The sequence below is a fragment of the Python bivittatus genome, unplaced genomic scaffold, assembly GCF_059951505.1.
Source record: "Python bivittatus isolate LINGU-HERP-01145 unplaced genomic scaffold, Pbiv_v1 ctg000650_np1212, whole genome shotgun sequence".
NCBI classification, from domain to species: domain Eukaryota; kingdom Metazoa; phylum Chordata; class Lepidosauria; order Squamata; family Pythonidae; genus Python; species Python bivittatus.
This window is the reverse complement of record NW_028277093.1, coordinates 2314272-2375219: the sequence shown is the minus strand read 5'-3', so window position 1 is coordinate 2375219 and position 60948 is coordinate 2314272. Positions and strand designations below refer to the sequence as shown.

Here is a 60948-nt window from a genome sequence, read left to right as displayed (position 1 = left end):
CTTGGAACTTCCTAGCCTTCTCCTCATTGTCCTGGTGAGTTACCTCTCCAAGGAAGGTGCTCTTCCTTGTGTTTTGGCTGAACTAGAAGAGAACGCCCCGTGCAGTGGGTCCTGCACGCTGTGCTTGGAGACGTTAGAAGGGGGAGGGTGGGAAAATAGGGTTGATGCCCAAAGATGACCAACACGAGGGGTGGCGATCTTAAGAGGGAAGGAGTAGATCTTTCAGAAAAGCCCTATATATGGAAAAAGTAAGTCATGTTTTTAACTATGTTTAAGGGGATACAACAGAGATAGAGAGAGAAAAAAGGGAAAGGAACTGCTGCACTGGAGAAACAAAAGTGAAGAATAAAAGTGGAGATGAGCAGGGGAGGGAGGGAGGAGAAGTTGGTCAGTCTTGTAGGGGGCTTAGTGAAAGGGTTAAATTTCAGCAGATAAGCAGAGTATCAAGGGAAAGTCACCCCCCAAATCCAGAGGTAAATTTAGGATTAAGGGTTGGCAAATGTTTGGCTGGCTGATTTGACTGGATGGAATTTTGTGATTGTTTTTCTGGTTTGCATTGTCCTTTGAGAAGGGCTTGTAACAATAATCACGATCATAAGTGGTTCAGGTGCTGGACTAGAAACTGGGAGACTGAGATTTCCAGTCCCCTTAGACATGGAAGCCGACTGGGTGACTTTGGGCCCCTCATTCTCTCTCAGCCAACCCACCTCACACTGCATTTATATGGTTTCCCCCCAGTGTGGATTCTGTCAGGTAAAATACGATAAATTTGACTGAAGCTCTTTCTACATTCCTTGCTTTCATATGGCTTCTCCCCAGTGTGAACTCTTTTATGGGAAAAGAGGGAACCTGAATTAGTGAAGCATTTTCCACACTCAGCGTATTTGTGTGAATTTTTATGGACAATAAGGTAACTTGAACCTCTGAAGCACTTTTCACACTCTGTGCACATATGTGGTTTCTCTCAGCGTGGAACCTTTTAATTATTTCTTATTTGTCAAATTCACACAAAAAAGTGACTCTGGGTAGAGTACAATAAAATTAAAAAAACAATTGCTATATAAAAAGCAATTATTATTAACAGATTTTAAAAACACAAGGCTAAAAGAGAACGGCAGATGTTAATAACAATGGAAATACCTCAGTATCTCACCAGTCCCCTGGGGTCCCCAGGCTTGATGGCACAACCAGGTTTTGAGGGACTTCCCGAAAATCAACAAGGATGGAACCAGCCTCACTTCACATTTTTCCGGGAAATGAGGGAACCTGCCTTAGTGGAGTGTTTTCCACACTCACGGCATTTATATGATTTCTCCCCTGTGTAGCTCCTCCTGTGGTGAATAAGCACACTGCTGGTTCTGAAACATTTTCTGCACTCCATACACTTATATGGTTTCTCCTGTGTGGATCTTTTTATGGGAAGTGAGGGAACCTGACTCAGTGAAGCATTTCCCACCCTCCATGCATTTATACGGTTTCTCTCCAGTATGGATTCTGCTATGTACAGTATACTGATATTTTTGTCTGAAGCTCTTTGCACAGTTCTTGCATTCATACGGTTTCTCCCCAGTGTGGATCCTTTTATGGGAAATAAGAGAACTTGAATCTCTGAAGCTCTTTCCACACTCCTGGCATTTATATGGTTTTTCCCCAGTATGGATCCTTTTATGGGAGGTGAGGTACCGTGACTCAGTGAAGCATTTTCCACACTCAGTGCATTCATACGGTTTCTCACTGGTGTGGATCCTTTTATGAGAAGTGAGGGAATGTGACTCAGTGAAGCATTTTCCACACTCCATGCATTTATATGGCTTTTCCCCAGTGTGGATTCTGTTATGTATAGTATAATGATGTTTTTGAGTGAAGCTCTTTCCACATTCCTTGCATTCATATGGTTTCTCCCCAGTGTGGATCCTTTTATGAATAGTGAGAGAACCTGAGTTATTGAAGCACTTTCCACACTCCATGCATTTATATGGTTTCTCCCCTGTGTGAATCCTTTTATGGGAAGTAAGATGACTTGAATTTTTGAAACACTTTCCACACTTGAGGCATTCATAAGGTTTCTCCCCAGTATGGATCCTTTTATGAGAATGAAGGGAACAAGATTTACGGAAGCATTTTCCACACTCACTGCATTTGTATTGTTTGTTCCCTGTGTACATAATTTTATGGGAATTAAGATAACCTGAATCTCTGAAGCACTTTCCACATTCCAAGCATTCATGTGGTTTTTCTCCATCTTGTATTCTCTGATGTAAAGTAAGAGGAAAGGTCCTTCTGGAGCATTTCCCACTTTCATTTTGTTTCTCTATATAGTGGATTCTGCAACAGCCGCATAATCCCCATTCATCTCTGAGCATTTTTCCGGACCCTGGACACACTCCTTTTTCTTGGTGATCGTCTTTGGCCCAGAAGATACTGATATCTGCACACTGAAAAGTAGAGCACTTCCCCAGCCCCCCTTTTAACTGGTTTTCCTCAGGCCTTTGGTTTCCCAACAACCTTTCTACAACTTTCTTCCTGCCTTTTGGCAAAAGTGCTGCTGCCTCTTGGCTAGATTCCTCCATATCCCATCCGTCACCTGCTTGGAACAGAAAAAAAGCAATGTTGATGCAAACTGAGGTGCAAAAGGGATCAAGCACCATTGTTGCATCCCTTATTTGAACATTAGCAAAAGTCCCCCCCCCCCCAGCTCTTCTTCCCTTTATCTCTTTTTGTGAGTCTTCTGCCTGCTTCTGCCAGGGCGTGTTCAAAACATGGTGCTATGCTTGGTATTGGGTTGATATAAGATCTGTGATAGGCTTCCCTCTTGCTCTCCATGGTGCAGAAGGCACACCTGAAACCTTTGGGGAAGACAATTTAGAGTCTCGGGGTGGGGCACGATCAGCTCAACTGCTCCAGATTCAATTCCAATGAAGCAGGAGGGACTCTTGTATGCTACCTATGTTCATTAGTGGACTTGATGAGGGAGAACAGGCTCATTTAATTTCGATCTGAGTGCTGATGGACTTGGACCTGGGAACTGTCCTTCAGCCTCCTTTTCATGAGGAAGCTCTCCCTTGAAAAAACTGGTTCTCAGTCTAGAAGTCTTCATTTACCCTTAGGTGTCTCTGCATTTGCCACTTAGGCAGCACTAAGAAAAGGGAAGCTTTGGAGAAAATGGGAGGGAGAGCCACCTGGGTGGAAGGTCCCATTTCTTGAAAACCCGGCCCATCAGACAGCCCAGTTTTCTAACAGTCACAACCTTGCGATAATCCCTGTGTGTCTATTAGGACTTCCAAATGTCATTATTGTAGGCAGAAAAGCATAAAGAGGAAGAGAGCATCTAAGGCTATCTACAAAGTGGGACAGGCAGGATGGGAAACCGTCTGGGATGGGAAAGAGCATGGGAGGACCCCTCTCCTCTTTTGGGAGACAGTATGAAGGTTTTAGCCCTTCTTAACAGAGCGAGTGGGAGAAGGAATTCAGATGAGGACACTCTCCTCCACTATAGGAAAAGAAAAGGCCAGCATTTCCCGAGAAACAAATCAGCTGCTTACATCTGACTAGAAAATAGCTTCCAGTGCAATTTCAACCCAGAAAACGGAGTCCCTTACTTAGGGAGGCCACGTTCCTTGCGTTTTCCAGCATGACCTCTCGATACAGGGTTTTTTGCTCAAAATCCAGCAGGGCCCACTCCTCCACAGAGAAAAACACAGCTACATCCTCAAAGGAGACAGAATTCTGAAACAGAAACAACACATTCTTCAAATCTCCCTATTAAGAAACAGTTGAATAATGTATATGCAATTTTTTGTTCTTAAAGAACAAATCCTGCTTTCCAACTAGAACAAAGAAGTGACTTCCCTGGGGAAAGTGGGCTTTGCTCCAAGCCTCTGACTGAAAATATATTTGGGATAAAGTTCTGTTTGTTTGGCTAATTCTAAACTATGTAATGTGTAGCTATGTAACTTGTACATGCTTCCACAGTCTCCAAGGACACAGGTGAAATATGATCAAACTACCTAGTTATAGTGGAGGCTGAGAAGAAGAAATTAAATACACTTTTGCATGACTGCTTAAGGATAAAACTGAATCTTGATATGCTTTTACAGATCAAAGCAGTTCAAGGGAGGATAGACTTGAAGGATGACTAGAAAAAGAGTAGATGTGGACTACATAGTATAAATATAAGCTTAAGAGGAAGCTTGTGCGTCCTCTTGTGCAGAACAGCTTAAACTACAGTAAACCAAATAAGAATTTTAATACAGTAAAGTAAATAATAATAAACTACAGTAGCCTCACTCACCCTGTCATCCTAATTTCTTTCTAGTTTTAACTTCCATACCTGCATGCAATGTATTGAGACAATTTTTAACCAGTGTTCTTTGGGACTGTGGAAGCAATAATATTACATGCTCAGATATTACATGGTTGAGGCCATAATTACAGTATAAAGTACATCCATTCAGCATCCAGGGGGAAGAGGGAGGCTTTGTATCATAACATGGTTCCTCTTGAAATACTGACCTCCACACATGCAGCTCTAGGTGACTTCCTATCAAAGTACCAGGAAGCTGCTCATGAAAAGGGATCCCCCCGTTTTGGACAGCGCTGGATCTCCCCAAATGACTTTTGCAGTTTGAGGAGGGAAAGATCTTCCTACCTTCATTGGAAGCACAGGTGCTGCTATTCCTCCACTACAAACAACAGATGTTTCAGAAGTTACCATCAATGTTGTTCTGGTCACTGGGAGGGAGAAAAAGCAGAGGAACTATTTGTTATAAAAGCATCTTTCTATTCTGGAGCCTCAAATTCAGAATGTCTGTTCTTGCACACAAATGTGTATGCTGACTGGGGAACAAGCAGGTATGAGTGCCTTGTGGCCAGAGAACAGCCCATCTGGGTTACTGTCAGGCCTAGCCCAAGGAACTCCAAGAGACAATGCAAATTCAGTTCAGCTTTGTTTATTAGCTACAACCTCTAGCAAGAATCTTCCCAGACTGAAACTCCAGCTCCCAAGCCATCCAGCCACAATAGTGTGAATTCCTCAGGGAGGTGCCAGTCGCATCCTCTTGTATTTCCCATGCTCCTCTGGCGAGCTAAGAAAATGTTTATATCCCTGAGCCTGGCCTTCATAATTCCATTCCATCAGAGTTATTGAGATTGATGAGGTTGTATGAAAGCTGGGAGGTTACAAATGCCTAGGGCTTAGGATTGGGCTGAGAGGCAGTTTTGTCAGCCATGGGAGACCAAGGAAGATCCAGTGGAGGCAGGAGGGATGGTGGTTACTCAAGTCCAACTCCACACAGGCCAGGTCTATGTACACGACAGAAGGAGACTGAGCTCAGCAGCTTTGCTCATTCTGGAGGTGTCCGGGGAAGAAGGGGGGAACTGGCTGCATCAGGAAGTGAGAAAGAAGGAGTTTCCCCCGTCTTGAAAGAGGTGGAGGAATGCTTCCCCTTGAAGAGGACCTCCCTACACTTCGCAGACGATTATTGTCCAGTTCCAACCTGTCCCTTCTTAGCAAAGTCATGGAGGAAGTGGCAGTGTCTCAACTACAAGGCACTTCAGAGGAAGTGGATTATCTGGCGCCATTTTCACTGGGATTCAGGTGAGACCACTGGAAAGAGCCTGTGTTGGTCTCAATAGTGGATGACCACCACCAGCCTTGGACAGCAGAGCAATCCCATTATGTACTTTTAGATCTCTCAGTAGTATGGAATGGGATTGATCATGAGGCCTTCTGGGGTGCCTGCAAACATTCCCAGTTGGGGACAGTGAGAGGGTCATGAAGGGGCAACCCCCAACCCAATCTCAGAGTGGAGACCACACAATCTCCTTGAGCCAAGTTTATTGAACTGCACAGTTAAGAGGCAGCAAGGCAAAAACTCATATGGTGAACATGTTTACATAAATGAAAGCAACACCCCTTAGTGACAAATTCCCCCTCTCTAGTAACCCCAATTCCCCCTTTTCATTATTAGCCTTGACTTTGTTTACTCAATGATCCTGGAGCAGATTCAAGGGATCAACTTCCCTGTTCTAGCAACTGTTCCCTGAGTTGTCACTTCGGCATTTGGCAAGCTGTGTAAGCTATTTATGCTGTTAGGCCTCTGATTGCTGCATTTTGGGATGGCTGGAGCCATTTTCTTAGGTGAAGCAATTTCTTTGTTAGTTTTTCTCCTTCAGCCAATGAGGGTGGGGAAGAGAGATCTCGCCTTTGATTGATCTAGTATGGGATGTGACAGGTTGTTCTGCTCTCTATTTATCATTTATATGAAGCCAAAGGGAGATGTCATCTGTCATTCTAGGCTGAGATATCAGCAGCTGATTGCCAATAAGTCTGCCCAGAACCAGTGGCTTTGTCAGTTCCAGTTCTATCGCCACCCAGAGTCCCTTGGATTGAGAAATTGAATGAACGGATGAATGAATGAAATCTCTGGATTATGGGGTGACACTCCTCTTCAAACAATGGGTGCAAGAGCTGTGGGTTCCCCTAAGTCATGATTATTACGGCACACAGTGATTCATACCGTTATTGCATCCACATTAGATTACTGTACAGAACTGTGTGAAACCTAGTGGTTCTCCACTGATTCCCAGTAGGGGTCAGGATGCAATCTGAGGTGGTGAGTTTGTTTATTTATTTATTCTATCTGTATCAAATTTGTCACCGCCCATCTCATTGAAACGACTCTGGGTGGCTTACAAAGTGGTTAAAATAAATTAAACTACAATATACAATAATCTTAAATAAAGAGAGCATAAATAGATCCAAGGAGAGATGTTAAAATTGGCAGTCATCCACAGAGCATCATCAAGGCGCCAGCCACCCCCAGGGTTGGGTAAGATTGTTGTCACCCCACGCAAGTTGGCAGAGCCAGATTTTTCATCCTTTCTGGAAAGCCGGGAGAGTAGGGGCCTGCCACATCTCTGGGGGAGCATATTCCAAAGGGCAGGGGCAATGGCAGAGAGGGCTCTCCTCCTGGGCCCCGCCAGCCGACATTCTCTCACTGATGGGGTCCGCAACACGCCCTCTCTGCCTGACCGGGTGGGACAGGTTGATGGGATGGGGGTGAGATGATCCCTCAGGTAACCTGCACCCATGCCATGGAGGGCTTTAAAGGTGATGGCCAACACTTCAAATTGGACCTGGAAGCAGACCGGGACCCAATGCAGCTCACACAGTAAAGGTGTTACATGTGCCGTTTTTGGGGCACCCAAGATTGTCCATGCAGCCGCATTTGGAACAGGCTGTAGCTTCTGGATACTCCTTATGCAATAAAGCATAATGGTAGCCAACAGGCTTCAGCTGAATGCTGGTAAGACGGAGTGGCTGTGGGTTCGGGGAGCCTCAAGATCTTTGGTTCTTGATGGGGTCGCACTACCCCAGACAGACCTGGTGCATAATCTGGGGGTCCTCCTGGACTCACAACTTCTGTTCGAAGAGCAGGTGGCAGTTGTGGCTAGGAGGGCCTTTGCGCAATTTCATGTTGTGGGGCAGTTATGCCCCTTCCTTGATCAGGAGGCCCTCCGCAGTCACTCATGCCCTGGTCACCTCCCGGTTGGATTACTGTAACGCGCTTTACATGGGGCTACCCTTGAAGGGTATCCGGAAGCTACAGCTGGTGCAGAATGAGGTGGCGTGGACAGTTCTGAATGCCCCTAGGAGGGCACATATAACATCGCTGTTACGTGAGCTGCATTGGTTGCCAGTCTGCTTCCGGGTCCGATTCAAGGTTTAAAGCCCTTCATGGCACTGGACCAGGTTATCTGAGGAGCCGTCTCAACCCTGTTATATCAGCCTGCCCCAGTCCGTCTAGCAGAAGGGGCATATTGCAGCCCACACCAATCAAGGAATTTTGACTGGTGGGGTCTAGGCAGAGGGCCTTTTCTGCTATGGCCCCCACCCTAAGGAACGTTCTGCCTCCAGAGGTCCGGTGTGCCCCCACTCTCACGGCTTGTGGAGTGGTTGACCCCCCCTGTCATGTTAATGTTTGTAGTATTTATGTACAGGGTTTGTTGTCTATACTTGATTTTTAATGGATTAATTTATTTTAACTATTTATGGGGGATTTGTAATTGTTGATGGGGTTTCTGATTTTAACTGTGAGCTGCCCAGAGTCACCCATTGGGGGGAGATGGGCGGCATACAAATTTAATAATAAGAAAAATAAAAAAAAATAAAAAGCACCACAGAGCTCGACTCTAGATCCCTTCAAGCAGATCCCACCCACCCCATGCGGGAGCGCTGAGTCTCCCTCCCCCGTCAGATCCTCGGGGAGACGACCAAGCCTCCGTCGTCCCTCCACGGGACTCGCCATTTGGAAAGGAAGGGCCGGTGACCTTGGACCCGCGCCTGCCGGGAGACTTTCCGGAGGGTGATGCGAAAGACCGTCAGGAAAAGGCCGAAAAGGGCTCCGGGAGGAGCTCGGGCAACGCGGTCCTGTGGACGGAGGGCACCGGGGAGCCTCACCTGACGGCCTCTTCCGAGCCACCCCCCGCTCCTCCGGGCAGCTCAGCAGCCATGGGGCTTGCAGGCTCCCGGCCCGCGGGAAGGCTCCGAGGTGCCCGCAGAAGACCCTCCCCGGGCAGGAGGCGGAGGCTGGACGCGGAATCTGGGAGCGCCCCCGGAGCAGGGGAGAGGCGGCTCTGCCCCGAGGCTGCCCCTGGCCCGACTCCACCGCCCGAAAGAGGCGCGTGGGGGTTGGGGGGGATGCGCGCTCCACCTTACGCGCAGGCCTGTGAGCGCCGCTCTCACCGCCAGCCGCGCAGCCGCAGCCGGAGCCACGCACATGCAGCTCCCACCCTCCCCGGAAGGGCCTCCGTGAGGCCTCGGAAACTCTGAGGAGAGCGAGCTTCTCCCTAGAAGGGCCCCTCAGCCACTTCCGCCCCCCCTCAGGTCCTCCCAGAGCCTGCACACTCTGTGCTGCTGACCGGCGAGAGCAGGAGGCGCTTGGCGAGAGGGCGCCAATTCTATTAACTCTATTTTCTGCATGTGTCACGTGTTTGACAATATTTATCATGCCCTTTGTTGCAGAAAAACCCCTGGCAGCAAGTTTGACTTTTCTGCATGTCTCGTGTGTTTCACAGGATCTGTCTTCTCTTTGGTTGCAGAAAACGGCGGCATCTGTCCCACCTGCTATAGATTTTGAATTGAAGCAGGATCAGGGTTGAATAAGACACCACCAGGAAATCCAAGGTGGAACTGGTGTTGGAAGAAAAAGTTATCTTACCAAGTCCGTTTCTGAGCCGGGAGTAAAGACACTGACGAATTGCATGAAGTCAGGAGATTTATTCTTCACCCAAATGCAGAAGCAATGACAGCAAGCAGTTAGGTGGGTGGCCGCACTGGGCCCCCTCCCCACAGTACATTATATAGCTTCTGTTACATTCAAACCCACGTTAAGATGTCATGACTTTCTGATCCAATCAAAGCCAGTTACCTTGATCCATACTCCTCCCCTTACCCAGGACCCCTTTCTCTGATGCTGAATAAGGTTCTTCCTTTCTGTATGTAAACTAATTTCTATCACCTTGTGTGATAACAGCCATATGTAAACTATCCTTTATCACTCTGATTGTCCACCAGGCGCTGTCCTGATTTACATCCCTAAGAAACAAGGTCAGGACCGCTTATCTTTCTTTGTGAGGGGTCATCTGAACAAGAAGAGACTATCAGGTCAAGACAGTTTATCTGCTTACATGAGTTGCCGCCTTTCCAGTCAGGAAGAGACAAACCATGAGAGCAATTAACACATCCTTGAGATTTTGAAAAGTGTTAAAGGTCACATCCTCAAGAATGCAATTTTTTGATAATCTAAAGTACAGTCAACCATACATACAGGAAAGGGAATATTGGCATTTTGCTAGGCCTGCTTTTACTTCATATTATACAATTTTGTTGTTGTTGTTCAGTCGTTAAGTCGTGTCCGACTCTTCGTGACCCCATGAACCATATTGCGCCAGGCCTTCCTGTCCTTCACTGCCTCCCTGAGTTTGCTCAGTTTCATGCTCATTGCTTCAGTGATGCTATCTAACCATCCTCTACCGTCCTCTTCTCCTTTTGCCTTCAATCTTTCCCAGCATCAGGGTCTTTTCCAAAAACTCCTCTCTTCACATTAGGTGACCAAAGTATCTGAGCTTGAACTTCATTATCAGTCCTTCCAATGAGCAATCAGGGTTGATTTCCTTTAAGATTGACTGGTTTGACCTCCTAGCAGTCCAGGGGACTCTTAAGAGTCTTCTCCAGCACCACAGTTCAAAGGCATCAATTCTTTGGCGCTCAGCCTTCTTTATGGTCCAGCTCTCACAGCCATACATTACTACTGGAAAAACCATAGCTTTGACTATGCAGATCTTTGTCGGCAAGGTGACATATCTGCTTTTTAATATGCTATCTAGGCTTGCCATAGCTTTCCTCCCAAGGAGCAAGCGTCTTTTAATTTCATGGCTGCAGTCTCCGTCTGCGGTGATCTTGGAGCCCAAATAAATGAAGTCTGTTACTGCTTCCATTTCTACCCCTTCTATTTGCCAGGAATTGATGGGTCCAGATGCCATGATCTTAGTTTTTTTAATGTTGAATTTCAAGCCAGCTTTCGCACTCTCCTCCTTCACCCTCATCAAGAGGCCCTTTAGTTCTTCTTCACTTTCTGCCATTAGGGTGGTATCGTCTGCATATCTGAGGTTATTGATGATTCTCCCTGCAATCTTAATTCCGGCTTGTGATTCTTCCAACCTGGCATTTCTCACTATGTACTCTGTATATAGGTTAAATAAGCAGGGTGACAGTATACAGCCTTGTCGTACTCCTTTCCCTATTTTGAATCAATCGGTTGTTCCGTGACTGGTTCTAACTGTTGCTTCTTGGCCCACATACAGATTTCTCAGGAGATAGGTAAGATGGTCTGGTACTCCCATCTCTTTAAGAATTTGCCACAGTTTGTTGTGATCCACACAATCGAAGGCTTTTGCATAGTCAATGAAGCAGAAGTAGATGTTTTTCTGGAGCTCTCGTGCTTTCTCCATGATCCAGCGAATGTTGGCAATTTGATCTCTAGTTCCTCTGCCTCTTCGAAACCCAGCTTGTACATCCGGTAGTTCTTGATTCACGTACTGCTGAAGCCTAGCTTGTAGGATTTTGAGCATAACCTTGCTAGCATGTGAAATGAGTGCAATTGTGCGATAGTTTGAGCATTCTTTGGCATTGCCTTTCTTTGGAATTGGAACGTAAACTGACCTTTTCCAATCCCGTGGCCACTGTTGCGTTTTCCAAACTTGCTGGCATATTGAATGCAGCACTTTAACACCATCATCTTTTAGTATTTTAAATAACTCAGCTGGAATACTGTCATCTCCACTAGCTTTGTTGTTAGCAATGCTTCCTAAGGCCCACTTGACTTCACTCTCTAGGATGTCTGGCTCAAGGTCAGTGACCACACCAGCATGGACATCAGGGACATTAAGATCTTTCTTGTATAGTTCTTCTGTGTATTCTTGCCACCTCTTCTTAATCTCTTCTGCTTCTGTTAGGTCCCTGCCTTTTTTGTCCTTTATCATGCCCATCTTTGCACTAAACGTTCCTTTCATATCTCCAATTTTCTTGAAGAGATCTCTAGTCTTTCCAATTCTATTGTTTTCCTCAATTTCTTTGCATTGTTCATTTAAGAAGGCCTTCTTATCTCTCCTTGCTATTCTCTGGAAATCTGCATTCAGTTGCTTATATCTTTCCCTTTCACCCTTGCTTTTCGCATTCCTTCTTTCCACAGCTATTTGTAAAGCCTCATCAGACAGCCATTTTGCTTTCTTGCATTTCTTTTCCTTTGGGATGGTTTTAGTTGCTGCCTCCTATACAGTGTTACGAACCTCCGTCCATAGTTCTTCAGGCACTCTGTCTACCAAATCTAACCCTATAAATCTATTCATCACCTTCACTGTGTACTCACAAGGAATATGATCTAAGTCATACCTGAGTGGTCTAGTGGTTTTCCCTACATTCTTCAATTTAAGCCTAAATTTTGCAGTAAGAAGCTCATGATCTGAGCCACAGTCAGCTCCTGGTCTTGTTTTTGCTGTCTGTATAGAGCTTCTCCATCTTTGGCTGCAAAGTATATAATCAATCTGGTTTCGGTATTGACCATCTGGTGACGTCCATGTGTAGAGTCGTCTCTTGTGTTGTTGGAAAAGAGTGTTTGCTATGACTAGCTTGTTCTCTTGACAGAACTCTATTAGCCTTTGCCCTGCTTCATTTTGTACTCCAAGGCCAAACTTGCCTGTTATTCCGATTACTCCTTGACTTCCTACTTTAGCATTCCAATCCCCTATGATGAAAAGGACATCTTTTTTTGGTGCTAGTTCTAGAAGGTGTTGTAGGTTTTCATAGAAGCGGTCAACTTCAGCTTCTTCAGCATCAGTGGTTGGGGCATAGACTTGGATTACTGTGATGTTGAATGGTTTGCCTTGGATACGCACTGAGATCATTCTGTCATTTTTGAGGTTGTACCCCATTACTGCCTTTCCCACTCTCTTATTGACTATGAGTGCAACTCCATTTCTTCTAAGGGTTTCTTGCCCACAGTAGTAGATATAATGGTCACCTGAAGTAAATTCACCCATTCCCGTCCATTTCAATTAGCTGATTCCCAAGATGTCGATGTTCAATCTTGTCATCTCATGTTTGACCACATCCAGCTTGCCTTGGTTCATAGATCTTACATTCCAGGTACCTATACAATATTGTTCTTTACAGCATTGGACCTTCTTTTCGCTTCCAGATACATCCACAGCTGAATGTCCTTTCGGCTTTGGCCCAGCCGCTTCACTCTTTCTGGAGCTACTTGGAAATGCCCTCCGCTCTTCCCCAGTAGCATATTGGACACCTTCCGACCTGAGAGGCTCATCTTCCAGTGTCATATCTTTTAGCCTTTTAACATTGTCCATGGGGTTTTCTTGGCAAGGATACTGGAGTGGGTTGCCATTTCCTTCTCCAGTGGACCACATTTTGTCAGAACTCTCTATCATGACCTGTCCGTCTTGGGTGGCCCTGCACGTTAAACATCTAAATGTCTTAATATATAAAATTATCTCTAAATGTCTTAATATATAAAAATGTCTACATGTCCCAACCTTCTAACAATCCCCCCTCTGTGCATGGGAAGAATATTCCCATAGCACACTAATTAACGATAGCATGACTTACGAATAGAAAAAAAATGAGAGTATAAAATACGAGTTTTCAGATACAAAACGACAATTAGTATAAACAGAAGGGCTGTTAAGAAAAACAAAATGCAAATTGGGTGCACGGCAAGGTGCAAAACATTGGAGAATGTGGGACTCCAGCTGGAGAAAACATCCCACCAATGATGAATAGTCAGAACACCTATTTCCTGTACAACACGTACCAATTCAGCCCCTACACCACGAATACAAGACCTTTATCGGAAAGTTTCAAAGCTTTCAATTTCTGTTGCACAAGATCACTTTCCCGAGCAAGTCAAGCTAGGGAGGAAACATCAAAGCCAAGGGGCAATGAAAAATTCCAGTCAGGGGCCTCCCACCCCAGTGTTCTAGAAGAATAATGGACTACAGTATAATGTCCCTCAGAGGAGGTCACATACGAAACATTACAGCGGCACTGTTGCACAGGAGGGTGAGACACCGTACCATCTTCCCAGCGAATAGCTGTGCTGGAGACCACACAAACACACCCCCTACCATTATCGATGATACGGGGGGCATCACTGGCCAATTGGGTTCAAACACAGGTGGCAGCGCTGAAATTATAGGCACAAGGTTCAAAAGGAGTGGTATATGCAGGACAAAGCCATTTGTGAAAACCCCATTGGTCACATTGAGCTGTCATGAGAAAAGAGTTTGCAGTAGCTAATTTGGAATTAAAGGTGGGGATCCATAGATGGTGATTAACAATGGAAGGGAGGGGAAGAAATTGAAATGCTTCTACTGGAGTACCCTTTATCACCGCGGTAAGAGTGAAATACAAGGAAGGGTAGGCCCTCCTAAAACGGTCGACTTTAATCCATTGCCAATTGACATCACCATCCAAAATAATAGGCCTCCAAGTGTGGCTGTTGCCTTGCTGCCATTCTCTGATATCTGTATCCATACGGAACAGATTTCCTAATTGAAGAATGGCACATCGGGTTGCAAGTGAAGAATTAAGCAGGCTATTATGAAAAAGTTGGAGGGCAGAAGCAGTAAAGTTAAAGTAAGCCATTGTGACTTGAATATCCTGGTGAAGAACATCAGCACTCTGCAAAATCTGTCGCTCCGTGAGATGGGACATAGTTTGAATATGCTTCCCCAAGGAGGCTATTTTATTCTCAAGAGCTTCAATGTCTATAGAGTTGATTACCCCAGCACCCGCGCCAATTCCCCCCATTATTGTGTCCAAAACTGAGTGAGTGGAACGACCACGAAACCAAGAAGTATACACGGGTAAAGCCCATGGGAGACAAACAGGTTCATGAATAGAAACACTGTAAGCAGAAACATTAATAGTGACATGATAAATACGGCGTAAGGAGGCTTCCATTATCTGGTGGGGGTGATCCCTCAAAAGTATAACAGTGGAGGGAGTTCCCAGCACTAGAGAGTGAGCACGGATAAAATTAATATAGGAAAAACTATAATTGAAACCTATTAGACAGTCACCACGCAATCGTCCCACCTCAGGAAAGTTCCATAAGGTGGCCTGTTTCCGGGTGCGAATAGTTCGCCAAAAGCCATCAGTCAATGTCTGAAAAGTGAGATTCAGTGGGGTGGACCATAGGAGGTAAAAACAAGGCTGGTCCCATGGAATAGAGAAATAAAGCTTAGAACCGATGAACATCCAATCACCCGTTCCGTTAAAATGCACGCAATCACCCGTGGATCCAGGAAGCCATCGGTATTGTGACAGCATTTGTTGCTTACACAGCTGTAAGGAAGTATTTGCAGAGTTAAGAATGTGCTGAGAGTTTGGAGGAGTCCAGGTAGTAGTAAAAGAAAAAGGGGGTACGGAAACAGCCAGGAAACCTTGATTGGAGCTTCCAAATAAAAGAATCCACAATACTACAAGCCAAGACATGCCTTCAAGCCCCAAGTGTCCGAATCCGGATCCCGAACGAGTCGGATGGGCGGCACTGGCAGTGGAGGTGAAGGACTGTGATCTCGAACTGCTGGTTTGACGTGAGTCCAATGGATCCAGGTGTTTCGCTCCGCAATCGGGATGGCTGTTTGTGTTGTCAGAAGGACCTGGTACGGACCATCCCACTTCGGTTGCAGTGGCGTCTTCCTGGAAAAGGAACGAATCCACACCCAATCGCCTGGTTCAAAGGGATGAAGGGTTTCTTCCAACGGTAGAGTCTGGAGAAGGGCACTCTGTGTCACAAAGATCGGAGAAACCTACACATAGAAACAAGATAAGAGAACAGCGTAGAGTCCCCCCTCTCTAAATGGAGAGAGTGGGGATCCAAACCCTTTGAGACATCGGGCGGTCTGCCAAAAAGCAATTCAAAGGGAGACAATCCCACATCCTTACGAGGTCGCATCCACAAATGGAACAAAACAATAGGCAATACCTGGGGCCACTTTAAATGCGTTTCCTGACACAATTTACCTAACAGTGATTCAAGTTCCCTGTTAGCCCGTTCCACCCCCCCCCCCCCGAAGATTGGGGATGATAAGGGACATGTAGGTTCTGTGTGATGCCTAAAGCTTGCAAGATGTGGGTGATCACGTGTGCTGCAAAATGTTGGCCACGATCCATATCCAAGATGGAGGGGATCCCATATCGAGGTACCACATCTTTCAAGAGATGTCTTGCGGTTTCGAGTGCGGTTGCACGCTGACAGGGAAAGGCTTCAACCCAGTGTGTAAGCTGATCTCTGCAAACAAGAACATGTTCAAAACCATTCGCTTTTGGTAACTGGATATAGTCCAGCTGCAAATTCTCAAAGGGTCTTTGAGCCCAGGGTCTGCCTCCTTTGTGTATCCTTTGTCTGGAAGAGGCATTGTTGGCTTGACATGTGAGACATGCCCGTGCTACCTTTTCGGCTTCCATGTACACCCCTGGGGCGTACTATACTCTTCTGACAGTGTCCACTATAGCCTGAGTTCCGCAATGGCCCTTTGAGTGGACCTGTTGGCAAAGGAGGCGTAGTAGTCGTCTGGGGGCTAAGGGTCTGCCATCTGGCACCCTCCAAAACCCATCAGAAAAGGTTGCTTCATACTTTGCCTGCCACTGTTCCACCTCCCCCCTTTCAATGAAATCATCGTATGGAACAGATGATTGAAGGTGAAACTCAGCCGCTGCAAGGGGAAAGGGGAAGAGGCTGCAGGGCGGCCCATTTAGCTGCAGCATCTGCGAAAGCATTTCCCTTGGTGACCAGGGAGTTGTCTCGTTGATGTGCCAAGCAGTGCACCACAGCGAGGGCTTTAGGGAGCATAACGGCTTCCAAGAGCGAAGCCACCAACGCAGCATGAGCAATGGGGGAGCCAGAAGAAGTAAGGAAGCCCTGCTGTTTCCACAGGGCTCCTGTGGCATGACATACTTCAAATGCGTATCTCGAATCTGTATAAACAGTGACACGAAGGGTGCAAGCAGCCCGACAAGCCTCGGTAAGGGCAATAAGTTCTGCAGCCTGGGCACTATGGGAGGGGGAAAGCGGAGAGGCCCAGATAATGTCATACAACGAAACCACAGCTGCTCCAGAGACACGGATGCCCTCGTAGAGGAAGGAGGAATCATCAGTGAAATATTCGCAGTCAGGGTTCAGGAGGGGCTGGTCAGTGAGGTCAGACCGGGGGTTTTCAGCGTCCTGGATGACCTGAAGGCAGTTGTGGAGGGGTGAAGAAGCATCAGATTCAGGTAACAATGTAGCAGGGTTCAGTGTAGAGCACCTTTCAAAAGAAATATGGTTAGAGGTAAAAAGTTCAGCCTCATATTGGGCAAGGCGCTGATGAGTGAAAGCCTGTGTTTGAGACTTCAAGAGGATTGCAGCGACCTCATGCGGTACCTTTAAAATGAGAGGGTGACCCAAAACCAAGTCACGTGAGCACTTTACCAACTCAACAGCTGCAGCCACAGCGCGCAGACAGGGAACCGCCCTGCGGGCAACAGGATCCAGCTGGACTGAATAATAGGCGACCGGACAGTGTGCTGGGCCCAAAAGTTGAGAAAGTACACCAGAAGCAACCCCACAATTCTCGTGGACGAAAAGGAAAAAAGTTTTAGAATAGTCCGGAAGACCCAGGGCTGGCGCAGAAGAAAGGTTCCGCTTAATTTTGATCAATAAAGCGTCCAGGTCGGGAGTCCAGATAACAGATGTGGGGGCTTCCTTCACAGTGAGGAGGATCAAAGGACGGGTCAGTTCCCAAAAGAAGGGATCCAGGGGCGACAAAACCCCAACACCCCAAGAAGAGCACGTACCTGGCGTTTAGTTGCGGGCTGTTTCATGTTTAAAATAGCTTGGATACGCTCAGTGGCCAATCTGCGAGAACCAGGGGCAATGATATACCCCAAGTATTTCACTTCTGATTGTAAATATTGAAGTTTGGTTGGCGATGCCTTATGGCCACGGTCTGCCAGTGACGCAAGGAGGGCATAGGTATCCGTACGGCAAGAGTCCACCGTGTCCGATGCCACCAGTAAGTCATCCACATATTGGATAAGAACGGACCGGCAGGGTAAAACAACGGATGCTAAATCAGCTTTCAAAATTTGCGAAAACAGGGTAGGGGATTCCGTATATCCCTGGGGTAGCTGAGTCCAGGTATACTGAGTGGAGTTCCAGGTGAAGGAAAAAAGGTATTGCGACTCAGGGTGCACTGGAATGGAAAAGAAAGCAGCACACAAATCAATGACAGTAAAACACGTGGCTGTGGCAGGAATCATAGTTATAATGGTAGCGGGGTTTGGGACAACTGGTGCCCGTGGAATAACGTATGAATTGACAGCACGAAGGTCGTGCACAAAGCGGTAAATGGGGTTCCCTGCAGAGTCTAGTTTAGGTTTACGAACAGGAAAAATGGGGGTATTACATGGGGAAGTACAAGGACACAAAACCCCTTGTCTAAGGTAGCTGGTAATAAGCAGTTGTATGGGTCCAATGGCTTCAGTTGGAATACTATATTGGGGCAGACATGGTGGTGGTCCAGATTTAGTCTGAATGACAACAGGAGCCGCACTCTTCAGGAAGCCAACGTCTGAGGATTCCCAGCCCCATAATGAATCCGGGAGGGTGCACAAGTCCGGGGGCACCGTATGGGGGTCTGAGGCTGCTGAAAAAAGGGAAAAAAGACAATGCATATATGTCAAGGGAACGTCCAAAATCAACCCAATAGGAGTGCATTTAATAGTAGCTCCAAGCTTACAGAGTAAATCACAACCAAAAAGGGAAACCGGAGATTCAGAACAAATGGTAAAAGCATGTTCAATAGTAAGGGGACCCACTTCAACCTTTAGGGGATCGGTAACATTTACGGGGATAACCCTACCCCCAACCCCAACAATATGGTCAGAAACATCAGAAAGAACAGAGGAGGAGGAAAGAGGGTGGGTTAGTAGGGATGCTGTGGCCCCGGTATCAACCAAACAGTGATACTGTTGGCCATCCACAGTCAAAAACAAAAAAGGTTCCCCCCCAGGTCCGGACTGAAGAGGTAAGGCGAGTGCACTCAAGGGCTTTGGTTCTTGGGTGTCCCCAAGATCCCGTCATTGCGGAGAAAATCCGGGCTGCGCCGGAGAATCTGTGGAAGGAATAACAGGATATGAGCGAGGCCGGGAAGGGAGAGGAGGAGGTGGAGCCGGAGTGTGGGAACGAGGAAACGGTATGGGTTGTTGCTGGGGAAGAAAGGGGTTCCCGCTTCTCCCCCGCCGTTCCTCCATTCACCGGGCATCCGCCTGGCGGGTCCTGCATTCACGGGAGAAATGCCCCTCCTTCTGACAATAGTAACAGAGGGGACGGGCTGGTGGAATCCCAGACCTGAGTCTCACGTATTATGGTCGGCTGCGACGATCCGTTTGAAAAGTAGCAAACATTTTTAGGTCTTCACGGCGCTCAGCATGGCGCTGCTTATCTTTCTCCTCCTCCTCTTTTCGCTTACGGTGATCAAAAACAAAATTGGCAATACGACGGAGCTCAGCAACATCTAAACTTTGCCAGTTGGAAACGATGGTTTGGAAATGGTTTTTAATGTCAGCAGCCGCTTGCTCAACAAAGGCAGAGCGGAGAAGCCTATTGTCTTTATCATTTTCAATATCCAAATGGGCGTGAGTGAACCCTGCCTCAGATAAACGAACCCAAAAAGCGTCTGGGGTTTCGTCAAGTCTCTGAATTGTGTTATTAAATTCAGACCGTTTCAAAGGCTTCTTCCCTATTTCCCGAAGGGCTTCAATGAGATTCTCCTTAGCCCTGTTATACTCAGTCCAATGGGCAGCATTGTTATAGTCCCATGTAGGCTCATGAATTGGCCAAGGGACCCGAGGGGGTGGTGCCACTTCCCCGGGAACTGGTAGAACAGGACGACGGCCAATTTCTACACATTTTTCAAACAATTTCAAGACCTCATCCCTGGTTAATAACATATTAAGGAGCTCCATCATATCAGCCCATGAAGGGTTGTGACTTCGAATGACTGCCTCTAAGCATCTTATGACAGCCAATGGGTCTTTTCGGAAGGAAGGAGTGTCAGAGAGCCACACTGCCAAGTCCGTTGGTGAAAAAGGAGTGTGATATCTTAGAAATGCTATATGCCCAGCAGTAGCCGGTTGCCCATCTGTAGCAGGTGTGGGAGGTAAAGGTACTGGATTTAATAACAGGGGTGCCATCATTTTGCCGGAAGGCAAAGTACCTTCGTGCCCTTGTTCTGAACAAGCGGAGTCTCGAGCGCTGGCAAGAGGGGATAAATCGGCAAGTTCATTCCAACAGTGCCAATAAGACAAGTGCTCTGGACAATTCCGTTTTAATTGGAGTTCAAGAAGCTTCAGTTTCTCACAGTGGAATGTACCCATGGGAGGCCAAATTGCATCACTGCTTGTATCCAGATATTGAGTCCATTCCATACATAGTTCACGTGCACGTCTTTTCCTCATTCCTGGCTGGGTGGGCAAAATCCCCTTATCCCAAGCCTGTAGCAACCTCCCCAAAGGGGAAGATGGGGGTACTGTCGAATGAGTATTCCCCATACCCTCTCGTGTCCCTAAGCGTGGCACCGGTGCCCGTTGGATTTGGGTGTGTCTAAACACCCAGAGACTCCCTATTAGAGTACCGACCCTCTGCGCGCTTCCAAACTCCTGATCACTTATCAATTTTGCAATTTCTAGGACACAAGCGGTAATCACCCAGTTATGGTATCAGCCACTCATTCAAGCACAACTGTAGCCTCAGCTACTTATACAAGCACAACCTGCCCGGGCACATGGATTACCCTGGTCCCACTTGCTATCCGGGTTGCTCTGGTCATCACTCAACAAGAGCTAGCAGAGGCCCGGGGGCGTCTTGAACCAGTTTGACACACAGCCTTGGTCTGCAGTCGGGTTTTATAAAAGGGATCAAACACACATTCCCAGGTTCGGCTTATGGTCACTCACTCACACACTCACAGCCTGTTGAGGCACGTGGACCTTGTCAGCCCCCCTTGCTTTCTACCTGGATTTTCCAGATAGGTGCGGCTGGAGCAGACAGACACACAGCCCTGGTCAACAGCGGGGAAATAATTGGGGAAACACACAAAGCTCTTACAACCGAACACTGGGGCACAACAAATTACACACAAACGCTGGGCTTATATATATATAAAAAGAAAATTTTGGGGGGGTACTTACCCACTGTGACGTTGTCCTAAATTCATGCAATTGGTTGGCACAAAACCAAAGTTCCCTTTACTACCTTCAGGGCAATCCCGCAGGAAAATCACAAACCCTCCGGGCAAATGGCCCAGTGCCGGCAGGGCGTGTTATCCTCCCGGGACCCAGCCCATTAGGTTAGCCCAGTCCCATCTGGGGTGCCAAATGTTGGAAGAAAAAGTTATCTTACCAAGTCCGTTTCTGAGCCGGGAGTAAAGACACTGACGAATTGCATGAAGTTAGGAGATTTATTCTTCACCCAAATGCAGAAGCAATGACAGCAAGCAGTTAGGTGGGCAGCCGCACTGGGCCCCCTCCCCACAGTACATTATATAGCTTCTGTTACATTCAAACCCACGTTAAGATGTCATGACTTTCTGATCCAATCAAAGCCAGTTACCTTGATCCATACTCCTCCCCTTACCCAGGACCCCTTTCTCTGATGCCAAATAAGGTTCTTCCTTTCTGTATGTAAACTAATTTCTATCGCCTTGAGTGTTAACAGCCATATGTAAACATACATCCCTAAGAAACAAGGTCAGGACCGCTTATCTTTCTTTGTGAGGGGTCATCTGAACAAGAAGAGACTATCAGGTCAAGACAGTTTATCTGCTTACATGAGTTGCCGCCTTTCCAGTCAGGAAGAGGCAAACCATGAGAGAAATTAACACATCCTTGAGATTTTGAAAAGTGTTAAAGGTCACATCCTCAAGAATGCAACCTTTTGATAATCTAAAGTACAGTCAACCTTACATACAGGAAAGGGAATATTGGCATTTTGCTAGGCCTGCTTTTACTTCATATTATACAATATATAAAGATAATGTTTAAACATCTAAATGTCTTAATATATCAAATTATCTCTAAATGTCTTAATATATAAAAATGTCTACATGTCCCAACCTTCTAACACTGGGAAATCAAAAGGATTTCCCTGAATTCCATGTCTGAGCCAAGGAAACTATAGGGCGATTTCCACGTAATGACCAGGAGACAAGTTTTCCTTTTCTTTAAATGCATGTTTTTATCATGAATCTCACCCATTTTTCACAAAAATGGCCTGAGATTTGTGCCTTGGATGTCTTTATTAAAACCTCTTGGCCCCTCCAGGATATGGAGAAGAGGGGAATTCCCCTCATAGATACTGCAACAAACAAAGGTTAGAAGTAGAATGAAGTTTGAACTTGGGGAACTCCCAAGCCAGGGTAATCAGCAGTGTTCAAACTCTAATTTCCTTTCTAACTCAGGAAAGCTTCTGTCAGCTCAATGAGGAATGGTTCCAACTCTCTTCTAAATCAGAGAATCTCTGATCTGGATGGGATTCCTTATGGGGTTGGACCTCAATCCAACCCAACCCAACCGAACCCAACCCAGACCCTGGACTCCAATTTTCACATTCCTAAGTGGGAATAGTACTCAAAGACATGAAGGGCATTATTTTGATACACAATTTTATATTCTATATATATACACAATTTTATATATGCTTCACACAATGTTTAACCATACCTGTAACAGTGCACTCTATTTTATTTCTAAAGGGTTAACTTGCTTTTGCTTTGTAAAGAGCACTGGTTTCTTCTTCCCCCCCCCTTATCTCTTTGCTGAATGCCCGATTGTCTTCGAAGAAACAATTAGATGAATACAAGTTGTTTGTTTTACCAAGCTTTTGCAACAGTCGTGGGGCCCTGCATTCCAGAGAGAGAGATAAGAAAAATCTTGTATGCCATTCTCTTGGTAACCAGAAGAATAAGTTACATTTAAGTTTACCTTCCTAAGAACCACCTTTCACTTGCTCAGACCGTCCCAAAAATCCCTTGTATGGGTGTGAGGGGATGTACTATCTGATTACAGATTTACATGTCTATAAAGTCTCTGATGTTTGTGTTGTAAGGTGTGATTTCATCAACCTCTCTTGTGAATGTGTTGATTGGGGTCACCCAGCTGTGTCTTGATCAAAATACATCTGTTATCTTAAAGAAGCCTCGTCTCAAGTCTTTTTATTTGGCTTTATTGAGACTTGGGAAATAAAAGGTGCCATACATTTTTGGCGAGCCAGCCAGGAGTCCCGAAGGCAGGGATTCCTTGGGGAGGCTGCTTTAAGCCCCCCTCATTGCCTTCACAACAGCGGACGGGGAAAATCGACGGAGACCATCCATCAATGTCAAGCGCGCGCCTGGAAAGTTTTCCAGTGACCTTGTGCTGATCGCCGTCGGCAGACTCCGCTCCTGCTGGGCCTGAATGCTCCAAAATTGAGGCTTCTCCCTTCCATTGTATAAAGACGGATTGGGAAGGGTGAGTATGCTTTTATTAGGTGGGGAGTGGTGCCTTGTGAGTGCGTGAATGAGACATGGGAAACTTCTGTTAGAGATCTGCCCATGAAGTGAGTGTGTGAGGATCTTAGTGCGGTTCCTCTTATTACCCATGTGAGGCGATAGAGGCCACGACGATCCGCGTGGTTGATTTGTGTGTGTGTTGGAATATATTGTCCTAGAGGAGGATTCCAAGGTAGGAGGGTGCACTATTAGATGGAAAAGGATTTCACATTAGGGAGGGTACTCTGGCCAGACCCCGAGCTGATTGAAGGAAAAATCAGCCCGAGAAATTCCTAGAAATCCCGAGCTGAGGCCCTGCGTCGAGGGAAAGACGAACAGGGAGTAGGCAGCCCGAGAAATTTTCCTGTGCCTCTCAAAGAATTCCGAGTCAACGGAAAGACCCGAGAAATCCTCTAGGCAGCACGCACCATAACTCACAGCAATAGAAGGCTTAAAAAGAAAAAGAAAAAAAAAGAGGAAAAAGGAAAAAGAAAAGAAAAGAAAAAGAAGAAAATCCACTAGGTGGCACTATGGGGAACAGCAACAGCCGCCTGAGTGAAACAGCAAGGAAGGAAGCCGTGGCAGAAAGCTTTATGCCGGCAAAAAGCCCTACGCCGCTGCAGTGTGTTCTTAAGCACTGGGACATTTTAAAACCCAGAGTTGCAATGAAATTGAGTTTTAAAAAGAATAAACTAAAAACTTTTTGTGAACTCGTTTGGCCACATTATTATATTGGCCCAAATGTAGGATTTTGGCCACCAGAAGGTACTGTTGATGGAGAGTTCATAAATATTTTTGCCAGCTTTTTGGCTTCAAGTGGCAGAATTGAGGAAGAGATATATGCCAAATTTTTCTTTAACCTCTTCCTTCGCCCAGACCTTCAAGTTCTATGTGGGCTGAAAACCAACCCTGTAAAACTTTTTCCCTGCAGCCGAGAGCTGAGCAGGACACAGAAACAAAGCTAAAGCACAAAACGGAGGAGGAGGAGGAGGAATTTCCCCCCCCTTATTGTACTCCAACGGCCCCTCCTCCGCTTCCTGCATCAGCTCCTCAGGCATCTCCATTGCCAGCCCCCACTGGCTCTGCTGCTGCAGCAACCCCCGCAGCTGGGACTGCCCCCCCACTGCCTTTAACCTCTGCAGCTGCTTTTCAGCCAGCTTCTCAAGAATTTTTAGTGGCAGCTTCACAGTCACCAACAGCTGTGAGTAGCCCTTCACATACCAGGACAGGACTTGTTTACAACACGGACTCTCCTGATATTTTTGTTGCTCCACTACGGGGGCAGGACCCTAATCTCCTTGCCCCTCTTAGACAAGTACCAATGGGCAACCAATTGGCTTTTATTCACACTCCTTTCACTACCAGTGATTTATTTAACTGGAGAGTAGGATTGCCTCCTTATCGTGAGTCTCCACAGCAATATGTGGATCTTGTTCAACGCATCATTTGTACTCAAGAAGGGCCGTCGGCTGCTTCATCAGAGTCGCCTGAGTGCTATAGAAGCCCTAAGTGTGCCAACAAACATCAAACAACTCCAAACATTTCTAGGCATAACTGGATATGCAAGACTTTGGATCCCTGGGTATTCCCTCCTTGCCAAGCCTCTGTACCAACTCACACAGAAAAATATGGCTTGGGAATGGACTGGAGAACATCAATCTGCTTGGCAGGAATTAAAGGACTCTCTTGCTAGAGCTACAGCCCTTGCTCTTCCTGATCAGTCTAAAGGCTTTGATTTATTTGTCACTGAGAAGCAAGGATGTGCACTAGGAGTCCTTACCCAGAAATTAGGCCCGGAAAAGGTTCCTGTTGCTTATCTATCCAAAACTCTGGATGCTGTGGTAAAAGGTTGGCCTGCTTGCCTTCGCTCAATTGCAGCTACAGCGCTTTTAATTCAAGAGACAGAAAAGATTTCTTTAGGAGCAACAGTTGATGTATATACACCCCACTCTGTACAGACATTACTGGAACAAAAACTTCCTGCATGGGCCACTTCAGCCCGATTGACTAAATATGCCAGCTTAATTTTGGAAAATGATTCAGTTAAACTGTTTCGCTGTGAGCAGCTCAATCCAGCCACCCTCCTGCCTCGACCATCAGAGGAGGTTAGCTCATTGGAAGGCCCCCATGACTGCCATCAGGTTTTAGAGATTATTGTTGGAATTCGCCCTGACCTCCAAGTTGAACCTTTTAACTTGGCAGAATGTCAGTTTTGGACTGATGGTTCTTCCTTTATTGAAAATGGGGTCCGCCAGACAGGTTTGGCTGTGGTCACCACTGATGGACCTATTTTGTTACGTAAGCTGCCCTCTCACTGGTCAGCACAGGCAGCTGAGCTGTTAGCCCTTATAGAAGCCTGTTATCTTGCCAAAGGGCAGACAGCCAATATTTTCACTGACAGCAGATACGCCTTTTTAGCTGCACACACACATGCAGCTCTCTGGAAAGCCCGGGGCTATGTGGGGGCAGATGGAAAAGCTCTGAAGATGAAACCACTGCTTGAAGAACTAGCTATGGCTGTGCGTTTGCCTACTCAATTAGCTATAGTTCATTGCAGAGGTCACCAGACTGATCGAGGTGAAATCTCCCGAGGCAATCGTGCTGCTGATTATTGGGCCAAACAAGCTGCTCGTAAGGGTGATGTCATGCCTGTAGAAACTCACCAGCTTTTACCTCTCATTCCTATAGAGCCTGATCACCCACTACCCCCTCTCTATGATCAAAGAGATCATCTTGATCCACAAGGAAAGTGGAAGGATGGATGGTGGATTGTTAACAATCGTGTTCAGTTACCTCTTCAAATCCTATGGATGGTTGTCAAAAGAAGTCATGCTATGGCCCATTGTGGCCCCAAACCTCTTTTCAAGTGGCTTTCTCAAAGATACAGTAACAAGAAGCTGAGGCACCTCTGCCAAACAGCTGTGGCTCAATGTGCTATCTGCCACAGAAATAATCCAAGGAGTGGTAAATCTACTCCTTCAGGCCACCTTCGTACTGCTCAATACCCAGGAGAAGCCTGGCAAGTGGATTTTACTGAGCTTCCCAAAAAGGGACCCAAAAATCATCTTTTGGTCTTTGTAGATTTGTTCTCTGGATGGCCTGAAGCCTTTCCTGCCTCATCTCAACGTGCAGGAGAAGTGGTCAAGGCCCTGGTGGAACACATCATCCCAAGATTCTCGGTCCCTAAAGGGTTAGAGTCAGATAATGGGAGACACTTTACCTCTGATGTCACTCAACAAGTTAGCAAATTCTTGGACATTCCTTGGCATCTACATTCCAGTTATCGGCCCCAGGCTTCAGCCAAAGTGGAACGTATGAACCGCTCTTTAAAGACTCAGCTTGCAAAGCTCTGTCAAGAAACCCAGCTCCCCTGGCCAAAGATGCTGCCCCTTGCTTTAACACGTATTAGGGCCATGCCCAGAGGGCCACTGATGTTGTCACCTTTTGAAATGCTTTATGGGAGACCGTTTGTATCTCATGAAGTGCTAACTGCATGGACAGGTGAAAAGAACATTTCTCAATATCTACAGAAACTGGCGCAGGTTTTATGTTTTATTTCACTACAGGTTCGAGACGCCTTGCCAGTTGCTCCTGATGTACCACCCATCGCCCAGCCAGGCCAGTGGGTCAGAGTGAAGGAGCTGTTCCCATCTTGCACTGATCCAAAGTGGTCCGAGCCGAAGCAAGTACTCCTGAGCACGCCCACTGCTGTAAAAGTTGAAGGCATCAAAGCTTGGGTGCATGGATCCAGGATCAAGCAGGTGAAGGAACCCCCAGATACCTGGCAAGTTTCCTCAGTTGATGGACTTAAACTAAAATTGCAGCGCTCTCTAGCTTCACCAGCAGATCTTTTCAAGGACTAATTAGGTCCACCGGTAGAGGCCTAATTCAGGAACAGAAGATTTGAAACCATAGACTTTACCAGCCACACAAACACCTAGATGTGCTGGCTTGGTCACAACCCAAGTTGTGAAACTGACTACATAAGAAGCATCTTATGTTCAAAAGCAAAGGGAGGAAATGAAGGGCATTATTTTGATACACAATTTTATATTCTATATATATACACAATTTTATATATGCTTCACACAATGTTTAACCATACCTGTAACAGTGCACTCTATTTTATTTCTAAAGGGTTAACTTGCTTTTGCTTTGTAAAGAGCACTGGTTTCTTCTTCCCCCCCCCTTATCTCTTTGCTGAATGCCCGATTGTCTTCGAAGAAACAATTAGATGAATACAAGTTGTTTGTTTTACCAAGCTTTTGCAACAGTTGTGGGGCCCTGCATTCCAGAGAGAGAGATAAGAAAAATCTTGTATGCCATTCTCTTGGTAACCAGAAGAATAAGTTACATTTAAGTTTACCTTCCTAAGAACCACCTTTCACTTGCTCAGACTGTCCCAAAAATCCCTTGTATGGGTGTGAGGGGATGTACTATCTGATTACAGATTTACATGTCTATAAAGTCTCTGATGTTTGTGTTGTAAGGTGTGATTTCATCAACCTCTCTTGTGAATGTGTTGATTGGGGTCACCCAGCTGTGTCTTGATCAAAATACATCTGTTATCTTAAAGAAGCCTCATCTCAAGTCTTTTTATTTGGCTTTATTGAGACTTGGGAAATAAAAGGTGCCATACAGACATAACATTCTAGAAAATTTTACTATTTTAATACAACGTTTTCTCTACTGTTATGAACAAAACAACATGGCTGTGTGCATGAAGTCGCCATGATTTGATAGAGACTTCCTGTAATCACATGAAAAAATAAATAACGGATAGAAATCTTAGAGTGTTCGGCCTTTTGCTGCATTGTGGTCGAAATCCACACACTCTAAAAGCAAACTGTCCTGGATCTCATATGACAGGCTATACAACTGACCAATATTGAATGCCAAAGATCAGACCCTGGATGGCTTACAAATCCAGGGCTAGGGATGTTGAGTAGCTGCTTTGGGCAAACACCAGGGTCTACATGGCACCCGAGAGGTCTTCCATTGCCACCTACAGTTGGGAGACTCTCCTTGAGGCATCCTTTACTGAACTAAGCTGGGCAAGTTGGTCTATCTTTCTCTTGCTCTGAAACAAGAAGACCAGGAATTCAGAACTTGTCAGTCCTTTGAGGTAGTCTAGGCAAGAAGCACCAGCCATGGTTACTGTTATTGTAAGCTTACAGTAACAGAATCTGGCAAGTCTGAAATTACCTGTCCCCTCCCTTATTTTTACTCTCCCAAGTACAAGGGAGGCTTCCTTCTGAGATGCTTTCTCCCACCCCCATCCCTCCTTCAGACTCAGATTTCATTTATCAGACCATTGTCTAGGCTGCAACTCTTCCTCCGGTCTCCCCAGGTCATTCCCACATACCAGTTCAGAGCTTGGCTGGGCATGCAGGTCTCCACTAGTCCTACCCTCTGGAGTCGAGCAGGACTTTCCATTTCACAGGAATCTTCTCCACCTTCTTTCCACCATTGGTGTAGGAAGAGAAGTCCCAGGGATTCCCCAGGCACAGTGTTGGGAAGTTTTTCTAAGTCCTGATCTTAGCCTCCTTCACTCCAGTGCCTCTGGCCTATTCCTCTGGAGCAACATGTTATAAGATATCTTTAGGAGAACAAATGGATTGTGTGGACTGAATAGATGAGGGAAATAGGGTCTTTCTCTCCGTCCAGGTTCTTCCAGCAAGTTATTCAACATTCTCATGACTCTGGGGACATCCCCAGACTTATACAATTGATTGCAATATACTTGTGAAAGTTCCTCAACATCCCAGGCTCTAAACTGCAAGGCCCTGGAAGACAGTCCAGTGGCAGGAGTGAATCCCTCCTTTGTTGTCCTCACTGCTAAAAAAAAAAAAGCATACAACTGTAACAAAATAGTGGTATTACTGTTATCAAATTCCGATGTTCTATTACTCTTCTCTTTTCCTGTTTTATACCATTAGATATTTAATGGCACAAATCTGAACTCTTGCAATGCGATCTACAGAGTGCTACCCTTGAAGACTCCTTGGAAGCTACAAGTGATCCAGAATGTAGCAGTTTGGTAATATACACACCTTGGTCACACTGCACTGCACCGGTACTAGGAGCAATTCAAGGTGCCGGTTGTCACCTTTAAAGCCTCCTTTCATAGCACAGGACCTGGCAAGCATGGAACACCTGCTCACAATGGGGTCTGGCACCCAAACAGATCAAGAAGAGCTTCCTCCAGGTTACTTCTTTATAGGAATGCCATCTACAGGGTTCTGGGACATGGGTCCTCTCAGATGCTGCTGACCTCCTTTGGAAAATGAGGAGGAGGAAGAGGAGGGGGAGGATATGCTGCTGTAGGGTTTCTAGATAGAGAAACAGAGAGAGGCGATCAAGATCGATCAATGTTCCAACAACTTCAACAGAAGGGAAGAGAATTTGACACTCTGTAAACCATGGATCCCATGCTTCATGTACACCAAGGCTAAATTGCCTTATCTAATCCAAAAGAATCTGCACAGCCTCACCAGAAGGAACACCTAGCAGTATCCTGGCTCAGGAACCAGCTCTCTTGGAATTCTCCAAAATAAACCAATCAGAAGACCACCTACACAAAGAACCAATCAAAGCTAGGCCAATCAGGAACCAGTGCTCTTGGAATTTCTTCAAAATGGACCAGACGAGGAACCAATCATGAACCAGCTTTCTTGGACTCCCGTGACATGGACCAATCCAGGAGCAACTTGCCAGGTTCAAATACAAGAGCCCAGTCAGCCCATTTCAGTTGCCTGTGGGCTGCTGGGAGGTGTAGCCCAAAGTAGCTCGCTGTGCCTCTGAAGTTGCCAGCTGTTACACACGCTGCTCCCAGGTTCGGCTTATGGCCACTCACAGCCTGTTGAGGCACGTGGATTTTGTCAGCCCCCCTTGCTTTCTACCTGAGTTTCCAGATAGGTGCGGCTGGAGCAGACAGACACACAGCCCTGGTCAACAGCGGGGAAATAATTGGGGATACACATAAATCACTTCCAACCGAACACTGAGGCACAAGAGGTTCTTTGTAATACACGGAGACCCAGTGAATTTAAAGTAACAGCAAAACTTTACTGGTTGCTCAGTACATTTGCTCTTTCTCATACACACACACACACACACACACACACAAACACACACACAAGTGTTCATCTACACTTACCCACGTCCTTCCCAACTGGGCTGCCAGGCACTAGCTAGAGGGACGGAAGCAGCCAAGTCTGGATGACTCAGATGACCAAGACGACTCCCAGTGGGCGGGCTTTGGGACCCCTTTTATCCCCAAAAGTCCTTGCTGGGTTGATTTACAAGCTGATGGGATTGAGGTGAGGGTTTCCATGGGCTCAGGCCCAACTTCCTCTTTCTGGTTCAGGTCCTTTGTTTTTTCCTTAAGGACTTGCTTCCTTCTTATCTACCTCCCTGAAGGGATCTCATAGACAAGATTCCTGGCTTTTGTCCTCTCTGCTTACGTGCCTGCTTCATCTTTAGGTTATGGCAGCTTCAGCCTAGTCTCACACAGCCATGGCTGCTAGCGAAATGTCAGAACCATTCAGCCCGAAACCTCATCACTGCCTCGATAATAATAGTAAAAATGTGGTTGTGGGGCTTGTGTGCTACAAGGACTGTCCAAATATACAGCCAAATCTTGCAATGGAGTTTGGACTGGACAATTGTGCCACCCTCACCATCAACAAGGGAAAAATAGTGAAAACTGAAGGAATCAAGATGCCCAATGGAAATAACATCAAGAGTCCGGATGAAGAAGTCGAATAATAAAATTAGAACTTTTGCTTTGGCGAAAACCTGCTACTGATGTGTTGCAGGGAAGGGTGATATAAAACCCTGCCGTATCAAAGGTGATCTACGTCAGTCTCCTTCACCCAACCGTTGAACTTCTCTGGCCAGCTAACCCATTTGACTAGAATCTCTCTCTGTTTCCCCCACCCTCTTTTTCTGATCGCTTTTTCAATTCTGTATATGCGTTGTGGGTCAGCAGGGATCTTTTGGAGCTCCTCAGGGTAAAAAGACCCCTTTACAGAATCATCTGTGTAATCCTTTAATGCAGGGGTCGGGAACCTTTTTGCCTGAGAGAGCCATGAACGCCACATATTTTAAAATGTAATTCCGTGAGAGCCATACAATATGTTTAAAAGTAAATACAAGTTTAGGGATGGACCCTTACAGGCCGTCAAGGAGGTTAGGTCCAAGCCAGGGGCTCGATTTTCGACCACTCATAGAAAGTGGCCCCGTGCCTGAAATATGTCTTGTACCTGCCTGTGGAGGACGATGCGGCTCCAGGCCCGTTCGGCCGCGGATGCTGCGGGACAAGGTAGGGTGAGTCCCAAGGATGCCGGATGCGGATGCGATGCGGAGGAGGGCGTGTCCTGCGCTCAGCGGATAGAAGACGTGTTCTAAGCCTTACCCTGTTATTTTTTTATTAAAGATTTGGCAGCGAGCCAGATGCAGCCATCAAAAGAGCCACATCTGGCTCACGAGCCATAGGTTCCCGACCCCTGCTTTAATCTATACACCACTCTTTCCCCCCTTATCCCCAGTTCTTTGATGGTGAATATTTCAGCTTATGGGTTTGCTGATAGCCCTTTTCAAACTTTTCTTTCAGTCTGGATGTGGTAATCCATCTTAAGATATTTTTCCTTTCTTTTCCTTTTTAAAACTTCCCCATACTGTCTTACCCATACCTCCCTTTTGTTAGACAAATTTACGGTATTAGGGGCTGCCTGGATGCTATGATGGAAAGTGCCATTGTACCCCTGAAGAACAGCTGGCAAAATGTCCACATAACAATGGGTATTTCTAGCTGTAAAATGTTGTTGTTTAGTCGTTGTGTCCGATTCTTCGTGACCCCATGAACCACATTGCGCCAGGCCTTCCTGTCCTTCACTGCCTCCCTGAGTTTGCTCAGTTTCATGCTCATTGCTTCAGTGATGCTATCTAACCATCTCATCCTCTGCCGTCCTCTTCTCCTTTTGCCTTCAATCTTTACCAGCATCAGGGTCTTCTCCAAAGAGATCTCTCTTTGCATTAGGTGACCAAAGTATCTGAGCTTGAGCTTCATTATCGATCCTTCCAATGAGCAATCAGGGTTGAAGCTGTAAAATACCTCCAGAGTTTATTTTCCAGGATAGAGTTAAACCTGTCTATAATGGCTGCTTTAGTCTCACTATGGGTGACAAAATGATGAATGCCGTAACGTGCTAAAAGTTTCTTCAGAGGAATATTTAAGAAGTCTTTCCTCTCTATATTTTTCGCAGTGCACGCCCTGTTTTGAAGATGTTCCGGAAGGCTGCAGCCACCTCACTCCCAACTTATCAAATAAAGGGTAGGCCCAGGCATATTTAGATAGAATGTCAATAACTGTTAAGAGGAACCTTTTTCCATGGTTTTCCTTAGAAAATGTTGAGACATCTATGAGATCAGACTACCGTTGCTGATCTAAGCCAGACTGTTTTATTTCTAGGAAAATTAATTCTTGCAGATTTATGAAGGGTATAAGCATCTTGTCCTGAAAGCCATGTCTTGACTTGCTTCATGGACAGGGTTTCATCATGGTTTCTTCCCTCCTGAAAAAGGGAATCCACACCTCCATAACTTCCTATACAACAATAATAAATGCCCCTTAGAATCTTTTCATACTTCATTATACCGAAAGACCTCTGACAAATGATTGCACGTTGCCTTTAACACATGATTTTATTGGTAATACAGAGTTCAGAGGGGCATGCCTAGGCCATCAGAAACATATCCCTCATCATTACCAGCATCAGCATCAGAAGATAAGTGTCATAACATGCTATTTTACAGTAAGTCGTCCTTTCTGGGAGACATACTGTATCCCACAAACCATGCCCACAGTCACAAACAAGCCAGTCTTCAGTTGAATTTCAGCTCTTTAACTTGCAGTGCAAATAGCGTGGCCTCTCTGATAGAAAGGAATTGCAGCCATATTCTAGATCAGAAAAATCTTCAGGAGATTTGCGCCAGCAGTGATTTCCACAGCGATATAAAAGCAGGGTGCTTCGAACTGGTTGCTGTCTAGGTGGTGCTAATTCAGAGACTGGAAAATATAAAACATAGCCTGTTAGTGTGCTATCTGCTCCACTAGCATTTACATAACAATAAATAAAACCAGTTACTTACCCACTCCGTGTCCTTTGATGGGGGCTAAAGACAGCCCTTTCACCATTTCACAGGCTGCCTGGTAAGTATTACAGGACATATCCTTTTTTTCCCTCTGTTCCTCATCACTAAAATTTTCACTAAAATTACAACATGGCTTACAACATCCATACAAATCAGTTCAAAGAAATCATTTTCTTTATCAAAACCCTGATAACACCTTTTGGTGTATTATCTATCTATCTATCTATCTATCTATCTATCTATCTATCTATCTATCTATCTATCTATCTCATATTTATATAGCTGCCCATCTCATACAAGGTGACTCTGGGCGGTGTACAACAATTAAAAAATCAATACATAACAACAATTACACATAAAAAACTGTAAAAACACACAAAACAGGAGGGGATAGAATTAATAAGGGAGCCATCGTAAAATCTCCCCAGTCCCCTGGAAGCCCCAGGCCTGATCCCATAGCCAGGTCTGGAGGGACTTGCAGAATGTCAAGAGGGATGGAGCTAATCCCACTTCTGGGGGGAGAGGATTCCACAAGGCAGGTGCCACAGCAGAGATGGCCCGCCTCCTGGGAACCACCAAATGTAATTCTCTAGCAGACGGGATCTGCAGCATGCCTTCTCTGCCAGATCTGAAGGGACGGGCAGATGTAATCTGGAAGAGGCAGTCCCTCAGGTAATCCGGCCCCATGCCATGAAGGGCTTTAAAAGCCAAAAACAGCACCTTGAATTGGACCCAGAAGCAAACTGGCAACCAGTGTAGCTCGCAAAGCAGAGGTGTAATGTGTACCACCCCAGGGGCATACATAACGGCCTGCACTGCTGCATTTTGCACCAGTTGAAGCTTCCGGATACTCTTCAAGGGCAGCCCCATGTAGAGCGCATTACAGAAATCCAACCGGGAGGTGACCAGGGCATGAGTGACAGTGATCAGGTCCCTCTGATCCAGGAACAGGCGCAACTGGTGCACAACATGAAGCTGCACAAAGGCCCTCCTAGCCATGACTGCCACCCGCTCTTCAAGCAGGAGTCGTGAGTCCAGGAGGATCCCCAGATTGTGCACAGGGTCTGTCTGGGGCAGTGCAACCCCATTCAGTACCAAAGATGGCATAGCCCTAGCACCAAATGGCCCCAGAACCCAAAGCCACTCAGGCGTGCCAGGGTTCAGTTGAAGTCTGTTGTTCCTCATCCAGACCTTTACAGCCTCCAGGCACCAGCTTTGCTTAATTAAGACTCCTCCCTAGGCACCACCACTGGACCTGCAGTAAAGCCAGCGTCCAACTCAGAATGAATCTGAGTGATTTTATCCAACAGGTGCCAAGAAAATTCCTCCACACGTCCCTACAGAAGGTTCTCCGAGCCATCCTTACTCAGGGGGGCTCATGTCACCTGAAACAGGGCTGCGGGGTGGCTATCTGTGGACACAGTAAGAGCGGAGGAGTAATGATGCTTCCTCCCCACCTTATTGCCACTCTAACCCATGTTCGGTTGAGTTCATGCTCGTCGAGTGCCAGCAATGCTCTAGACATCTCTTCTCTCACTTCCTCTCTCTTAGTTCTTCCGTAAACCGTGGAGAGTGCTGGGATCCCCAAGAGGAGAGAGGTCGCATGGGCATGATCCGAGCCAAAGCCTCAGCTGCCCCTTTATTCCAAGCGACTACCAAGTCTTCAGATGGACCGTGCAGCAGACCAGCAGGAAGAACCCCCAGCTCCTTCTGGAACCCATCTGGGCCTGTTAGTTGCCGGGGGCAGACTGATCTAATAGATCCAGCCCCCCTGAAGTGGATAGTGGTGCTAGGCATCCCACTGTAATCAGGGCGTGATCTGACCATGACACCAAAAGCTCCCCCAATTGCAGATCGCGTAGCCACTGCTCTGACAGATCCGATGTATGACCACTGTTCTGCGTCGGGCTCTGGATGATTTGGAATAGGCCCATCGCCGTCACGGTGGCCATGAACTCCCGAGCCCCCTCAGACCCCATCCCTAGAGAAGGCAAATTGAAGTGCCCCAAGACCATAAGCCTGGGGAACTCCACTGCCAACCCAGAAGTAGCGTCAAGGAGCTCAGGTAGGGAAGTTGCTGTGCAGCAGGGAGGCTGGTACAATAGCAGCAGTCCCTGTCAGGATTTTCTTTCTCATGGGAAAGGATTCATCCCGTTATCTTTACAACAATAATAAATAATATTTTGGCTACAGGGATCATGTGAGAAACACCTGTTATTGTGTGTTGTGTATTGTGCTATTTACTGCCACCTATTGGCGTGTGTTTGCTAGTTATCCAGTGGGGGTGGCATAGAGCTATAATATAATGAGAGGAAAATGTTTAGCCTCTCTGAGTCTCAGTGTGTGTGTGTGTGTTTATAGCTTTAGCTCAGTATAGCATCATGTAATCATTGTTATGGACTATGTAGTTGTAACAAATTACCAAGTAGTGTACCTCTTCTCTTAGAGTTTGTAGCTAGAGATTTTGTTAACCTTGTGTTGCTAATAAGTCTTGGATGCTACATTACATGAGAAGATGTGTTTTTCTTTATATTTTGTATGATATTTGCATTTTATGGAATTTTGCATTTTTATCAATAAACACCAGTTAGTATATATTTTCTGACTGGATTTCTTTGGGAAACAAGAAATGGACATTGCATTGTGAACAGCTGCAATGTTGATGTGTATCTTTCCTGGATAACTTTTCCTGGAGTTTTTGCTGCGCTCTGCACAAACAGGAGTGTTTGTGATTTGGACTCTGCCCAACAGTCCCAACTGATCCCTAGAGCCCGACTTAATGCACAGGGTCTCACATCCGGTGACCTGTGGTGCAGCGCCCCTGAAAGCTGTTACGTGATTCCCGGAGGACAATCGCCACACCTCCACCCCTGCCCCGGACTCTCGGCTGATGCCACACTCGAAACCCGGCTGGGCATAACTCTGCAAGGGCTACCCCCCCTCCGAATCCAGCCATGTCTCAGTGATGCATGCCAGGGCAGCCCTCTCATCTGGGATTAAATCGCTGATGAGGGATGCCTTTGAAGGGTGTTATTTTAGTATACAATTTTATACTCTATACAAACATACATATAACAGTGCACTCTATCTTATAAAGGTTTAACTTGCTTTTGCCTTCCAAAGAGCACAGCGTGTCCCCTCCCCACCTCATCTCTTTGTTAAATGCTTGATTGTCTTTGAATAAACAAGTTGTAGATTAGCTTGGTACAAGGTTGAAAAGTTGCAAAGAGAGAGGCCCCTGAATTCCACAGAGATAAGGAGGTGCTAACGCATGGTATTTCCTTGGTAACAAGAGAAGAAAGTTGAGCTGACTTTCTCCTTCTGAGACTCACCTTCCCTCCTCCCCAGACCATCCCTGCATTTCCTTGTATGGGTATGAGGGGATGTACTATCTGATTAAAAGTTTGTTACATTTGTAAATGTCTATAAATTTCTGATGTTTGTTTTGGAAGGGTGTGGTTCTTGTCAATACCCCTGCCACTGTGTTGACCGAGCCATCCAGAATGTTTCTTGGCCAATAAAACTTCTGTTAGCCTAATGAAGTCTCGTCTCAAGTTCTATCTGGTTCTCTGAACTTGGGTAAACAAATAAACAAAGGCGAGTGCCTATCAGAGTGAAAGTCTTCAAAGCTTCTTTCCTTCCCAGGACCGGAATTTCATGAAAACTCCAACAAGAAATTTAACAGGGCCACTGGGCCATCTTTGCTGCCCGATTCTTTTTGTCTCTGTGCAAGGAAGACCTTCAGAGGCACGAGTTGCTTCTAGTTCCCAACCTACAGTATAAATAAATCAAAAAGGACCATCGGTGCGTTAGAGACTCCCTACCAAGCGTTGCCTTGTTAGGAATCTCCTGCCTTTCAAGCCTCCCCGCAGAGCCGCTTCGTCAACGGAGGTCTTTTTCACTCTGACCGGAGGGGCTTCTTTGGGCAGGCCCAGCAGAGCAACTCTCCCAGCTCAGCATCCTACCGCTTGGAGGGGCCTCGAGGCTGCGGGCAGGCACCCTGGCGGGCCAGCCATGCTGGCCAGGGGCCCCAAAAGTGGGGACCCCAGCCGCCCACCCGAGTTCATTGAGAGTCGAGGGGCTGCAGCCTCGGGCTTCCCTCCCTGGATCTGCAGCAGGGGTCCCGGAGGGACTAGGGCAGGGAAGGGGCACCAGGGCTCGCGTGACCCAGAGGGCGCCCTGTTCCCGCCCCCCTGGAGCGGCTGGAGCCACTCCGGATTCACACCTGCGAGACAGAACAGAGAGGGAGAGGCAGGCAGGCATCTGGCTGGCCCACCGGCCCGCCCGCTCAGCTCTGGTCGGGCCAGTGCACGAGGTCCCCCTCCAAGACCCGGCGCGTCCCCCTCCGGAGCCCCGACCCACCTGCGCCCGTCGTCCGCGAAGGCTCCGGGAGAGGCACTCCTGCTTCCGGCCACACCCACACCACGCCCAAACACAGCCCCCCGCAGGACAGGCAGCCAAGCCGACCAGCCGCGCGGCAGGTGGGCCGCTTTCTCATGGAGGATCCCGCCTTCCGTGGCAGCGCCGGGATTGGCCGAGCAGAGGATGATTGGCCAATGGGAGTGCAGCACGGTAGAGGCCTCTGCGGTTGCTGAGCAGAATGGGTTGCCGGCCTGCCGGCCAGTCGACCACACTAAAAGCCAATTTCTTCCTCCCAGAATTCCCAGGGAGCCCATCGTGTGAAGGCATCTTGGCAGGGTGGAGGGACCCCTTGAAAGCCCGTTTTCGGTTTCTGCATCGCGGCCCGTTTCTTCCCTTGCTCCCAGGGCCTGCGCTCCCCGCATCTCCCTCAGACTGACTGGCTTTCTAAACCAGGAGTCGGGTTTGGGCGTGGCGGAACCCCAGGCCTGACCTAAGGTTGACGTCGAGGTTGGGGAGCAGGAGGAGGGACTACCTGGGGAGAGGCAGCGGAGCCTCAGGGAGTCTGGGAGGCAATGGCGGCCCGAAGACGCGTCGCTGGCGCTGCTGAGGGGAAAAGAGCGTGGCCGAGGGCGGGGTGCTGGCCTAGAAACGAGTCGATAGGCCAGTGCGGCCGCCAGATGTTGGTTGACGGACGAGGCAGCGGCAGAAAAGTGTTGTCGCTGTAGATCCAAACTGATGGTGTCTTCTTCCAGAACATTTTCTCCGGTTCCTTCCCAGAAATTCCTGCTAGTGCCAGCCAGGAAATGGGGGACGTTGCCTGTTCCTTCCCCCATTGAGTCCATTTCCGGCCTTCAAATGAGGCTCCAAACAGCACCTAATGTTCTTGGGGCTCTCCTTTCTTCTTTCATACACAGAAACAGAACTGCATAAATTGATCCCTGATAGATTTCAGAAGATGGTTCAGCAATTTCTGGTGATGAGCTGTTTTTGTTTCCAGACAGGAAAGCAACAAAAGATATTTGCAGCTCTCAACCTGAGGTGGAAAAGAGAGAGAGAAAAAAAAGATGGTCAGGATTACAAGGAAAAGAAGAAGAATTAAAAATCAGTGACAGCCAGTGTGCCATAGTGGTTAAGATGATGCACTGGCACCAGGGACACCCAGGTTCAGGTCCCCCCTCAGCCATGGAAGCTCCCTGGGCCTCTCTCATTCAGCCTGGACCAATCCAGCTCACCTCTTAGGGTCATTCAGGTGGGAAAAACAGGAGGAAGGAACACTGTCTTGAGTGCACACTCCTGTACACAAGTGGTAGAACTCTAACAAACCAGCAAATGTTGCAAATATGACTCCATATTGCAATCTTCACTTGTCTTATATTCTGCTTTACCTACACTCTTCAACTCCCAGAATTCCACATGTCTCAAAGTTGCCAAGTTTGAGAAACACTGCACTATAGTGTTTCCAGTGCAATACAGGGGTGAAGGTGCTCGTCTGTCATGGGGGACATCCAGGTTCAGGTCCCGTCTCCCAGTAGCTCCCTAGGTGACTTTAGATCAGTGTTTTTCAAACTTGGCATCTTTAAGATACGTGGACTTTAACTCCCAGAATTTTGGGAGTTGAAGTCCCACAAAGTAGCCAAGTTTGAAAAACACTGCTTTAGACCAATCCCTAAACCGCTCCACAGGTCATTGTTGTAGGGAAAAACAGAAGGAAGTGCTACATGGGCCACCTTGAGCTGCTGAACTAAAGGGATGTAAATCTAACAAAGAAGAGAGGGAAAAAGGAGAAAAATGTGGATGTTTATCCAAGGCCCTGATACAATCTTCTCGTTTGAAACTTCTGCCTCTTGGAATCTCTTTATTAAAAAAACAAAACAAAAACATCCAGAATAACACTGGGTCAAACATTTGCTACCTGCAGTCTCCCTTTTCCATCGTGATTTGCTGACGATCATTCTTCCATGCGGAAATTGCTCCTCCGCAGATTCTTTCTCGGTCCAGCATCTTCCCCGCCCAGGAGCCAAGAGGCTTTGAAGTGGAGATAGCTGGGATGGCGCAGGATTGGCCTTTCCTCTGCAGAAAACCAGAACTCTTCCTAAACCGCCTTGAATAGGAAAATGCAGAGAAAGGATCCTGTGCAGGACAGGCTCTCCACCAGCAAGCCAGGGCCCCTCCCCAGATTGGGAAAGTGGCCATGGGGGAAGCAGTCCCAGGCTGGTTCAGGAATTGAATGCTTCCTTCCAGGGACCCGAGTGAGGGAGGGGTTTGCAGGCCTCCCGGGCATCTGGAGATGGGGACCTCCTGGGAATTGCAAGGAAAAAACCGGGCTAAGCTGAGCTGAACCAGGCAGGGCTCTTCCTTTGCCCTGTCTTCCTTGGGTCTCTTCACCCACCGCTGATGGTCCTGCTGGAGGGTCCTGACTTCTTCCCCTTCCAAGCATTTGCCCCAAGGAATCCGTTCAGAAGAATTTGAGCAGCTGGAGACTAGCATGCTGCAAACCTCCAGGAGGTCCAGGGGGTTAAAGGAAGCGAGACCCTCTTCCTAGATGGACCAGAGTGGAAGGGGTAGACCCTCATTTCCATCCTCCTTTTTAAAAAATCCCCTCTTCCGTCTACATTTTGTTGAGATGGGCAGCATAAAAAATAATAAATAAATATCTCGTGGTATTTTTCTTCTTTGTACATATCTTGAGTTTATTCTATTGTTGTTGTTGTTCAGTCATTAAGTTGTGTCCGACTCTTTGTGACCCCATGAACCATATTGCGCCAGGCCTTCCTGTCCTTCACTGCCTCCCTGAGTTTGCTCAGTTTCATGCTCATTGCTTCAGTGATGCTATCTAACCATCTCATCCTCTGCCGTCCTCTTCTCCTTTTGCCTTCAATCTTTCCCAGCATCAGGGTCTTTTCCAAAGACTCCTCTCTTCGCATTAGGTGACCAATCTATTATCTGAGCTTGAGCTTCATTATCAGTCCTTCCAATGAGCAATCAGGGTTGATTTCCGTTAAGATTGACTGGTTTGACCTCCTAGCAGTCCAGGGGACTCTTAAGAGTCTTCTCCAGCACCACAGTTCAAAGGCATCAATTCTTCGGCGCTCAGCCTTCTTTATGGTCCAGCTCTCACAGCCATACATTACTACCGGAAAAACCATAGCTTTGACTATGTGGATCTTTGTCGGCAAGGCGAGGTCTCTGCTTTTTAATATGCTATCTAAGTTTGCCATAGCTTTCCTCCCAAGGAGCAAGCGTCTTTTAATTTCATGGTTGCAGTCTCCGTCTGCAGTGATCTTGGAGCCCAAATAAATGAAGTCTGTTACTGCTTCCATTTCTACCCCTTTTATTTGCCAGGAATTGATGGGTCCAGATGCCATGATCTTAGTTTTTTTAATGTTGAGTTTCAAGCCAGCTTTCGCACTCTCCTCCTTCACCCTCATCAAGAGGCTCTTTAGTTCTTCTTCACTTTCTGCCATTAGGGTGGTATCGTCTGCATATCTGAGGTTATTGATGATTCTCCCTGCAATCTTAATTCCGGCTTGTGATTCTTCCAGCCTGGCATTTCTCATGATGTACGCTGCATACAGGTTAAATAAGCAGGGTGACAGTATACAGCCTTGTCGTACTCCTTTCCCTATTTTGAACCAATCGGTTGTTCCGTGACTGGTTCTAACTATCGCTTCTTGGCTCGCATATGCACATGTTGAATTTTGGGAAAATTCCCTTGAATTTTTAGAAATGGTTGCATTATTTCCTTGATTCTTGCTGTTAAATCTTCCTAACCCATTACAAGATGGTAAAATTGGCTCTCTATACCTGTAGAGTATGATTATCTGCTCCAGGTGCTCAATAGTGAGGGGATACACTCTAACCTGATACAAGATATTCTCCTTAATCAACACACATTGTTTTCTCCTCTTCTTTGCTTCCTTTCTTTGATAGCTCAAAATTCTTCCTTAAATGGGCTCATTAGGAGGTGTATTGTTGACCTTTGAACTTGAGAAAGACAATGAAATGGAAAAGAGATGGCCAGCCTGCAAGTGGGAGAAATTTCATGGAAGTTGGGAGCAAGAGAAGCAAAAAATAATGCTCGAGGCATCTCTGCAGTGAGGACATCAAAGAAGAGATTCTCTGCTGTCCTCCTGTGGCCTCCTTGGGGCTGGAAGATTAGAGCTTGGGAGGTGAAAAACATCCAAAAGGAGATTGCAAACATTTTCATGAGGTGCTTCCTACTTCCCTGATCTTCTGGGATGTCATGTGAAAGTGTGCATATGCCCCAGTAAGTTGCCATTCTTGGAGTTCTGTATCTAAGCAATCAGGAGGAATGTCACAGTTGCACTAGTGTACGTGCTGAATTGCTTTTGTGTTGCAAAGTTAAGTGTCATGGCTCTAACCTTCCCCAGATGCTGAATGAAAGAGAAGGGACTTGCCCACTATCTGTCTCCGGGAGAAGAAGCTCATAATGTTGTAGAAAAGGTCAGAAGGAAGGACTACAACGCTGAGGAAAAAGAACCAACCTCAAATGGAAGGACCCAGAACAATGGTAAACCAGGATTTTGGGGAAGCTAGGACAGTCCTTGTTGATGTACATGGGCCATTCTCAGTGCTACGTAAAATATATGTGTGAAGGGACCCATGTCCTGGTTGTGCTAGTAACGGTTGACTGATATTTATTTATTTATTTATTTATTTATTTATTCGGCTTGTATGCCGCCCATCTCCCCCACGGGTGACTCTGGGCGGCTCACAATAAAAAAGAAGAAATACAATTCTCTCCAAGATGGCTAAAAACTATAACTAATTAAAAAACATATTAAAAATACCCTAAAAAACCTCCTCTAATTTTGGCCCTATAAAAATCTGTAAGATGCTGGGGGGGGGGGCAGTCATTGTTGGCTGCTGTGGATTTTAATTTCTGTATTTGTGATAGGAATTGTTTTAATTTATTTTAAGATATTTCACCACCCAGAGCCATTTGTTGAGATGAGTGGCCACACAAATTGAAATCAATACATAATTAATGCCGCTTTCAGAAGCAGCTGTGAAGTGGGGAAGTCCTTGCTAAGGAGGTGGAACTTTGAGATAATCAGAGGCTGTCCTTGATTGAGGATGGAATGTTGTGGTTTTACACTTGGCTATGTTGTTGTGGTTTCCTTCTTGGGGCTGCTTTTTAGAGCTTCTCTTCTTTTGGCTGGATGAGATTATGGGGGCTTTGTCTGCGGATGAGAATGGTTAATGCGGGTCTGATGGGATTAGGCAAAGAGGATTGCTGGGTGCAGTCTCCGTCTTGGGGTGCTCCTTTTCCTTTTTCTCCATTACAGCAGTGACTATAACCCTTTCAGGGAAAGGAACTCTAATGGGAGATCTGAAGAAAGAAAAGGTTTCTCTGGCCTGGGGCCAGCGGGGCATAGGTAGGTCAGAGGAGCTGAAGCTCCAGGATTGCCCTGACCCAAGATTCTAATTTTGAAAAAAGGCGCATAGGAAGACTCGAGTTTCAGCTTGCTGGCAGCCACCACAAGCGCGACTTGTTTGCTAGTAGCACAGATGCAGCGTCACATGTGGGTTTCCTTCCCAGAAGGACTTCAGCAGGTTCTTTCTCTCCAGGCTAAGAGATAAAGGAAGAAAGTGCTTCTCCTTAGAAAGGTGACCCTCAGGGTGAGCTTGGAACTTCCTCGCCTTCTCCTCATTGTCCTGGTGAGTTACCTCTCCAAGGAAGTTGCTCTTCCTTGCGTTTTGGCTGAACTAGAAGAGAACGCCCCGTGCAGTGGATCCTGCACGCTGTGCTTGGAGACGTTAGAAGGGGGAGGGTGGGAAAATAGGGTTGATGCCCAAAGATGACGAACGCGAGGGGTGGCGATCTTAAGAGGGAAGCATGAATAGATCTTTCAGAAAAGCCCTATATAGAGAAAAAAATAAATCAGGAACAAATTCATTTGATCAAAAATCAAATAAATTTTAACTATCTTTAAGGAGAAACAACAGAGAGAGAGAGAGGAGTTGCTGCGAGAAAGGGAAGGGAAGAATAAAACTGGAGATGAGCAGGGGAGGGAGGGAAGAAGGAAGGAAGGAAGGGAGGTCGGTTGGTCTTGTAGGGGCCTTAGAGAAAGGGTTAAATTTCAGCAGATAAGCAGAGTATCAAGGGAAAGTCATCCCCCAAATCCAGAGTTAAATTTAGGATTAAGGGTTGGCAAATATTTGGCTGGCTGATTTGATTGGATGGAATTGCGTCCATAATTTGTTTTTCTGTATTGTCCTTTGGGAAGGGCTTATAATAATCATGATCATAAGTGGTTAAGGTGCTGGAATAGAAAGCAGGAGACCATGAGTTCTAGTCTCCCTTAGGAACGGAAGCTGGCTGGGTGACTTTGGGCCCATCATTCTCTCTCAGCCAACCTACTTCACAGGGTGATTGTTGTGGGAAAAATAGGAGAGGGGTATTCATCTTGAGTTCGGAGATGTTGCAGAGGAAGGCCATGGTTAGGGTTACTGAAAGCCACTGAGAGATCAAGGAGGGCTGCACTCCCCCAATCCTAGTCTCTCCATAAGTCATCCATAAGTGCAACCAATGCAATTCCCATCCTGTATCACGGCTGGAAAGTGATGGCCACGGAGCCAAATCGTCTGCTTCCTCTAAGGCTCTCTGCAGTTGCAGAGCGTCAGCCCTTTCAGGCAAGCCAGGTCAGGAATTGGACACTACAAGCCTATGGGAGCTCTGATGTTGTTGTGGGGTATAAGAACAGAATCTTGAAAGCCTGTCAGAGTTTCCCACTGACTTCTTTTATGGGATACGAAATCAAGACAGGATTATTTTTACTCTATTAAGTAAGAAAAATGCTAAATTCCATTTCCTGCCTGCTCCTTTGCTCCATCTGCTCCCTCTACTCAGGGACACGACTTTCTCCAGAACCTTTCTTAAAAATGGAAGGTTGGAGACGTTCTAAAGTTGTCGAAAGTAGCTGGATTGAGAAGGCTTCCTTATGGGGCGGGGGCGGGACGATGACAACGACGACACCACAGCCTCCTTCCTCCTGACCCCCATGGAAAATTTCTCCCTCTCTCTCCTCTTTGCATGAGCACCTGCACTGCACACAGAATCCACCAGGGGGCTCCTTCTGCAAAGAGAAGGGAACACTGTGCACTTCAGCGTTGGGCCACTGGGGGGCCAATGCCAGAGGTGGCTTTCCAGAGGAAGGTGGGAAGGGAGTGACATCACTACATCTTGCCACTCTAGGACGCTGCACTCTCTCTCCTTAACCCACTGAGCTTCGCAAGAGGTAAAAGGGCTGCAGGAAAGTCTTCCTGGGTGAGTGTGGGCCTCTTCCCGTGCAAAGGGAGGCAGCGTGTTCTCGCACTGGAGAAGGAAGAGACACAGGCCAAGTCCTTGTCCAGGTTCAATCTTCTGAGTCCTGGGAGTGGGAGAGCCCAGATCCCATGTTCCCCTGCCACCCTTTTCCATGTACGTAACGGATGGGGGGAAAGCAGAGCTCCAGACCAGCCGTGTTGCCCCCAGGAACAAATCCAGGATTCTGAGGAAGGAGGAGGGGATCTAGGGGAGCCCTTCATGCCCCATTTCCTGGGAAAAGCCTCTGAGTGGGGGGAGAGGGAGAGTTTGCACTGCAAATCTCAAGCAGGAAAGAAGAAAAGCTTGAAGGAAGGAGGTGCCAGAGATTGTGCCGTGTGCTGGATGAGGCTAAAATAGGGTTGGATTCTCTGCAGTTCAACATGACTTAGGAGGATGAGTGAACCAGGACATCATGTTAAGCTACGTTCTTTCAAGCCCTGTGTTTTATGTGAACTCGGCCCCTGGGGTTGGTTGGCCTGTTTGGGCTTAGTGCATGTTGTATGAACCTGCCTGCATGTAATAGTGTGACTTGGCTCTTCAAAAGTAAACCCTGAAGAAAGGGAAATGGAACGTCCCAAGCCAGGGTCATTTCATTGATATTTCATTTTATGTGAACTGAACTTTCATGAACTGTTTGGGGTTTGGCATGTTGTGTGAACCCTGCTTGTTGATAAATGTAGATCTGGGTGTTTAAAAAGCAAGCCCTTCCTTGTGAGAAGAAAGAAATAGAAAATGTTCCGAAATGCATTCATTGGTTATTCCAAATCCTTGATGGAAGTCAATCCCATATTTTGTGCTACACACACACACACACACACACACACACAGAGGACCTATCTGCTCAATGCCACTGCAATCCTATACCAGCTGAGAAAAATACTTCCTTCCATGGGGATGAGTGTTGTTCAATGGTTAAATCCACCACTTTCTAATTCTTGGAAATTCTTTTCTTTTCCATCTCAGACACCCAAACTGGAAGCCATTTGCACATCCTCGCATAAAGATAAAATTATCTCTTAGGCAAAGAGGGCTGAATGGCCTGCTGAGGTCACTCCTGAAGCTACAGGAACACTCCTATGAATGAAAAGACGTTTGGAGAGCCACAAGACTCTTCAGACCGATTTGGAGTTGTGGTACAGGACAGAGAAGAATGGAGAGACAACCTTTAGCAAGTGAGGGAACTGGAGAAGGCCCTCCCTCTGTTCAGCCTGGGAGCTGTGGGGAGATCTGCGCAAGAACTGGGCAGAAGATCCTGGAGGAGGAAACCATCCATTCTGAAGTTCAGCACTGGAACCCCAGGCGCATTGAAGACCAGGAGGCTGAGGCTCCCCGAGGACTTTGCAGCCGACTCCACTACTTGTGTAGTCGATGGTTCAGAGCAGAAAAGCACACAAAAGCGCAGATGCTGGACCTGGTTGTTCTGGAGCAGTTCCTGGCCCTTCTGCCCTTGCAGATGGAGAGCTGGGTGCGGGAGTGTGGAGCAGAGACCAGCTCCCAGGCGGTGGCCCTGGTGGAAGGCTTCCTCCTGAGCCAGGTGGAGGAGCAGAAGGAGCAGGTCGAGTTGCAGGTGGGAGACCTTCATCTTGGGAGCCCAGAAGGGGTCTGAACGGAATAAACAATGTGTTTGAATTCTTGAACCCTCCCAACCAGAGTTCTCTGGCATTCATCATATGTGGAGATGTTTCACTAATTCTTGTAGGACATTGTTCCATTATCCATTCTAGAAGATAGATTTGGGACAGCCGTTTCTCTCTTGCTTTCCAGCCTCACTGAATTTACATTGGAGGTTTTGAAGTTGTGTTGAAAACAAGAATTTATTTATTTATTTATTTATTTATTTGTATTTCAAATTTACATACCGCCCATCTCACAAAAAGTGACTCCACTTCATGTTGTGTGATGTCTGTTAATTCTTCTTCTTTTTTCCTGCCTACTATTTCAAGTCCTTCGCTGTGGACATCGAAGATCCTGAAGGAAGGAGGAATCCATCCAGTCCCCCTCAGGAGGTGTTTTTCAGGAGGATCTCTCAGGAAGATCCAAGTCAGGACACCTCAGGAGGTAATGGAAGGTCTTCCCATTCCCCAGAGAGATCCCAGCTGTCTCATCTTCTGTATGTCTTCTCTTCTGTAGAATACTTCCTCCTGTTTTATTAATTATGCATCTTAAAATTCTGTCTCCCTCACAGGGAAGCGTAGAATGAAGTTGTCTGCTCTTTATGATGGAGCTGAAACAATGGTTGAACCTCCAACTCAAGTAAGAGGAGGACATTTATTCATTAGATTTGTATTCTCCCTTTCGATCAGGAAGTCAAGTTGGTGTACATAGCACTCTCGCCTTCCATTTTTCCCTCTTGTTTGGGCTTGATTATTTTCTTGTTCCTGAGCAACATGGAATGGGGAATGGAACATTCAAGTTGCTCTCAGTCAGCTTAGCCTCCTCTGAAGTCTGTTGTTGATTTCCAATGGTTTGTAATTTCTATCCTGAGATTCTTATTAGGAAATCTTTTTTTTTAAAGACCAGTACTTAGCTCTCCTTCTGCTAGTTACCCTTCCTACTATTAGTTTACAATAACTAATTTTTTAAAAAGTCTTTCAAGAGATAGGAACAATGTTATTACAGCAGTAGCAACTGCTAAACAGAGACCCATTCATTTTGTAATTCCTTGACGTGCAAGGTTGTTCAAAGGTAAGTAAGTACTCATACGGCACATTACCATTTTTAAAGTCTTGTTTACAACCAGTGATAAGGAAAATAAACCTATCCAGTTAAAAGATAAGGCAGTCTATTTAAATCCAGTGAAGGTGGCCAGATAGAAAAGTGTCTCAGTAAAAATTGTTCTAATAGACCATATAATTAAAGCACTTTTGGCTTGCAAAGTAATTTCTAATCCTCTGATGTGTGCTTGGATTTGGAGGCCAAATTATCCAGCTTTGCAAAGGCTGAGAAATGTCCTTCCCAGAAAATTTTCTCCCATTTCTTATTTCCCATTCAGCCAATGACTTAGACTGTTAGACAGACAGACAGACAGACAGACAGGGAGAGAGAGATACAGATGATAGATGATAGATAGGATAGAGAGATAGAGATAGAGATAGAGATAGAGATAGAGATAGAGATAGATCAATCGATCCAGAAGGAAAGTGGTGTTACTTTCATTGAATGGCACTGAAAGGCCTGCAGAAGGAATCAAGTTGATCAAGCCTGCCAGAAATATTTCTTCAGTCAAAAGCTTTTGGCTCTTTCCATTTTCTCTCCTAAACCTTGGAATCCCACCAAGCGTTGCCATTTAACTTAGTGCACACCTTTGCTTTGGGATTTTGTGAAGAATAGGACAGAACTTGCAAATCCTCCTGGCCTGTTCTGTTCTTTCTTTCCTTGTTCAGGAGGGTCTTGTGTCCTTCGAGGAGGTGGCTGTGTATTTCTCCAAGGAGGAGTGGTCTCAGCTGGAGCCTCGCCAAAAAGCAGTGCATCGGGAAGTCATGCTGGAAAATTATAGGAACGTGGCCTCTCTGGGTAAGAGTTTGCTATTCTCCAATCAGAGAGTTTGGGAAGACATTTTGTAGTTAGATGCCATCAGCTATTTCTTATTAAAAATCTCCAACCAGATGCCATCTCCTGGGAGGGAGAAGGAAAAGATCTGGCCTTCTCCTGCTCCGAGGAAGGAAATAGGTCAATGGCTCTCTGCTTAGATGCATCCTGTGCCATTTCTCATCGGGCGAATGTTTCCATTTCTGTTTCAATATATCAGTGACAAACTGATTCCTTGGCTTGAGGAGATGCTTAATTCCATCACACTGATCTCAACTTTTTGGGCCCAGATGCTTCCCTAACTGTCTTATGAAGGTTTGTCATTTATTCAGCTCTTGGGCTAATGACTTTTCTTCCTCTCCATTTCTATCCTAAGCCTTGGGATTAGGGGTGAAATGGTGCTGTTTTTCCTTTGGAAACCTGCTGTTTAGGGTTAATAGAAGAACGCTAAGTGTTTTTTCTCTGCAACCATGTGATTTTGGCAAGAGAAAAATGAAGAGCGAATGGAAGTTAATTTGGGCAGGAGGAAAAGGACAAGTTTCAAAACTGATTTAGTTCTGACAGATCTCTGCTGTAATTTACACCCCCCCCCCAACAATGTTAGATTTTCTCCAATACCTCCTTGGATGTTTCCCCTGATTCTTCCTTAACTCCTCTTTATGTTTTTCTGTCTATAATGATGGCATTTGGAAGTCCTCATAGACACACAGGGATTATTGCAAGGATGTGACTGCTAGAGAACTGGGCTATCCAATGGGCCGGGTTCTCAAGAGATGGGACCTTCCAGCCAGGTGGCTCTCCCTTCCATTTTCTCCAAGGCCTCCCTTTTTTTAGTGCTGCCTGTAAATGCAGGGAAAACTGAGGATGAATGAACACACCCAGACTGAGAACCAGTTTTTTCAAGGGAGAGCTTCCTCATGGAGAGGAGGCTAAGGGACCCCAAAGTCAGATCTTACATCAATCCGATACCAAGCATAGCACCATGTTTTGAACACGCCCTGGCAGAAGCAGGCAGAAGAATCACAAAAAATGCTAAAGGGAAGAAGAGTGGGGGGTTGGGGGTTGGTGACGTTCAAATAAGGCATACAGAGTTGGAGCGTGATCCCTTTTGCACCTCAGCTTGTGTCAACTTTCCTTTTTTTTTTCTGTCCAAGCAGGTGACGGATGGGAGATGGAGGGTTCTGGCCAAGAGGCAGCAGCACCTTTGCCAAAAGGCGGAAAGGAAGTTGTGGAAAGGATGTTTGGAAAGCAAAGGCCTGAGGAAATCCAGTTAAAAGTGGGGCTGGGGAAATGCTCTACTTTTCAGTATGCAGATATCAGTGTCTTCTTGGCCAAAGACGATCACCAAGAAAAAGGAGTGTGTCCAGGGTGCGGAGAAATACTCAGAGATGAATCAGGATTATGTGACTGTTGTAGAAGCCATGCTGTAGAGAAACAAAATGAAAGCGGGAAACACTCCAGAAGGACCGTTCCTCCAACTTTACGTCAGAGAATCCGAAAACGAGAAAAACCATATAAGTGCCTGGAGTGTGGAAAGTGCTTCAGAGATTCAAGTTATCTTACTTCCCATAAAAGGATCCACACAGGGGAAAAACCATATGAATGCAAGGAATGTGGAAAAAGCTTCCATTTTGCAAAAAGCCTTACTACCCATAAAAGGATTCACACAGGTGAGAAACCATATGAATGCCAGGAGTGTGGAAAGTGCTTCACTAAGTCAGGTTCCCTCACTTCCCATAAAAGGATCCATACTGGGGAAAAACCATATAAATGCCAGGGGTGTGGAAAGTGCTTCAGAGATTCAAGTTATCTTACTTCCCATAAAAGGATCCACACAGGGGAAAAACCATATGAATGTCAGGAGTGTGGAAAGTGCTTCAAAGATTCAAGTTATCTTACTTCCCATAAAAGGATCCACACAGGTGAGAAACCATATAAATGCATGGAGTGTGGAAAGTGCTTCAATAACTCAGGTTCTCTCACTATTCATAAAAGGATCCACACTGGGGAGAAACGATATGAATGCAAGGAGTGTGGCAAGTGCTTCAGCGGTTCAAGTTATCTTACTTCCCATAAAAGGATCCACACAGGTGAGAAACCATATGAATGCCAGGAGTGTGGAAAAAGCTTCCATTTTGCAACAAACCTTACTTCCCATAATAGGATTCACACAAGTGAGAAATCATATGAATGTCAGGAGTGTGGAAAGTGCTTCAAAGATTCAAGTTATCTTACTTCCCATAAAAGGATCCACACAGGGGAGAAACAATATAAATGCCAGGAGTGTGGCAAGTGCTTCAGCAGTTCAAGTTATCTTACTTCCCATAAAAGGATCCACACAGGGGAAAAACCATATGAATGCCAGGAGTGTGGCAAGTGCTTCAGCGGTTCAAGTTATCTTACTTCCCATAAAAGGATCCACACAGGGGAAAAACCATATGAATGCAAGGAATGTGGAAAAAGCTTCCATTTTGCAACAAGCCTTACTTCCCATAATAGGATTCACACAGGTGAGAAACCATAGGAATGCCTCAAATGTCAAAAGAGCCTCAGTCAAAAATATCAGTATACTGTACACAACAGAATCCACACTGGGGAGAAACCATATAAATGCCAGGAGTGTGGAAAGAACTTCACAGCTTCGAGTTCTCTTACTTCCCGTAAAAGGATCCACACTGGGGAGGAACCCTATAAATGCCTGGAGTGTGGAAAGAGCTTCCATAAGAACAGTCACCTTCCTTCCCATAAAAGGATCCACACTGGTGAGAAGCCATTTGAATGCAAGGAATGTGGAAAGAGTTTCAGTGAAAAACATAGTTATACTGTACATAACAGAATCCACACTGGGGAGAAACCATATAAATGCCAGGAGTGTGGAAAGAACTTCACAGCTTCGAGTTCTCTTACTTCCCGTAAAAGGATCCACACTGGGGAGGAACCATATAAATGCCTGGAGTGTGGAAAGAGCTTCCATAAGAACAGTCACCTTCCTTCCCATAAAAGGATCCACACTGGCGAGAAGCCATTTGAATGCAAGGAATGTGGAAAGAGTTTCAGTGAAAAACATAGTTATACTGTACATAACAGAATCCATACTGGGGAGAAACCATATAAATGCCAGGAGTGTGGAAAGAACTTCACAGCTTCGAGTTCTCTTACTTCCCATAAAAGGATCCACACTGGGGAGGAACCATATAAATGGCAGGAGTGTGGAAAGAGCTTCAGAGCTTCAAATTTTCTTACTTCCCATAAAAGGATCCACACTGCAGAAAAACCATATAAGTGCCAGGAGTGTGGAAAGAACTTCACAGCTTCAAGTTCTCTTACTTCCCATAAAAGGATGCACACTGAGGAGAAGCCATTTGAATGCAAGGAATGTGGAAAGAGTTTCAGTGAAAAACATAGTTATACTGTACATAACAGAATCCATACTGGAGAGAAACCGTATAAATGTATGGACTGTGGAAAATGCTTCACTGAGTCAAGTTCCCTCACTTCCCATAAAAGGATCCATACAAAAGAGAAACCATATAAATGCTTGGAGTGTGGAAAGAGCTTCAGAACCAGCCGTGATTTCAGCTGCCACAAGAGGATCCACACTGGTGAGAAATGATATAAATATATGGTGTGCAGAAAGGGATTTACTCAGCATCAATCACTTTATGAACATAGAAAAATTCATTCAAGAAAACCCCATAAAAACAGACAGAATAGAACTGCATAAATGAATTGTGTGTCAAAGCTGTTTATTACCATGGAGAAATGAAATGTTAGCAAATGGAAGATAAGAGGGAACAACGATGGCGAAGAGAATGGAGAAGAATAACTACAACGGATTACTTGAGCGATGTTGAGCATTTGTCCATACAGTGCCCTGAATCTGGTCTTTCTGGAAGATCCTACGTTGGCATCGTTCGCTTTTTGCATCTCTCACTTCCAATTTTCTTTTACAACAGTTACAGGTGTAAATTTAAATTGACCTCTTACTCTATGGTTACAACATAACTTTCATTTTTCTATCATCTAACATTTTTTCTAATCATCAAACCCATATATCGTCATTTTTTTTCTGTTTCATGTAAAAAGTCCAAAAGGGGTTTCCAATTGGCATTAAACTTAATCGGTGTTTTTTCTCTAATCAAGGCTGTCAATTTAGCCATCTCAGGAAGCTCCATCATCTTCACCATCCACTCTTTCATTGTGGGTAATGTCAGATCTTTCCACCATTGTACATATAAAAATCTCGCTGTTATTATCGTATATAAAAACAAAGTTCCGTGAGTTTTTTTCAAACTTTTTGTCAATCAGTCCCAAAAGAAACATCTATGGCTTCAGTTCTTTAAAATCTTCTGAATTAATATATGTATTTGGATCCAATTTTTTTTAGCTTTTTTACATGTCCACCAAGCATGATAAAAAGTCCCCTCTTCTTGTTCATATTTCCAGCATGAATTCGAAGTACCTTCATACATTTTAGACAATTTTTCTGGTGACAAATACCAAGGATATATCATTTTATAAAAATTCTCTTTAAGATTATAATATCTTATATTTTTGGGAGCCTTTCATCCACATAGTCTCCCATTGCTCCATTGGTATGTTATAACAAAAACGTTTAGCCCGTTTTATCATACGTTCTTTCACTTGTTCATTTGTTTCAAATTTCAATAAAAGCTTATACATTTTAGCAATAACACGCTCTTCATTTTATTGTGGAATTTTTGTCAAAGATAGGAGCACAACACTGAAGAGAAGAACCAGGTTTATTGCAGTGATCACTGGGTGCCTGCTTTCAAGAAAGAGGGACCCTGAACAATAGAAAAGGATAGAATTTATACACTTTTGAGGTTGAGAGGCGGGAAATCTGAGGGATCTGATTGGAGGATAGGTTTGGATAGGTGTTAAATGGGGAATACAGTGGTACCTTGGGTTACGAACTTAATCCGTTCCGTGACTCTGGTTGCAACCCGAATTGGTCACACCCTGAAGCAAATTTTCCCATAAGGTTCAATGTAATTACCGTTAATCCATTCTGGCATGGAGGACAGGGAGGCGGCTATTGCTTGGAGGGAGAGTCCCCCTCCCTACGACCATGTGTCGGGTGGAAAATGGCCACGGATCACGTGTCAGGGGTGGATAAATGGCCACGGACCATGTGTCAGGTGGAAAATGGCCGCGGACCACGTGTCAGGGGGAAAAATGGCCGCGGACCACGTGTCAGGGGCGGAAAATGGCTGCGTATCCTGTTTGTACCCCAAGGCGGAGTTCGCAAACCGAGGTAAATTTTTGCGGCCGGAGCTGGTCGTAACCCGAAAAGTTTGTTAGCAGAGGCGTTCGTAACCCGAGGTACCACTGTAAATGGTTTTTCTATTGTGAGATAAGAACCACAGCAAACCCTTAAGCAGACAGGTGATGGCCCTCCCATTGTTTCAGCATGATAGTGTTACGGCTATTTTTGGCAGCAGAACATGGTCACTCTTGGGTCATGCAACAGCTTGGAGCTGATCCTGTTTTGCATGAGCAAAGAATGGCAGAAGGAAGTGGAGAAAAGAGACTGCAGGAGAGGCAAGGGAGGGCAGAAAGAGAGGCAAGAGGGAGGGGGAGGAAAGAGTTTGCTGCAGGAGAGGCAAGAGGGAGGGGGGAGAGTTTCCAGCTTTATTTTATTATTTTTCCATCACAATTTGTATATAATTCTTTTTCAAATTCAGTCTTAGAATCTTCAGAACCAAATGTCCTTTTATCTAATTTAAATCTTCCTAATAAGGATTTAGGACACAGGAAAATCATTGACACGTATGCTTCTAACGTCAAATCTTCTCTTGATTTTAACTTGAATTCTCCCTGGGAAAATTCTAACATGTCATCATAAGTTAACCATTTATGTTTAGTAATCATTTGTATAATATGCTTTTTGTGGTGAAAGCCACAAAGGTATTTTCGGACACAACCTGGATTTATATCTATTCCGTATTCTTAATATGGCACATCTGACAAAATGATTTCTAAAATCTATATTAACTTTAGCTTTATAATACAATAAATAACCATGCCACCCAAAACTCAAATCATGTTCTTCTAACTCCAATAATGTTCTATTTCTCAGCATCTCCCATCCAAACTAAACAAAAGCTGCAAAGTATAATTTCAAGTCAGATAAACCCAAACCTCCTCTTTAGCATCTTGTAACAACTTATACAGTGGAACCTCGGGTTACGAACGCTTCTGTTAATGAACTTTTCGGGTTACGACCAGCTCCGGCCGCAAAATTTTGCTTTGGTTTGCGAACTCCGCCTCGGGGTACAAACAGGATACGCAGCCATTTTCCACCCCTGACACGTGGTCCGCGGCCATTTTGGTTTTCCCGCCCATGACACATGGTCCGTGGCCATTTTCCCGCCCGTGACACGTGGTCCGTGGCCATTTTCCGCCCCTGACACGTGGTCCGCGGCCATTTTCCGCCCCTGACACATGGTCGTAGGGAGGGGGACTCTCCCTCCAAGCAATAGCCGCCTCCCTGTCCTCCACGCCAGAACGGATTAACGGTAATTACATTGAACCTTATGGGAAAATTTGCTTCGGGTTGCGACCAATTCGGGTCGCGACCAGAGTCGCGGAATGAATTAAGTTCGTAAACCGAGGTACCACTGTATTTGACTCATCGATTTTTCCCCGCCACACAAATTTAGATATGTCTTTCTGCCATTGTTTAATTGGTACATCAGTTGTCAAAACAGGTATTGTCGGAAACAAAAACAACATCCTAGACAAAACATTCATCTTAAATCACAGAAATTCTCCCCAACAATGACAATTATAATTTTTCCCATCTTAATATATCTTTTTTAACTTCATTCCATGTCTTAACATAATTATTTTGAAATAACATGCAATTCATATTTGTCAAATTAACACCCAAATATTTTACCTTTTTCTCAATCTTGAAACCCATTTTGTTCATCAGTTAGAGGTGGTTGGTGCCTTGAAGATGCTCTCTCCACATTCTAACTTTGTCTGTAGTCTTTTAATGCATTTTGTAGTTTTTAAATGTTTTTATGTTTTTATTTGTGAGCTGCCTAGAGTCACTGATAATGAGATGGGCGGTGTATAAATTTGATAAATAAATAAAAATTTTCCTGTAAGTCTTGGTAAGTTTTGCTTTTTTAAGTATTCATCTATTATTTCAAAAGAAATATTATATCCTTTGTACAAGTTAGAATAATACTGATTAAAAAAAATATTGTATAGCCGCATTGCCCGTTAATACAGTATCTCCCTCCTGAAGTTTCAAAATCATTTTCTTTCTCTTAATTTATACACTAACCATTTCCCTGGTTTGTTTGCAAATTCAAAATGGTTTTGCTTTGTATAGTTCAACTTTATTTCCATTTCTCCTCCTCTTGACATAGATAATCATTGCTGTAAAAGTTTAATCTGATGTGAAATGCTTCTTTTCTGGCAATTTCTTTAATTCTTCATCTTCTTTCTATCTCCTCCAAAATAGCCGGTATTTTCTCTTGAGTCTTCTTTTTAAGTTCAGTATTATGTTGTATGGAATAACCTCTCAGGAAAGCTTTGCTGGTATTCCAAACCATTCTTAAATCAGTACCTTTATTTAAGTTGCTTTCAAAAAATGCTATTAATTTCTTTTTGCAATCCTCTATTATGAACTTTTTCTGTAATAGCATTTCATTTAATCTCCATCTAAAAGAAGTAGAAAAGATGTTTTCTTTTTTGAGGAGCATTTGCTCCATTTATATTCTTAATCCATGGTTAGGTCAGTAGTTTAGAAAAGTCAATGCCTGAAGCACCTAATTCAGAATCATCTTTTTCAGAACCCTTTTTCATCTGTTGTAATTTTGGAGCAGTCTCCACTACAGTCTCCATTTGAACCTCTTCCAATTCTCCTTTCAATTTTTCCAAAAATTCTCTGGCCTTTTGAACAGAGTTCAGATGAAATCTTTGCTGTTTAAAAGTAAAAATCACACCCTCTCATTTGTCCCAGTGAAATAAAATCTTTTTCTGCTTTAGTATCCCAGTCAAAAGGGAATGCAGGTGTTCTCTGAGTTAAGAACACCCAGGTTACAGATGACCCATGGTTAAGAACGAAGCCTATTGTAGCAAAATTTGAGTTAAATACATGATTTGAGTTAAATATACAATGGTTCGAGTTCATTACACAATACTACTTATACAGTATTACACAATAATAGTTTGTTGTAAGCCGCCCAGAGTCCCCCGTTGTGGGGAGATGGGCGGGGACAAGTCAAATAAATAAGTAAATAAATAAGTAAATAAATAAGTAAATAAATAAATAAATAAATAATGCTGTTCCAGCTGACATACAAATTCGACTTAGGACAGACCTTGGGAATGGAACTCATTCTTAAACTGGAGGCTACCTGTATTCCTTTCTCTTGCATAGAATTATAATAGGAATTTCTTTTAAGATAATTATATCTGCATTATCAATCTTCAATCCTGTATTGAAGTACTGTTGCAAAATTTGATCCCTTGTTTTTTTCCTCACAAAATGCACCAAAACATCCCCTGAAACATTTCTTATTCTTGCAAAATGTAAGTTTATGCGATACACCTTATCAGTCTCTGCCTTGGTATCCTCTTTTTCCCAGTCCAAAAAATTTGTCAACACTTGTATAATTTTTCCTGTAATAGCTTCATCAGAACTCTCTGGGATAGCGCTAAATCTCAAACAGAATTCCTTTTTTCTGAGTTCCAGCAAAGCCACACTGTATTGTCAAAGGCTTTCACAGCCGGAATACGATGGGTGGTGTGGGTCTTCCGGGCTGTGTGGCCGTGTTCTAGAAGTTTTGTTTCCTAACGTTTCGCCAGCTGCTCCTGTCTGTGCTCCTGTCTGAGAACTGCTCCTGTCTGTCCTCCTGCCCTCTGAAGATGCCCGTCACAGATGCTGGCGAAACACTAGGAAACAAAACTTCCAGAACACGGCCACGCAGCCCGGAAGACCCACACCAGCCAAAGCCACATTATTCATCTCTCCCTCCAATTCTCTATCCCTAACTTCTGATTTACCCTCTAAAAATTCCATCTTATCATTAACTTGTTTTATATCTTCAGACATTTGTTCTACAGAATTTTCCATCTTATCAAGCCTGTCATCTGTCTCTTTTTCAAAGGCTGTAAATTTGGCTTCAAGTGACTGAGCCAATTTAGTTCCCAATTCATCAAACACTGTCTGAAGTAAGCTTAAAGAAATTGCTTTATCTTCTTTATCTTCCTTCTCTAACAGCTGTTCGGAGGAACCTCTTCTAGCTCCCAATCTTGCTGCCGTGCGTATTGTCATTATTTGAAAGTGAAAGCATTAAACAGAAGAAAAGATAAAAACAAGCTTCATTCCCTCTAGTGTCTCTAAAACTGTAATTGCAGGCACACATCACATCAGTGTTTCCATGGTTACAACCAAGTACCCAGTCTACTCAAGTTACTTTAATCTTTTGCAAATCCAGCCAATTATTGGCAGTATTTAATACAAAGCAAACAGCGTTCCCACAGAAGGTCTGAGTTAATTATTTAATTCAGTTAGTATTTTTGCAATGCAGTTTCACAGAAAAATTAATCTTTTTTAAAAAATAACCCTCCCCTTCATCCATTTTTAACTTTCTTATATAATTCCTTATTAAGCTTCTTGCCAAATGCTCCTTTAAATCTTCTCTTAAATTTATAATCAACTTGCAAGCAAACTGCAAAAGCGTCTGTTTTTGCAGGTAAATTGTGGGGGCAGCTCTCCAGAGATCAGATGGGTTAATTTCATGCTTCCTCCTTTCTCCGGAGGAATTTCAGCATCCAGTGCTGGCTTCTGGGCACCAATCTCCACTGTGGTGCTGTCTTACTCCTGAAGACGAACTAAACTGCCATTAATCCTCACTGGAAATCCACAAAGTTTCAGTCTCCTAACCATTCTTTCTAAATGCACTTTTTACACATGCAGTGGGGCAGGAGAGGAATACTGGCAATGTTCCAGAGTTACAAAGGGGAACATGAAAGGTTTTCTTCCCTTGTTGTTGTTTAGTCGTTAAGTCGTGTCCGACTCTTCGTGACCCCATGAACCATATTGCGCCAGGCCTTCCTGTCCTTCACTGCCTCCCTGAGTTTGCTCAGTTTCATGCTCATTTCTTCCCTAGATCCCAAATAATATTCTCTACCTAATTATGAAGCCATGGTTGCATTCAGGGTTGAAGCCCAGCCCCATAAGTACTTAGGAATCCTGTCCACAGCAGAGATTCTCTGATTTAGAAGAAAGTTCAAACCATTACTGATTGATCTGATGTAAGTTTTTCTGAGTTAGAAAAGAAGGTATTTTGCATGATGAAAGATGGCTGATTGCTTGGCTCAGCTAGCCATGGGTGCCAAGGCAAGATCTCTCTTTAAAAGGGACATCCGAACTCAAGATGAATACCCCTCTCCTATTTTTCCCACAACAACCACCCTGTGAAGTAGGTTGGCTGAGAGAGAATGATGGGCCCAAAGTCACCCAGCCAGCTTCCGTTCCTAAGGGGGACTAGAACTCATGGTCTCCTGCTTTCTATTCCAGCACCTTAACCACTTATGATCATGATTATTATAAGCCCTTCCCAAAGGACAATACAGAAAAACAAATTATTGACGCAATTCCATCCAATCAAATCAGCCAGCCAAATATTTGCCAACCCTTAATCCTAAATTTAACTCTGGATTTGGGGGATGACTTTCCCTTGATACTCTGCTTATCCGCTGAAATTTAACCCTTTCTCTAAGGCCCCTATAAGACCAACCGACCTACCTTCCTTCCTTCCTTCTTCCCTCCCTCCCTCCCCTGCTCATCTCCAGTTTTATTCTTCCCTTTCCTTTCTCGCAGCAACTCCTCTCTCTCCCTTTCTCTCTCTCTCTCTCTCTCTCTCTGTTGTTTCTCCTTAAAGATAGTTAAAATTTATTTGATTTTTGATCAAATGAATTTGTTCCTGATTTATTTTTTTCTCTATATAGGGCTTTTCTGAAAGATCTATTCATGCTTCCCTCTTAAGATTACCACCCCTTGCCTTCATCATCTTTGGGCATCAATCCTATTTTCCTACCCTCCCCCTTCTAACGTCTCCAAGCACAGCATGCAGGATCCACTGCACAGGGCATTCTTTTCTAGTTCAGCCAAAACACAAGAAAGAGCACTTTCCTTGGAGAGGTAACTCACCAGGACAATGAGAAGGCGAGGAAGTTCCAAGCTCACCGTGAGGGTCACCTTTCTAAGGAGAAGCACTTTCTTCCTTTATCTCTTAGCCTGGAGAGAAAGAACCTGCTGAAATCCTTCTGGGACGGAAACCCACATGTGATGCTGCATCTGTGCTACTACCAAACAAGTCATGCTTGTGGTGGCTGCCAGTAAGCTGAAACTCGAGTCTTCCTATGCGCCTTTTTTCAAAATTAGAATCTTGGGTCAGGGCAATCCTGGAGCTTCAGCTCCTCTGACCTACCTATGCCCCGCTGGCCCCAGGCCAGAGAAACCTTTTCTTTCTTCAGATCTCCCATTAGAGTTCCTTTCCCTAAAAGGGCTATAGTCATTGCTGTAATGGAGAAAAAGGAAAAGGAGCACCCCAAGACGGAGACAGCACCCAGCAATCCTCTTTGCCTAATCCCATCAGACCCACATCAACCATTCCCATCTGCAGACAAAGCCCCCATAATCTCATCCAGCCAAAAGAAGAGAAGCTCTAAAAAGCAGCCCCAAGAAGGAAACCACAACAACATAGCCAAGTGTGAAACCACAACATTCCATCCTCAATCAGCGACACGCCCCTGATTATCTCAACCTTCCACCTCCCTAGTAATGGACTTCCCCACTTCACAGCTGCTTCTGAAAGTGGCATTAATTATATATTTATTTCAATTTGTGTGGCCACTCATCTCAACAAATGGCTCTGGGTGGTGAAAATCTTAAAATAAATTAAAACAATTCCTATCACAAATACAGAAATTAAAATACACAGCAGCCAACAATGATATCAGTCAACAGTTGCTAGCACAACCAGGACATGGGTCCCTTCACACATATATTTTACCTAGCACTGAGAATGGCCCATGTACATCAATAAGGACTGTCCTAGCTTCCCCAAAATCCTGGTTTACCATTGTTCTGGGTTCTTCCCTTTGAGGTTGGTTCTTTTTCCTCGGCGTTGTAGTCCTTCCTTCTGACCTTTTCTACAACATTATGAGCTTCTTCTCCTGGAGACAGATAGTGGGCAAGTCCCTTCTCTTTCGTTCAGCATCTGGGGAAGGTTAGAGCCATGACACTTAACTTTGCAACACAAAAGCAATTCAGCAAGTACACTAGTGCAACTGTGACATTCCTCCTGATTGCTTAGATACGAAACTCCAAGAATGGCAACTTATTGGGGTATATGCACACGTTCACATGA

General features: G+C 45.3%; 2 protein-coding genes and 1 long non-coding RNA gene across 3 annotated transcripts; 2 read left to right on the top strand and 1 right to left on the bottom strand.

Moving 5' to 3' along the window:
* Positions 1–953: 953 nt before the first annotated feature.
* Positions 954–8769, bottom strand: LOC103050772 (uncharacterized). The gene is given in 5 exon segments (XM_088151423.1): positions 954–1397; positions 1399–2584; positions 3600–3726; positions 4649–4731; positions 8462–8769. Coding segments are annotated over 4 exon segments (1542 nt in total). The 5' UTR covers positions 4715–4731; positions 8462–8769; the 3' UTR covers positions 954–1234.
* A 13501-nt stretch (positions 8770–22270) lies between these two features.
* On the top strand, positions 22271–27726 carry LOC148214495 (uncharacterized). The gene is made up of 2 exons (XR_015798050.1): positions 22271–23128; positions 26715–27726. It is a non-coding gene; the product is annotated as an uncharacterized LOC148214495 (long non-coding RNA).
* A 17239-nt stretch (positions 27727–44965) lies between these two features.
* On the top strand, positions 44966–53523 carry LOC103049554 (uncharacterized). Its single transcript, XM_088151240.1, is given in 6 exon segments — positions 44966–45112; positions 45962–46565; positions 46942–47056; positions 47184–47251; positions 48382–48511; positions 49681–53523. Coding segments are annotated over 5 exon segments (3189 nt in total). The 5' UTR covers positions 44966–45112; positions 45962–46148; the 3' UTR covers positions 52140–53523.
* Positions 53524–60948: the final 7425 nt, after the last annotated feature.